The following is a 71,805-nucleotide window of genomic DNA, read 5'->3' on the forward strand; positions in this document are numbered from 1 at the left end:
ATACCCTTATTTTAGATACCAAAATACCCTTTCCACCATCTCCCTCTTCTTTCTTCCTCCTCTCCCTTATTCTCTCTTCTTCCTCCCTTCTCTTTGTCTCTATTCAATAGTGAAAAAAAATTTGAAGCCGTCGCTATTCGACCAATCTCTCTTTATGATACGAAAAAAAAAAAAATTTCAATCAAGCTCCCTGTGAAATACCTAACCAAGCTCTTTCTGAAGAAAAAAAATGTTCAGAAACTCACTCAATGACCCACTTTATGGAATTTTACAAATGTATAGTTGCACAAAATGATTAGTAAAAACAAGGAATAAAGCAATTGTTTTCACATAATGGAAATTGCAACCGTTTAAGAAAGACAAAAGTTACCTTCAAATCATTCACAGCCAGCAAAACCCCAACCTTTAAGACCAAGGTATCAAGGGGAGATAATGCCTAGAAATAACCAAAGACAAAGGTATAACATAACGAAGACGCTAACTGCTACCAGAATAGCTCAGAATTTTCTTCTTCTTTTCTTTTTTTTTTTAATGGTATATTCTATAAAAATTTTGGCCAATAAAACATGCAACAAGTGCAATAAAAATAAGCGAAGAAATAGGCAAATGATCCAACCACGAAATCAAAAATGCATTAGCAGAACTAAAATGTACCCATTACCAAATCTGCGACCAGGAATTTCCAGAAACAAGGTGCCAACAACAGGACAGAACTGCATTCCACATAATAACCCTAAATCATCGTTGAAATTCATATTTTTTCGTCCGATCATTAAGCCATTTCAATAAATCCTAACGCGTAAGAAGATCGGAGAGCAAAACCCCATAAACAAAGAAGAGGGAGAAAGAGGAGGGTTTTGCTACAGACTCTCAGCAACTAAACAAAGACGAAGAGAGAGGATTTCGGTTTACCGAAATCCATATCTTTCCTAGCGTATACCCAAACTTGTTATCTCCAGGTAGGGGTTAAGAGGAATTGGGTTAAATTGAGTTTTAGTGAAAAGGGTACAATGGTCATTTTTCCTCTTGACTTAACCACGAATGTTTTAGTGAAAAGGGTATAACGGTCATTTTACCTCTTGACTTAATTGTGGCTAACAGTAGGGGATCTGAGAATAACTTTGTGAAACAGATGGGGTGGTCTTATCATTGTTGCATTCTCTAGGGGGTGGTGCGGTAAATTTCCCAAGAAAAAAAAAAGGCAAGAAGGAGCGAAGGAGGAGGCTTCGTCTGTGGGACGATGGAGTATCAACCAAAGTCTCCATCAAAGTCCACGTGGGCCGACAAGGACTGTTCACATGTTTCTCCAAAATCCCACCCCTTTTAAACAAACACCTTAAATATTGTTAGAGTGGTATAATTTTTACAACTATCTCACCCCTTAAATCCCACCATAGCAAAACCCTTCTAAACAAACGGGCTCCTAGGGTTTTTGCAAAAAAGCCCAACTCAAGCTCAAATTTTTTTTTTTTGGTAATTAATTCGAGGGAGAAAATGTGCAGGGTACAAGCTCAATTACAGCCCGTTCATCTGCCCTTTTTTAGTGGAGTCATTTAACTTTGTAATTATGTATTGTCATCAAAAGTGGCTAAAATACGTGTTAGGCCCCATTAAGCCATGTAGAAAACAGTTTGCTCACATTAATGGATCATTAATAATAGTATCATGCCAGGTCTGGCTAGGCTTGCAATTTTCAAGCTAAGGCCCATGGTCCATGGCCCGCTCATATTTTGAATGCTTTTCAGTTATCAGTCTCACCGTCGTAATCCAAAGTAAAGCCATTGGCCACAACCATCTTCACCTACAAGTTTTTTAAAAACTCAAAAGGAATAATTTTACTATTGATGATCTTAGGAAGCTAGTCAAATTGGAGGGCCATGATTTGGATAGCAGACCCCATCTAGTTGTGTTCTACTTCGTTATTATTTTTGTGATCTATTTCTTTTTTTATTTTTCCTTTTCTTTGTCCTTGCTTGGATCTATGTAGCCGACCCCATTAAGTTGGGATAAGGCTTTATTGTTGTGGTCACGATGGTGATTGTGATCTGAGTAAGCTAGAGAAACTCATATAATCTATCCAATAATAAATAAGTTGTAAAAAGAGTAAATGGAAATGTGACAGCATGTATTGGTCAATGTAAACTTTTACACTTTGGAGCTTTACTTGAACCATAAGGTCCACCATTGAGACATGGACCTATCCTCGTTTATTCATTTTGTATAGCTATGAATTAACATGGAGGGGGGAATAGGTTATACTAGTGGATCTTAAAAATACTTCGATTAAATTCCTAAGTATGTGATTGCAAATAATAATGCAGAATATAGAAAATAATTACAAGGATTTATTGTGGTTCAATTCAATCTAAATCTAGTCCACTCCCTTACAAATTACTTGTAAGATATTCGAACTTATAAGGTATTCCACTAGTTCTTCCCTCTTAGTACAATAGGAGAAAAACCTTTATAAATCTCTTTCAATGTAAAGATGGACCTTTACAAATCTCTTTCAAGGTAGAGAGGGGCATTTTACAATCTTTTCCAAATAAGAGAGTCCCTCACATGCTTAAAACAGTCTAGACTAGAGCAAATACAAAAACAAAATTGAATAAAAGATTCAAGTTACCTCGTGCGGTACGTGATATAAATATGTAATGACAATATAAGCATACACGTTAATTGTCTTCCTAATAGAATGATGTAAAAGACTTGTAGGCTAACTTGAGTTATTCACTTGGGATAAAGCACAATGATAGAACCCAAAAAGATTAACACTCTTTCTCACTTTTTAGCTTTTGAAAATGATGATCAATTTGATGATTAATTGTTAATTTAATAAGCTATAAGTAGGGTATTTATATGGGTGATTAAGAGTCATAAATTACGTAGGAAGATAATCAATTTTGGGAAATAAATATGGCTTAACATGTATTTTTTTCTCTCTACTAGTAAACCTAGGATCCGGTAGTTACCAGATCATATGACCGTTGGGTGAAATAGATTTGTTGAAAAAAAAGAAGTTGTTGGAAGTCTTCAAACCATCCGGTAGGCATCCGGCTAGCCGGGGACCTTAGCGGAAGGAAATGGATAGGGTGGTGGCAGGATCCGGTTGTTACCTGTTGGTCTCCATTGTCCTGTGTCTGATAAGTTCACCAATCACAGAACTCTACCTATAGTCATCGGAAGGTTTATGTCTTTTTGGCCTGACTGACTGTTGTTATTCAATCAGTCATAACTTCCTCATACGAAATTCAATTGTCTTGATTCAAATTGTGTTAGTTATGCAACTCAATGCTCTACATTTGTTCAGTTTAGGTTGACTTTAAATTTAATCATTGATAATGACTAAAATACCCTTCTGTCAGGATCTTGCTGTTTATCACAGCAAACGGATGTGAGTTGGCATGGCCAACACACTCAAGGTCTTAGGGTGTTGTAAATAAGCACAACGTAGAGTCATAATATATGATGCATGCATGCTATGCAGTGTAGTACGTGCAGTGTGTGATATTTACAAAATATTCTACATAATATATACTTGTCTTTCTGTATCTTCACATTATCTTGTACACTTGACATCTTTCAATTCTTGATGCTTGAGGTCAACATAATCTTCAAAAGGTCTTCATGCCTTCACATTAGAGATCTTGAGGTCTAGCATGTTCCTGACTTTATTGTCCATGTCATGTTAAGATTCTTACCTTCACATATCACTTGGTATAGAAATTACGTTTGTTTGTTATCATCAAATCCAATATGGAGTTAGTACTCTAGAGGTGAGTGTGTATCCCCAACAAGCTAGTTTTCTATTGCTGCCCTCTTTGGGTTCCAACCCACTCCCCACCCCTTGCACAAACCCCACCCTTGCCCAACCTCTTGGGATGCAAGCCTAGTGGACTATGAACCTTAGTAAGGAAAGGCAAAAAAAAAAAGATATAATAATAAAAATTGGATTGAGTTTCCTTTCACCCATGATGAAGGGAGTCTCCTACCTTAATCGTCAAATTAAACTTAAGGGCTTACGAGCAACTTTGTATACTATGGAGGCTAACATAATTGACCATTGATTTCCTTCATCGTGCATGGGTGAAGGAAAATTCTCTACAAAAAGATTTTGTTATTGGATTATGTTTTCATTGACCCTATAAAAATAAAAAGAAAGACTGTGAACTAACGCGATCTATGGGGGAAAAAAAAAAACAAAACAAAAACAAAAACAAAATTAAGAAAAAAAATACTTGGTGGTTGGATAAAACTTTAAGATTTGTACCAGAAGTATTTCAAACTTTGTACAATAAGGGGAATAGAGGGAATAATAACACCCCGATAGGTAGATATTCTCTTCACTCACTAATGAAGAAAAACTAATAATTGTATAATCCAAAACGAGACGAGGTTGTGCACGCCGCTAGCTCCAACTCTTCTGGGGCTAGCGGGGGTTGAGATGGGAGGGGTAAGGGGGACTTTCTAGGGTGGGAGGAGATAGGCAAACACAGTGCTGGGCACGACGCTAGCATGCCCAGCCTTTTCTCTAAAAAAATAGGTGAAAGTTTTCCTTCACTATGTGGTGATAGAACTATACACCTATCAAGTTTCTTAAATGTGTGCCTCTTTATTTATGAATGATTAATAATACCCTCACATTGTTCACCTATAACCTATATGGACACCATTCATGATTCTCCCTTGACTTTGGGTGTGGGAAAACTCGATCCAATAAAAATAATAATAAGCAGATTTTACTTCATATGATTGGCTGTATTATCACAAATTCAAAGAGGTTAGTATATTCAATTCGATTGGATAACTACACTACTATAATATATGCCGCATAATGCATGTTTGCTAACAATGACCAATAATGTGAATATTCATACTCAAAAGATTTCTTTTATTATTGAAGAAATGATAATGGCCATGTTTGCTAGCATGGGCGTATGCTAGCTCCTCTGGCACCATATACCTTCAAATATTATCTTAACCTTCTCTTGCATCCATTTGTGACACTTTAGTAATAAAGGAAAGTCTTTTAAGTATAAACCATTCTCATCATTGGCCATTGTTAGGAAACATGTATTATGCAACATATATATGGTAGTGTAGTTTTCCAATACATTTGAATATGCTCTTTGAAATTGTGGCGTTATAACCAATCATATGTAAAGTAAATCTTGCTTATTATTATTTTTATTGGACTGAGTTTTATGGATTATGATCCTCTCCGGATGGGAGAGAGCCCAACCACATATGACGACTGCTAGCACCTTCGACATGTAACCCAATGGGCTCGCAGCCACCAGATGTGTGTTGGGCTCTCTCATGTGGGAGAGGATCTAAGTTCAAGTTTCCCATAGCCACAATGATGGAGGAATCTTGGATGGTGTCCATTTAGGGTATATGGTAACAATGGGGTATTATTAATCATTCATAACATAAGGAGGCACACTTTTAAGATCCTTGATGGGTGTACGGTCCCATCACCACATCGTGAAGGAAAACTTTCCCCTATTTTTTTAGGGAAAAGCTTGTGCATGCTATTGTTGTGCCCAACACTGTCAACTTCTTTTCTCTCCGTTGAAAGAGTCCCCTTGTCGCTTCCATCCTAGCCCCCCATTGGTTGAGCTGATAACTCCAGGAAAGCTAGCAACATGCCCAACCTCTTCCATTTTATTTTATGATAAAATTAATTAGTTCGTCTTCACCAGTGGGTGAAGAAATTATCGAGCTATCGGGGTGTTATTATTCCCTTTGCTCCCCTCATAGTACAAAGTCTGAAATACTCTTGGCACCATTCTCAGAGTTTTATCCAACCACCAAAACTAGTGGATAAAGAAATTATCTCTATTCCATGAGTGAAGAGAAACCAAGTCATTTTTCCTTAATCCCTTTTTACATTCGATGCTTATAGTGTCAATGAAATCTTAATCTAATAACAAAATATTTTGTAGAAAGTTATAAATGGTCAATTATGTTAACCTCTAAGTCCAAAGTCACTTGTACCCCTCGTGTTGAAGTCAATACTGATTAAGGTAGGAACTCCCTTCACCATAGGTGAAAGGAAACTCGGACCAATTTTATTTTTTTGTGCCATTCCTTATGAGGGCCCATAAGCCACTATGATGGCATCCCAATAGCATGACCAAGGAGGGTGGGATCCAAAGAGGGTGGCAGTAGTAATGAACTCTGAAAATGAATAGATGAGGATGGGTCCATGTCTCGATGGTGAATCATATGGTTCAAGTAAAGATCCAAAGTCTAAAATTTAACATTATTCAATACATACTTTGGCATTCCAGTCTAACATCAAAAGATTTGGATTGACCCTCTTGATATGACATGCAGAAAAAATCAGACATTCTTCTTTATAATATATTTATTTTTGGATAGCTTATCTAAGTTTCACTAGCTTGCTCGGATTATTGCCCTAGTAAAACTATTCTTTATGATTTTTGATAAACTAGTAGGTGTAAATGGTTGTAGCCATTGTAAGTGATGGCCTAGCCTACTTTGGACCAGATCTATGAGACATGAAACTAAAAAGGCTTCAAAATATGAGTGGGCCATGGGCTTCTACCACACCTCATTCTATAAAGAACAAAATCGGTGACCGAGTTAACTCCTGTTAACCCAAAACCTGCCAGGATCATCTGATATAGTAACCACAGCACAGCATACACATACACTAAGTCAAACAATTTCTGTGTTTCAGCGGAAGTCTTACACATACATACTTGTAAATACACCAATACTCTTGATACCTAAATTGTATCACATATTAACTTTACATTTGGGCCCGTAGGCATGTTATATATACAAGAAATACAATTTAAACATTTAGAGTACAAAAGGGGTAACATTTACAGTAATAAAAAAGAATCACAATATGGTATCAATGTTGCTGACCCACAACACAGCTATCGCATGGACACTCGGCCCTGTGCCCGAGATCTTCAGGGACCCACAAGTCTTCGATTAAAAATTTCCTGGTGGGTCCTAGCTCTAGCTCTTTGGCCAGATAACCTATAAGATCATTTAAAAATGGTGTGCATGTGAGATGAGCTCACTAGCCCAACAAGTAAACAGAAAGACCAAACAAGTCTGCGCAATACAAATAAACCTATATGCGTGCAGTTCATTTTATTATCTTAGTCTACTTAGACAACAATTCTAAGTTATAGGACATGTGCTACTCGTAACTATAGTGTGTGTATGCTCCAGGTACGAGCCGCAAACCCCATCCCGGGATACGCCCATAGGGTTGTCGGAGAAGGCCAGCTGTAGATACCAGAAGAGTAAATTGCCGACCCATTGCGATATTAAAGTAAAATACTGACCCACAATGACATTAAAGTAAATTGTCGACCGACAGCAACATTAAAGTAAAATGCTAACCCACAGTGACATTAAATTAAAAGCAATACGATTGGCCCTCTTGTTATATTACCAAAGTTGTCGAAAGTCCTAATGATCAGTCAGGCGTACTTCTAACCGCCACCATTGGTTTACAGTCTCGAGCTTCTCCCCAATGATATACCCAATACCTAAACCCCTGCTGGGAAAGGTCATAGCATAGGGATATGCCATTCCTAATTGCATGCTCCTATGTGAGATAGTACGACTGCACAGTGCCACCACGTCCTATTCCACAGGCCACCAATGTATTTGCGTCCAAGCCAACTACGACATCTAGTCTAGTAAAGCATCATATTCAATAGTTTAAAGTCATCCAGCTCATATCACAAGCAGGATAGGCATTTAGCAATTAAAGATAACAACATGTCAAATCATAAATGAATTTTATAATGCATGCGTTAATGCATGTAATGACACTCGTGGATGACTAGTCTACACAATAATGATATGATGACATGGCTAGTTTACAACCAGAATAAAATGATGCAATGTCCTCTTCCCACTTAATTGTGTACGAAGATCACCCTTGGTACAAGAAGATCCGACGTGCGATGATGCGAGTTTCTAGTACAATCTATCATGAAAAAGGTTAGGTTTAGTATGTCACCATTTTAGGATCATATCCAATGAGATATGATGATCCTAATGTGTTTAGAATTACTAAAGAAGGATACCCGATAAATTTAGGCCCAATCAAGATTCGAGAAGTCGGATTGATGGGTCAACCGACGGGCAAAGCGCTTATTCGCCCTCGATCCAGGGACTCTGCTTGGACCAATGGGCTAGGAGCGGTGGGCTAGGTCACCCATTGGTCCTGCTCATCGGTCGAGCTAGCAGCCTACCTAGGATAGGTGGGAGTTGGATTGGTGGGTTCGACCATTTCTAGGGCACCCACAAGTTAGAATCAAGATTTTACTGTTCTCTCCCATTCTTCATCCCCCCTTGGGGAATCCACCACAGGTCAATTCAACCACATCTTCTACAAATCTAAGGCTCCAAATCATGATTAAAACCTAGATCTAAGGTCGATCCAAAGTCTTAAGCGTGGATCTTACCTCTTTGCTTAAGAATACCTCAAAACCCCAAATCTTCTCTTTAACTCAAGAGATCAACAAATGCTTCTCAAATCTTACAAGTCTTCATCTAAATCCTTTATAAACAACATATAGTACTTTTATTAAATCTTATTTTCACATTCTCAAGAGATAAATAACAAGATCCAAAGGATTGCTATCCAAATCGAAGGGTTTCACTTAGGGTTTTATAAGGGCTTAAGGAATATGGACTTTACTCACCTCAAATCGTAGATCTCGAGATGAGGATTGTTAATCCAGTGTTGGATTCAAGAGATTTGACCCCGACGATGCACAATGATCATCTTTTTCCCCATTTTCTTCTTCCTTCCTCTCCCCTCTTTCTTCTTTTTCTCTCTCTTCTTTATTTTTCTCACCCATCGTGTAAAGCAATAAATGAGGTGAAAGAAAGGTAATAAATGCTATTTATAGTGGGGTCAAAATATCTAATTACCAGAGTGGTAGGTCACACTGGTGGTTCTGACCCATCTATAACCACCCAGTAGTCGACAAATACTTAGCCCAGACATTGAGATTTTCGTTGGGCCTCGGCCCTGACACGTATTTCACTCTCGTTAATTGATTAACATGCATACTTGGTATAAAATACAGCTACATACCTTTATTGTGCATACATGACCTCGTGATACGTATAAGTGCATAGCTTGGGTACGCAGACTTCACTAGGCACTAACTCTAACTCATTTGGCCAACCTGAGTTCAAAGTCACCCTTACCACCATGTTCCATAAGGTACTTGACTCGGCTCGCTCGGGTTCAAGTCCTACAAGACCAAACAGAACCAACCAGGCAATTAGACTGGGTTTAGAAAGTAGGGTATCACAGCTTCCCTTTAACAATTACAAATCTAGCGATACCTGGCATGATATAATTATGAATGATCTATTGATGTGAGCTAAAATGTTTTCTATGTGGTTTAGTGAGCCTAACACTTATTTTATCCACTTTTAATAAGAATATATAATTACAAAGTGAAATGACTCCAATCCAATTGGGTAGATGAATGGGCCGTAATTGGGCTTGTATCTTACCCATTTTCTTCCTTATTCTCGGTGTGAGCACTTTGCCCTACTACACTTGGAGTCATTGCCATCAATTGATTTCACCCAGAGTAGTAGGGGTGTCAATCGGTTGGGTCAGGCTGGTCTCAGTCGGGCCTAGCCGGCGTTGGCCACTTGAAAGTCTTGCATCGTGAACGCCCATTTAAGTAAACGGGCATAGTTTTAGAGGGCATGGTACGGTTTATAATTGGGTCGGTCGGTGTCGGGTTTTAATCGGGCTACCTTAAACGGGCTTTAACTGGACTACGGATCTATTTAAGTCTAAACAGGCTCTAAACGGGCTTTAAATGTGCCTACCCTAAAATTCTTTTCTTAAGTGGGTTGAAGGCCCAGAAATATGTGATGCAAATCTTCAACAAAGAAGATAAATGATATGAGATTATGGTTATTCTTATATATAAAAAAAGATTATGACTGTTATAACTTACAAAATAAAGCTTAATTAAACCAAATTTTATTACAAAGCAAAGGGTAATAAAACTTTATTAGTTTGTTACTAGTAGTGGCAAAATATGAATTTTACGTAGTATTAAAGGGGTCAGGCAGAGTTGGGCTAGAACTAAGGGTGTCAAAATATAATCGAAAACATTTACTAGAACCAAAACCGACTAGTTTTAACCGAACCAAACCACACTATAGTAAATTGATCTGGTTTTGGTTTTATAGGCCATAATTTCAGTACAGTTTGGCTTAGAACTGAAAAATTGATGGTTAACCGGAACTTAGTATTAAAGACTTAAAGTGTTTTGAATGGGTCTACGAAAAATGAAAAAAGAAAAAAAAAGCACAGTACTAACCAAGAAGGGAGTTTCACTTTCACACAATCACACTTCTTGATTTCCTAATTTCTAGGATCATAGTTAATTAATTATCATATGTGTAATCTTTTATATAGAAAGTATATTGTCCTTAGCAAAATAAAATTATATTGTCTTGAATTTTTAGGAAGTTTAGTATATGTAGGATTCACACTAGCTGTGGGATGCATACCATTTTTCTAAAATGACACTAATAACCGCATGTAAACCAATTGTGAACTAATTAACAAAAACCGTTAGAAACCGCTAAAATCGAAACTGGATGAAAACGATTCTGATTTCACCTTATTCCTATTCGGTGCGGTTTTGGTTTCACCTTATCAAAATATAAACCAAATTGAAACCAAACTGAATAATCAAAACCACACCATTTGACAACCATAGCTAGAACGAGTAGGTTCAAGTTGGGCGTATAAATGTGTCGGGTTTGTATAAACATGTCGGTTCGATATGGCTTAAACCCAACACATTTATTAATCGAGCTGGTCTAGGTCAAACCATAAATGTGTCTGGCTCAGTCAGGCCTACTGGTGCGAGCTTAGAATTGACACCCCTACATAGTAGTGTCTTTCTTATTTAGTTTTGATCTTTAAGGGGTAAGATTAAGCAATGTCTGTGGACTATGAAGTAAGCCTTTGAGACTCAAATCTCGTAATTTTCTTGGTGATGCCCAATTAGTCAAGCCTATTGAAGGAAGTGTTAAAGACAATTTGTCCATTATACTCCTAAAATTGATATCCTAAGCCATTGAAGGTAAGCTTGAGTTTAAAATAAAAAACAAAAAGAAAACTATGACAATCTCCCTCAAATTAATTACTAAAAAGGGGAAAAGAAGTAGAGCTTAAATTAGGCTTCTATATAAGAATATTAGAGATCGATGCAATGTGTTGAGGACTAAGGTTGCGTTTGGTAGAGCTTAAATTAGGCTTCTATGTAAGAACATTAGATATCGATGCAATGTGTTGAGGAAAAGAAGTAGAGCTTAAATTAGGCTTCTATGTAAGAAGATTAGAGATTGATGCAATGTGTTGAGGACTAAGGTTGCGTTTGGTAGTCATTAAGTTTTAGAAATGGCATTTTAAGTCAAAAATAGAATTTTCAGTTTATGTGTCAAAATGTCATTTAAAAAAAATTGGTGCTTAGTGAATCTGTTTCAGGAACGATTACCCTAGTTGTTCACTGTTTTTGTATTTCGAACGAAAACGCTAAGTTGACACCATACGTTTTATTTCAATTTTCCCCCCATAGAGTGAAAAAGCGTCAGAAACATTTTTCTGGACAACTACCAAACGCAACCTAAGGTTGTGCTTTAGAAATTGGATTGGATAAAAAAAGGCATCACGGTGTCACGACCTGCCAACATAGGCCTACGAGCCTAGCCCACCAGCCCATGGACTTAGACCATTAGGCTAAGTGGTTAAGTTTTTAGAGTTTTCTACCAAAGTGTAGTACCTCTAGATATTTTCTAGTAGATATTTATAGGAGATATTTTAGGAGACTTCTAGAATCCTTCACTAAGGAGGTGGAAGTAACCGTTGGATGTGAGACATGTGTACATATCTTAGCCATTCATTGTAAGTAGGAGTGCTTATAAATATAGGTGCCCTCATTTAGCCAAGGCATCAAGGAAGTGAGTTCTTAAGCTTACAGGTGCAATACAAAGTTCTTTCACTCACACTCACTCTTGTGTTCACTACTTCTCTTCCCAAGTCCCTTAAGGAGTATAGGAAGGCTGACTTAGTGCTAGTGGGAGTGCTAAGTGTTGGTGTGGTTGCTTACAAAGGTCTGAGGTCATGACAGTTATGGTATCGAAGCTTCGGTTGCAAGGAAGCCAAGCTTATGAATAGGCGTCATGTCAAAAGATTCAGAAGTGCAAGACACGACGATGGACGAGCAAAACCGTGGAAGGGATGCCAACCCCAACAATCAAAGGAGGAACAAAGACAAGTCTATTGACGTTGGTGCTATTATGGAGCCTCACTTATATCGAGTGGAGCTAGCAATGGCCAGGGTAAATGAGCACCTCGATGTTGTGGAACAAAGTGGGGAGAAGCTCAAAGGCTAGGTGGGGGAGCTTATTGGCCAGATAGGGGAGCTCAAAGAGTCTTTATTAAGTACTCTCAACACTATGGCACATAACCAATTAAAAGGAGGAGTTTATGACCTTCAAGGCTCAAATGTGGAATGAGTTTGCCACCTTCAAGGATTAGGTATGGGGGCATTGCTCAGGATGAAAGCTCACATCGATGAGGTACGTGAGTATTAGGCTATGTGTAAGAGGACGATGGCAGGAGGAGCCACTACCTCTCTAGAAGTGCCCAGAGTGGAGGCACCAAGGCCTCAGCCATTTACTGGGAAGAGAGAGATGCACGGAAATTTGACAACTTCCTATGTCATATGGAGAGGTATTTCGAAGCAATGGCACTCGATGATGAGGCGACAAAGGTACGAACCACTACTCTCTACCTCACCGACACTGCAACTCTATGGTGGCGTAGAAGATATGCTGATATAGAAAGAGGCACATGCACCAAAGACACTTAGGATAGTTTTAAGACAGAGTTAAAGAAGCAATTCTATCACGAGAATGCTGCTTTCTTGGCTAGGAAGAGCCTTAAAAGGCTCAAGCACACAGGCTCTATTTGGGACTATGTGAAGGAATTTTCTACCTTGATGCTTGAGGTCCTAAGTATGATCGATGAAGAACTCCTATTTAACTTCATGGATGGCCTCCAAGGCTGGGCTGCACAAGAACTGTAACGTCGAGGCGTGCAGGATCTTGCTTTAGCCATTGTAGCTGTGAAATCATTAGTGGAGTTTAGGAGAGAAGATAGTTCTAAAGCCAAGAAAGACAAAAATGAAAAAGGAGAGAGAGAAAAAAGGTCCAGGACCTACCCTCCTAAGGAAGGCACCAGCAAACCATCTTCAAGCAAGGAGGGTAGGCCCAGGCAAGATAAGAAGGACAAGTTCATGCCAAAATACAAGTGCTTCTTGCGTGATGGGCCACATTGGGCAAGGGATTGCCCCAAGAGGAAGGCTTTTAATGCCTTAGTCGAGGAAAAGGGTGAAGATGAAGCACATATGGGGTCCCTATAATAGTTGAGTGCCATAAAGGCTAAGACAGAGGCCAAAGCCACAACCTCTTAAAAGGGGCTAATGTATGTGCAGGTACACGTCAACGGTAAGCCCACTTATGCGATGGTAGACACGAGAGCTACCCACAACTTTGTCTAGACGGAGAAGGCGAAGAGACTTGGACTTAGAATGTCCAAGGAGGGAGGATGGCTCAAGGTTGTCAACTCCCAAGCTCGTCCCATACATGGTGTTGCTTGATGGGTTGAGAAGAACATCAGGATATGGAAGGGCACTATGGAGAACATCAAGATATGGAAGGCACTATGGATTTGTTGATAATGCCTATGGATGACTTCAAGTGGTACTTGGCATGGATTTCCTTCGAAGAGTCAAGGTCATACCCATGCCATTCATTAGCACAGTGTGCATCATAGAGGAAGGAGCTCCATGCATGGCCCCAACGGTTCAAAAGGCCAAGGACGACCTAAAACTCCTTTCAGCCATGCAGCTAGAGAAATGAGTTAAGAAGGGAGAAACAACATATTTGGCAGCACTATTAGAATAGAAGGAAGATGGTCCTACTAAGGTGCTACCCAAGTCAATTGAGAAGGTCCTTGAGGAATTCAAGGATGTTATGCCACCTGAGCTACCTACGAGGCTTCCACCTAGGAGGGAGATAGATCATGCCATCGAGTTGGAGCCCGACGTCAAGCCACCAGCGATGGCACCTTATAGAATGTCACCGCCAGAGTTAGAGCAGCTAAAGAAGCAACTCAAGAAATTACTGGACACAAATTCATTCATCATTCTAAAGCTCCTTATGGTTCCACGGTTCTCTTTCAATGGAAGCATGATGGATCACTTTAACTATGCATTGACTACCTGGCGTTGAACAAGGTAACAATCATGAACAAGTATCCTATTCCTTTGATAGCTGATCTATTTGATAGACTTGGTGGGGCAAGATACTTTACCAAGTTGGACTTACGATCGAGGTACTACCAAGTCCGTATAGCCAAAGGAGATGAGCCGAAGATGACATGTGTGACACGTTTGGCTCTTATGAGTTCTTGGTGATGCCCTTTGGCCTCACTAATGCACCGGCTACATTTTGCACCCTTACAAACAAGATTTCCCACCCCTACCTTGATAAGTTTATGGTGGTATACTTGGACGACATCATTGTCTATAGCCATACCTTGGAAGAACATGTGCAACACTTAAAGATTATTTTAAAGGAACTAAGGGACAATCAACTCTATGTTAAGAAGGAAAAATGTACATTTGCGCAAGAGGTGATGTTCTTTGGTCACAAGGTCAGGGGCGGAACACTATATATGGACGAAAGTAAGGTGTAGGCTATTCAAGAATGGGAGGCACCTACCAAGGTGATCGAGTTAAGGTCTTTCTTTGGCTTAGGAAACTACTATAGGCAGTTTATTCAAGGCTACTCAAGAAGGACAGCTCCCCTCACGGACTTTATTGAAGAAAAACCGACCATGGGGTAGGTTAGACGCATGCCAAAAGGCTTTCGAAGACTTAAAGTAGGCTGTCATGGAGGAACCAGTGCTTGCCCTACCCAACTATGGCAAGCCATTTGAGGTGCATACATATGCATCCGACTTTGCTATTGTTGGGGTGTTAATGTAAGAAAGACATCCCATTACCTATGAAAGCCTTAAGTTGAATGAAACGGAGAGGTGCTACACAGTCCATGAGAAAGAGATGACCGTGGTGGTGTATTATCTATGGATGTGGCGACACTACCTACTTGGTTCAAGGTTCGTGGTGAAAACTGATAACATTGCCACTAGCTACTTCTAGACCCAAAAGAAGTTAAGTCCTAAGTAGGCCAGATGGCAAGACTTTTTGGGGGATTTTGACTTCGTCTTTGAATACAAGCTGGGCAAGGAAGGCAGAGTTGGCTTCTTTTAGCCAACCGGAGGGAGAACTTCTAGAGTTGATCAAGGAGGGCCTCCAACATGATCTTGTGGCTAAGAGCTTACTTGCCCTTACACGGGAGGACAATACATAAATATTTTGAGAGCAAGATGGCTTGTTCTATGCCAAGAAGAGGAGACTTTATGTGCTTAAGTGGAGTAACCTACAGAGGAACCTCATTCGCGAATGCCATGACACTAAATGGGTTGGCCACCCAGGACAATGGTGCACGCGGGCATTGCTGGAAGTGGCTACTATTGGCCTCAGATGCGTGATGACATAGAGGCTTATGTGAGAATATGTCTTGTATGCCAACAAGAAAAGATGGAGTAGCAACCACCCATGAGATTGCTAGAGCCACTCCCCATACCCGAAAGAGCATGAGAGAGTGTCTCTATGGACTTCATCAGTGCCCTACCCAAGTCAGAAGGGTGTGGGTCAATAATGGTGGTGGTTGATAGATTTTCTAAGTATGACACATCGTGGCTGCACCAAGGGATTGTACGGTAGAAGAGATTACCAAACTATTCTTAAAACATATTGTTAAGCATTGGGGTGTCCTACGATCCATCATCAGTGATTGAGACCCTCGCTTCACGGGAGGTTTTGGATGGAGCTATTTAAGTGATTGGGGTCGTCACTACACTTCTCAACCATCTTTGATCCCCAAACCGATGGGCAAACAGAGCGCATCAAAAGCTTGTTGGAGCTTTACTTGAGGCACTTCGTGAGTGCTAATCAGCATGATTGGGCCAAGTTACTCGATGTGGCTCAGTTCTCCTACAATCTCCAACAAAGTGAGACTACAAATCAAAGTCCATTAGAGATTGCCACGGGACAATAACCCTTAACACCGCACACAGTGATGACTGGTTACACAGTAAAGAGCTCCTCAACATTTAAGGTTACCAATGAGTGACAAGCAAAACTAGATGTGGCTAAGTAGTACTTAGACAAGGCCACAAAAAAGATAAAGAAATTGACTGACAAAGGGAGGTGACCAGAAAACTTAAAGGCCGGGGACTTGGTACTTGTGAAGCTTCTACCCCAACAATTCAAGTCCCTAAGGTAGGTACACAAAGAGCTGGTACGCCGGTATGAAGGCCCATTCGAGATATCCAAGAAGGTGGGCAAGGTTTCTTATGAGGTGAGCCTACCTCCTAAGCTCAAGGTCTATCCAGTCTTCCATGCAAGCTTACTAAAGCCATACCATAAAGACAAGGAAGACCTAAGCCATGGAACCTCAACCAAAGCACCAATGGCTGTCACTACTTCCTACGACAAGGAGGCTGAGTATATAATCGTTGATCGAGTCATCCGAAGACGAGGAGTACCTCTTAGTAAGGAGTACTTAGTCAAGTGGAAGGGGCTACCAGAGAGCGAGGTAAGTTGGGAATCCACCGACTCTCTATAGCAGTTCCAGACTCACATATAAAGGTACCACGAAGAAGACGTGACAAGGATGTCACCGACTTAGGTGGGGGAGAGTGTCACGACTTGCCCAACATAGACCCACGAGCCTTGCCCACCAACCCATGGACTTAGACCATTGTGCTAAGTAGTTAAATTTCTAGAGTTTTCTATCAAAGTGTCGTAACTCTAGATATTTTCTAGTAGATATTTATAGGAGATATTTTAGGAGGCTTCTAGAATTTTCCACTAAGGAGGTGGAAGTAATGTTGGATGTGAGACATGTGTACTTATCTTAGCCATTCATTATAAGTAGTAATGCCTATAAATAGAAGTGCCTTCATTTAACTTAGGCACCAAGGAAGTAAGTTCTCAAGCTTTGTACTCAAGTTTACTAGTGCAATTACAAAGTTCTTTCACTCACATTCACTCTTATGTTCACTACTTCTCTTCCCTAGTCCCTTAAAGAGTATAAGAAGACTGACTTAGTGCTAGTGGGAATACTAAGTGCCGACGTGGTTGCTTAGATAGTTGGGCTAACTAGAATCGAGTCCAATAACCCAACACGAATTAAGCATATCACAAATAAAAAAAAAAAGAGGAAAAAACTATTGTTTCTTGCGTGGCTGGTTGTTTAAGAATTTTGATATTTTCGGCCATAATTAATGTTAGATGGGAATAGGTGCATTGGTGGGCTTACTGTTATTCCAATCCAATTGTAGATGATGGGTAGTCCCACCTGATACTATGAGCCCACATCTATTTATTTGGTTAGCCAGTAAATGATACTCTACTTCCACCAGTCTTAACCACTGTTAGTTAAAACGGGAACGGCAAAAAAACAGAAACATAAGGTTTGAGTTTTAAACAGATAAAAATGATGAATAGTATGGTCAAAAAAGCGGTCAAAAAAATAGGGAATGGCAAACGGACGAAAACGAATGGTATAAATATTAAACATGTAGTTTTCAAACAAAACGAAACCAAAAAAACGGTAGTATACTCATGCAATTTGAGATATTATTATTTGTATACATGCATCTAATATTCCAAAAGCTCTAGGAGTCCCAAGATAAAATAGCCCAATGGGCTACAAGAAAATGAGATGTTGCTAGCTTTAGCTTCTCTTTACTCAATGGGCTATAAGACGATGAAATTTTTTTCCTATAGATAGTATGGAAGTTAAAAACCAAAAACCAAGTGCCATATTGTCTTCACTCTTCACTTTTACTAATAGGTTTTTTTTTTTTTTTTAATTAATTAAAATTTTTAATAAAATTCCTATTTTACCCTTAAAAAATGGATACGTGTTTAAAACGGCCGTTTAAAACGCGTTTAAAACGGATTCTTTTGCCGTTTCCGTTCTTTTTCGGATTGTATAATAGCATACGGAAAAACACGTTTTAAACGGCAAAAAAACGCAAACACGTTTTAACTAACAGTGGTCTTAACAAGTTAGCAGCATGGAACAACACGGGACAATCCAGTAACTAGGTTTATCAAGTATTAATTAGAGAGAAGTGTCAATATTCATTTTCTTCTCACATGGTTGGTCATGCTTTGTTATTCCTACACCCTTGTCACAAAGAATCCTCCCCTACCATGCGTACATAAATTTTGTATTGTTCATCCCCCCTTTGTGTGTATAATCAATTTATAATGGGTAAACATCACTCTCCTCCCCTGAACTATCTAACGACCCAAGCCATGGAACTTTTTTGAAAATATCACTCATCTCCCCTATAAGAAAAAGATTCTATCTAATGTCCCCAACCATTAGAAATCGCTGTAGTCGGAAGCTACCATTTAAATTTGTATCAAACCAAATCAAAGAAGAATCGATACGATTTTGGTATTTAGAAAAAGAATCTTCTTTGATTCAGAACGATTTTACTGTCTAAGGCAAAATCGTTTGGTCCATACAAGAGAATTATCTGTTTTTTAATAGAATCGAGATTATATGGGCTAAGATGCCAACTTTAGTCTTGGCATCCTGCATCTTTGCTTTTGTGGCCTCGTGGGTTGAACCCAAACTTTAGTAATGAGCTTGTGAGAAGATTTACCATTTTCTCTAGTTGGACCAAGTTTTCATAAGGCCACGGTGAATGAACATCAATTCACCATGGCCCATTGACATCGTACAATAGTGAGGGGAGCCATATGGGGTCACATCAGGACCCTCTGTTCCTTCATTGAGCAGTGAATTAAAATTTTATCTTTTTTTAGAATCATTTTTTACAAAATGGAAGCAGATTAAAATATTAAAACAGTTGTAGAAAACCTAAGATTTGTAATCAGTAATTTGAGATAAAAGAGGAGAGAGAGAGAGAAGAAGAAAAGCCGATGTGCTATGGCAGTCTCTCGAGTCTCCATCATTGTATTATTTATAATAAGTAAAACCAAGTAATTACAATCATTGGTGGAATAAGAAAATCATTTTTTTTTTTTTAGCAAAATCCTAATCTAACTTTAGTTTAAGAAATTAAAAATCTAGTATAATTAGGAAAATAAATAACCTAATCTAATTTGAAAGTTAAATATAATAATTATGTTATATTAAGACAAATCCCCAATTCGTGACTCATATTTGGACATGTAAAAATAAGAAACAAACTCCTCCGAACCCATTTAGACCAGGGCTCGGACCAAAGCAAAAACCTGAGGGAATTGGCGAGAATAGCCTTATGGGGAACACGTTGGGGTTTTATTCACCTGCCAGTCCACAGAGATCTGCACTTTATAACTTCTTCCTTGCCAACGAACTGTCCATCTCCGTTCGTGCAAAATCCCTTTTATCTTTGACTGATTATAGATACATGGATGGTTGATCTCCGAATCCTAAATTGCGCATTGAAGAGACGATGATGAGGTCGTATGATCATTATACCTTGAATTTTCAGATCGCATTTAGTGGTGTTGTTCTTCATGGGATCGGTGAAGTCTTTAGAAGAAAAGAAGGTCGATTCAACGGAACCTTTGAAGATAATCCAATGGGAGGATCTTGAGCAGGAGCTCGCAAGATTGTGGAGTCTGTCATCTGCACTCAATAAATCCAAGGAGAAGAAGAGTTCCCTAGAGCAGAAGCTTCAATCCCTTATTCAGGTCCTATCTTTCTTCCCCCTCAAAATCCAAATTTAGGGCATTGCAGTGTTTTCTGCTCTTAAAATTACAGTTTTTTTTTCTTTTGATAGGTAGGGAGGGGCTGTAGATAACAGCCAGGAGGTTACTCGAGACCTCCTGGTGAGCGTGGGATTTTTGCCCGCCACAGTTCAACAGCTGCTCTAGGCAGTTGTTAAATTAGGGTTTTTGTGGCTTTTACTAAATACCTGAATTTAATTGTCTGTGTGTGTCTGTGACTGAATCTATGTTTCAGAAAGTTAGGGAATTAGCATTCAAATTCCATTCTTGTACGTGAGACATCCTCTCTCTTTTTATTTTCTTTGATTAATCAGTGTCTTAATTCGTGATTGGTGGGCAGTTAAGAGCAGAATCATTGAGTAGGTCAAATGAACTTGAGGAGAGGCGCCAAAAACTTGAGGCACGGAAGTTGGCGATGGATAATATGTTGACGCGTTCAAAGTTTGTGGCAGAGGATGTGAAAAAGCGTGAGGAGCGGCATATTGTTGAAATTAAAATGCTTATGGTTGCAGGGAATGCTCTTTCTGTAGCTAGTAAGCAATTGCAGGTAACTGGCAATCGTTATTGGACTTGTTGGTATGTTTGTTCGTGGAGTTTTAGAACACTGCCTACATTATTTATTGGAAACTTGAACTTCATTTATTCAGTATTGCTAGGATCGATTATTTATTGGAGAGTTGAACTGTATGTATCTAGTAACTGAAGGCAGGTGAAGATGATTTACCGTAGGCACCTCCAAATCTTAATTTGGTTCAACCAATAACCACAATTACAATGCTTGTCCGGTGAGCTAATTAATTCCAACTCTAAGTTGGATTAGTGGAATGCTTTAAGAATTAAGACTATTTCAAAAATCCTTGTTCTAATAGAGGTTCATGACTCCAACATAAAATAGGAAACCTACTTAACTTTGGACAACACTTAATGGGAGACCTACTTAGCTTTGGACAACACTTAATGGGAAACCTACTTAGCTTAGGACTTCAGCTACTAACTAATAATGACTTTGTCCGTTAAATATAACTTAAAAACATTGTCTAACTCAAAATAAGACTTTTGAAAAATAAACCTAAGACTACAACATGGAGTAAGACTAATCAAAACCATAGTTTTTAAGGCGGTAAGGCGACGGAGGCGTTTGAGGGTCTTTCTGAGCGCCTTAGCGATAAGGCAGGCATAAAACGTCGCCTTATTGACTAAAGCGTTCATGTGTAATTTTTTTATAAAACCAATCTATTTGGCTCAAATCCTAGTTAAATCCTATAACTCATATGTTAAATAAATATTAAAGGTTCATATTCATACCAATGTAAGATATTCATCAAGAAAACAAATCAATAAACTGAATAAACTAAGTTCATCTTCATCAATCATCAATCATCATAACATATTAACATATAATATAAATACATAATTATGAAGCAAAATTATAAAAATAAAGAAAAGAAGACATAAAAAATACAAGTATTTATTATACTTACCTCTATGATGCCAAAATGAGTGCCTAAGCCCTAAGATCATCCACTATATTTCTACTCTTGTCAATGAAGAATGAAGCTCACCGCTGCCGGAGCAAACTCACTGCTATCGGAGCAAAATGGTCGCCTAGATAAGTGGTTCTTCCTTCTTCCTTGTTCCTTGATTCCTTCTCAAAGCCCTTTCTTAAAACCCTTGACAAAATCCAAACCCTGTTTGTGAATCGTGTTTTTGTTTTGTTTGTTTTGGTTATTTTTGGTGTAGTAAAGTTGATCCCATACATCTCAAGTGTTAATAAAATCATACACCTACTAATAAAAAATCAATATTTGGAATCTTCATCAAGTAATTTTAAAATGTGTTAAAAAAAAAAAAAACCCATAAGGCGCCACTTCACGTAGGGCGGAGCACTGCCTTACCATCTCTAGACCGCAGCAACGCCAAGGCGCTAGTAAGGCGTCGCCTTAGCAGCGCCTTAAAAACTATGATCAAAACATTAAAAGTGTACTAAAACTATGAATCACAGGTGAGAGCCAAGCCCATCAGTAGGCTGGTTTGATCAGACCAGATCTGGGTTGTGGGTAGGCTGGTTCGATTGGGCCTAATTTGTTCTTCTGTAGTATAGACCACCATGTCTATCTACAACACTATTTAGATGAGACATTCTTTAGTCCAAAACTGAAGCAACCTAAGCAACTAAATGATCACCTCAACTTGAATCTTTAATAAATAATACAGATTTTATAACGCCAATAACCAGGTATAATTCTTTGCAGCTTACTTATGGTAATATGATTGTCAGTGTGTAAATAATTGACCATTTTGATCTCTTTGAAAGATCAAACCTTGGGGCTTTGCTAATGGTGCTCCAGCATCAATGACACCCCTGTTACTATGGGAACTAACTCTACATGACCCGGAATGATGGTTGATCGATACTACATTCTAGTCACTAACCATATTGGATCAGAGTGATTTAGTAACAAAGCAAATTGTAAAGCACCATTGAAACTTAGTTCCAGAGTCCAAGATTATTCCATGCTTTTTCACATGTGAATGTTCTGTAGTTCCTCATGTGACATCTTTATGCTTCATCCGAGAGCTCTCATTATTCCTATGTGGAGGAATATGGACTTAAAACTTGATCCGAGTAAAATGAAGAGTAAGAGCTGTCTGAGAATATTAGGACTTTGAATCATCAGAATTGTCTTTTCTCGTGGGGATTATCTTCACTCTCTTCTAGACCAACATTGTGATCTTTACTCTTTAGTGGCAACAAAAACCTTTGATGTACCTTCAATCACTTGAAGCATCATGTAACCTTAACAGTTCAAATGAGACGATGGATGAAGCAGCGTTGGAAAATGAGCTGGTTGTGTTCATTGTGGACGTACTTCACAGTAGCCGAGGTATTTATAATCAATAGGATAGGCATCTGCAACCCATGCTAAATGTTTAATGTATTCTTATAATGTTGGCTGCCAACCTAACTCACCAACCTTCCTTAACCTGGGCTCAGGACTGGCAGTACTAAAGCAATGGAAAATTTTTTCCTCTCAACCAAAGGCCTTAATTCTCCAAATTTGAGCTTCTCAACTACCATACTTGATGTAGGGGGTTCCTAGGTGACTAGGTTTCCTACAAAATTAACTAACTAGGTAGGGTTAACTCAAGGGTCTTGGGTAGATAGGACAAAAGAAGCTCAGCAAACAAGATTTAACATGCAAAATAGAATGAGACTAGTGAACAAAGTAGTAAAGAGCAGTAATAATCTAGGAAGAAAAACACATAAACTCACTCAAGCTTCAAGGGGAAACATGGGGTAGAGAACATAGCAACAAGCAAAAAGCAAAATTAGGTTACAACACTAGCTTATTAAGCATCAAAAGTAGATAAAAACCCCATGCTATATTCTCTAAAATCAGTTATACTAGTAATAAGAAGACCAGCAATACTAAGGCAAACAGTGAGGTAAATAAAAGGTTAAACAATGGCTAAAAGGGGGGTGGGTTTTAATGGAAGTAACAGAGTAAATAATGAGGGGATAATGGAGGGAATGAGAGGGTTTATTCTATACTTATCTGCTGCCCAGGTCTGAGAATAAAGGAAGAGAACCCAGATTTGAAGATGGTGTCCAACAACAGTCCGATTGTTGAGAAGAGATCAGCAGCAGCCCAGTCCTTGACGTAAAGGATAACAACAGCCCAGTATTGAAGAGGAAAATCAGTAGCAGTCCAGCATCAAAGGTAGCAGCGACAGTTCAACATCAAAAGGTAGCAGCAGCAGTAGACAATAAGCAGCAACAATAACAGTAAACAGCAGCAGTTCAAGTCAATAATCCAGCAATAGTTCCAGTGAGAAAAGATATCAAAGTGAGAGAGGGAGGGAGGTGAGAGAAGAGAGAACTGAGAGAGAAGAAAGAGAGAAAGGCGAGAAAGAGAGAGTGAGAAAGACGAGATTGAAAGAGAGAGACAATCGTGAGAGGGGTGGGGGGGTTTGCTCCTTGGCTGCTTTTCAATTCTCATTCATTAATTCAACCGTGGCCAATGGCCTTACATAAATAAGAGACTAATTACTAAAAAGAAAAGATTACTCTAGGAACGTTATTTCATAAACAAAGAAACTTTCTAAAAAGAAAACAATAGGATAATTACTTAGTTTCCTAATTAACTTAAAGACTCAAATAAATAAAATCCTAGAAAATAAAACTACTAAACTATCAAATTTGGTGGGGGCCACACAATCTTGACAAAATTTGGAAGGAGAGGACTCGATCTAGCGTTGGAAAGGCTGGATCGAGCCTTCCTTTCTTCTGCCAGTTTCTTCTTCTTCTTTCTTCTTCTTCCTTCTTCTAATCCTCCAACCACAAAGAAGGTTGGGTCTTCTTCTTCCTTCGGATGTACGTCTTGATGTCCCCATCAATACTAGTACTTATTAGTTAGTAGAGTAATTGAGAAAAAAGAGTGTTCGACCATTGAATCTTGTTTTCTTTCTTGTTGCTCATCATATTTAATCCCATCTCACTTACTATAAGCCTTGGAATGCACCATTCATGGCCTATTAATTTAGATGCAAACTCTACGGTGGCATAACTTCATTTATTTTTTCATTAGATTGAACCCATCATTAGGGTTTTGCAGACTTGCAGACTTTTCTTTCAGCTGCACCTTGAAAATACTGGAGATTTCAACCTTTTGAAGCCTTCCTATCCAACACTAGGCTGAATTTTTTGAGGCTTTCTAGGGTTTGATTTGTTTCTTGAAATTCTCTCATCATTCCTATTTTGAGAATCTCAAGATTGCGATTTTTCTTTCTAGTTCCTATTCACCTTTCCCTGTCAAATTATGTGCCCTAATCTTATCGCAATTGGAGTGGTGAGAGTTATCCCCTTTAACTACAATCCTTCATCGAAAAGCTCTGCAATGGATTGAGTGGGTTAGCTTGTGACATGCTTGCTGCTAATTTTAGTGTTTAATAACAATGAGGGATGTCAGTTCTAGTCTTAATATCTTGATGGTAGGGACATATAATCATCCAGAAAAGAGAGTTTAATTAGCCCTTCTTTCTTTTTTTTCTTTTTTTTGGTCCTTTTTTTTTTTCCCCGCATGCGATGTATGCTCCTTTTTATGGGGTCTTATCATCGTTGTGGCTTGTAAGCTCCTGAGCAATTAGGTCTATGAATTTTATTTTGTTCTGTGTATACAGTCGCTTTCTTTCTTATCAATAAGGTCTTTGCCTGAGGTTTTTCTTTAATTTCTCTTCCTACTTGAGAAGTACTTCTGCCCTCTGCAGTCCCCTTTGGAATTTTGGATAATGACATCTTCTAGAAACAAATGGAGTGTAAACATTCTTTTGAATGTAACAGTGGATTTATGGTTAGGGTTGATAGAATTATAGTTTATGGAACTAAGGTGCAGAGTTTTATGGATTTGGATGGGTTTTAAAGGCTCCTCAATTGGTTTACAACTACAACAAACAACAACAAACTCAGACTTATCCTAGGTCAATTGGGTCGGCTACATGGATATGTGCAAAACAAAATAGAGACAAACAGAGATCCAAGACAGCATAGGAAAAAAGACAAAAGAGAAGTAATACACAAGATACCAGAGACGTGAGAGACAATAAAAGTAAGAGGAAAGAGGCACAACCTAGCAAGCCAGGGGAAACTCGCTAAGTAGGGTCAACTACATGGATCCTTGCCTTCCAATAGGTTCTATCCAAAGTCATACTTGGGATGAGACCTAGGCTATGCATGTCATGCCTCGCAACTTCTCCTATGGTCATTTTAGGCCTGCCCCAGATCTTTTAGCTCTTCAGTCTTTATCAAATGACTCCTCTTTACTGCCTACTGAGGCATCCCCAGGCCTTCGTTGAACATGGCCATGCCACCTCAATCAACTTTCTTGGAGCTTGTCATTAATAGGGGCAACTCCCAAATCGGCTCTAATACGATCATTCCTTACTTTATCCTGACTAGTTTTGCCGCACATCCAAATCTGCTCCTCAATTGGTTTATTTAGGTCAAATGTTTGGCTGAAGTATAAGGAATACTAGCGGGATGTTTTGGTGAAGTAGATGAATGGTGATAAAAGTTGAAGCTGGTCTAGGAAACCAAGTGGTGGAAAACTCAATGGAGTCAGTTATAGCGATCCTGCTACTGTGAAAAAATATGCTAGACGCGCAATTGGGTAATATTGATTTAGATTGTGCTACTTTAAATCCAATGGTGTTTTCGTAGCGTCCAAGGATTGGTTTACTTTTGGGCATGATTCTTTTGCTTTGCTCTTCTTTTTTTTTCAGACACATTTGGTATGGTGCTATAACCTTGTTCAAAGACGTTTTTGTTGGGGCTGGTTTTTCATTCTGAAAGCTAGTTTTGAGTATAGGGAATAACAATAAGACACTTAGAAAATAAGAGAAAATAGGAGAGAAGGCAAGAGAAAAGGAGATGCAACTGCTACAATAACTCTCGTAGGGATTTGGCAATAACTCTTACAAAATTGGAAAAGACCATACTTTTAGTTTTGACTTGAGAAATCTATGAATCAGGTCTAGAACACTTGAATTCTTCATTAGTTGTTGAAAGAAAGCAATTGCAAGACCTTATAGTTTATTAATGTCTTGTAGCTGAATCTTAAATTCTAGGTCTAACCTTACATAACCATTTGACCAATTAATATTTGTTTTTGCACAAAATAAAAATGCAAAATACAACTAATAAATTGATGGGCATTATTACGTTGCCAATCCGCAAAGTTAAATGGAAACGCTTAAAGTGCCTCTTCAAAACTTGATCTTGAAAAAATCGATTATCAAAATTGGCAACCTAGATGTGAAGTGGTTCAGTTACTTTACTGCATTTTGTTACTCTTTGATGCAATGTAGGTACACTTTCTCTTGTAATTCCCAGGTGGGGCGCCCACCTGATAATTGCCATCCCAGATTAGGGCCTGTGCTGGACCTTTGTGGCTTTTCTTGAACATTTAGTTGTTGGCCCTCATTATGATCACTCTACTTTCTCATATCTCTTGACCCACGTACTTCTTTTCCCTTTTATTTTTATTTTTATTTTGATGGCAAGTTATGTGACATCACTCTAAAAAGAAGATACAGTTATATACAGTTATATCCTTAAAGTGCTTCAAAAGATTACACACTTAGGCCATCATATACAAAACTACTGCAAAAATTTAGTACGAATTCTATTGGATGGTTGTGAAATAATAACTCCCAGATTCGTATAGTAAGAATGGTGGAATATATCGTCTTTAGCCTTTGAGACTACTCTATACATGGTTTATGTATGGTTCTCAGGGGCTCAGACTTTCCTTTCTAGTTTCTACCAGAATCCCCATATAGATAGCTACTTTAATTACCTTCCATTATTCTCTCCATACTTAAATACTGCAAAATTTTCAAGACATCTTCATGGAGGGCCGATAGAGAAAGGGAAGAAATCCTTGAGAGAACTCAGAGTTGCAGGGGAGAAGAGAAGAATCACACAAGGAGGGGGAGGAGGTTACATGACCTAGTTTTGCACCCATAGTTTTTAAGGCGGTAAGGCGACAGAGGCGTTTGAGGGTCTTTTGGAGCGCCTTAGCGATAAGGTGAGCATAAAGTGTCACCTTATCGACTAAAGAGTTTCTGTGTAATTTTTTTATAAAACCAATCTATTTGGCTCAAATCCTAGTTGAATCCTATTATTCATATGTTAAATAAATATTAAAGGTTCATATTCATACCAATGTAAGATATTCATCAAGAAAACAAATCAATAAAGTGAATAAACGAAGTTCATCTTCATCAATCATCAATCATCAATCATCAATCATCATAACATATTAACATATAATATAAATACATAATTATGAAACAAAATTATAAATATATAAAGAAAAGAAGACATAAAAAATACAAGTATTTATTATACTTACCTCTATGATGCCAAAATGAGTGCCTAAGCCCTAAGGTCATCTACTATATTTCTACTCCTGTCAAAGAAGAATGAAGCTCACCGCTGCCGGAGTAAAATGGTTGCCTGGATCAGTGGTTCTTCCTTGTTCCTTGATTCCTTCTCAAAGCCCTTTCTTAAAACCCTTGACAAAATCCAAACCCTGTTTGTGAATCGTGTTTTTGTTTTGTTTGTTTTGGTTATTTTTTATGGAGTAAAGCTGATCCCATACATCTCAAGTGTTAACAAAACCATACACCTACCAATAAAAAATCTATATTTGGAATCTTCATCAAGTAATTTTAACATGTGTTTAAAAAAAAAAAAAAAAACCCCTAAGGCACCACTTCACATAAGGCGGAGCACTGCCTTACCAGCTCTAGACTGCATCAGCGCCAAGGCGCTGGTAAGGTGACGAACTATGCTTGCACCATACCTGGTACTAAACATTCAATTCAATTCATTTTCAAAATCTGTCTAATAACTTGGGTTACATGCCTTTATATAGTAATCTGAAATTAAAACTTGCCTAATTAAAATCTAATTGTCATAACAACTTTTAATTACTTTCTCAATTCTAACTAATAGAATTAGAAACGAAATAAAACTCAAATTAGCAACTCCCTAATTGACTATCAACTACCCAAAATAAAAGATTGCAAATATTCCACAGACAAAATGAAATCCTAAAGATCCTAATGAATCCAAAAATCCAATCGGACCCGGTTTGTCTCGGTTGAAATTGCTAGAAGGGTCAACCAAGTTCAGCCTCAAATCTGCGTCACATCTCTAGTCATGGAAAAGCTCAGTTAGCTTCAAACTACAAAATGAATAGGACTACCATGCCTCTAAAGCAAAAGGTAGGGCTATAAAAAGTGAGGAGATTTTGCAAATAGCATTCAAAGTTAGCACATATTTGTAATGACCATTTGAAATTAGATGGCTGACAGTCTAGCTACTGTTGAGTGCTTTTCATCTAAAGAATTTAATTAAGTGGAACACCCTCCACCCAAATTGATTGAAGAGGCAAAGACTTCAGGGATGTCTATAGTGAAGCGAAAAGCATGAATATTAGGCATCATTAGAAAGCCATTTTTTCTTTTTTTAATGGATCATAGATGAGTCATTGAGTGCAGTTTCTTTGTCTTCATTTACTATTATGGTGTAAAACAAATGTTGGTGCTATAGGTAATCTGTTCATGTTTTGGTTACAGGAAGCAAATAGGTTGCTAGCAGGAGAAAGAGGTCTTGTTCATCTGAAAAATTTGCAGAGGATGCTAAGAAAGAGGCAACAATATATGATAGCACAGGTTGCATGGTTGTATCCTGTGAAGGCCTCAATCGAACTGAGACATGGAGAAAAGCATGATTCATCTTCTAATGGTGGCAGATCAGGTTAAAATAGTATAAAACTGAGATTTCATGAGCATCATCTTATGTGGGACTATTTAAGTGCTAACACCTAACAGACAATGTAAATAGAAGCAGTTGGAAATATTTTACAGAATGAGATATATGCCTGAGCCATTAATGACGAATATTTTGGTTGCTATATCCAATGATTTTTCATTAATATTTTACCAGGTACTGAAGAGGAGTAATTATTATTATTGCAGGTGATTCTGCTGGATCCAAACCTCTTAATTCAGGACCTTTGACCATTTCAGGTCTACAACTGACTGCGCTTCCTTTAAAGAAGCCAAGTTTTTTCACTGACAAGAAAGAGGTTCAGAAGTATGCAACTGCCTTTGGATATATTGCACATGTAAGTTTTTGCTGCCTCTCTTGCAGTTGTTCACTTGCATGTTATAAAAAATAATTTCCTGTTCTCTGATGCCTTTTGTTTTTCTAGACATTGTATAGTCTTGAGCATTTTCATCTGTGATGATCTCAACAGATAATTTTCAACTTACCTGTTAAATATTTCAGAGTTCATAATTGTCCCCAAGTAGAATTTGTGGTTGCATCTTCAATGTTGATGGTTGTATGCTAATCACTTTGTGGGGTTCATTGGTTAGTTAAGGATCATTATTAGCTTCTTTCCCATGCAGGCTGTTTCTCTTATTGCTTCTTACTTGGATGTTCCTCTGCGGTACCCCTTGCTTTTTGGAGGTTCACGTTCATATGTTAATGACTATGTGTCCTCAGTTGATCCTGTGCCTTCTGATTCCACATCAAGTTCATTACTTGCCACAGTGTCAAAGCCTACAGAGTTTCCTCTCTTTTTAGAAGGTCAAGACATAACAAGAGCTGCTTATGCTATATTCTTGTTGAACAAGGTATGTTTACTTTCTTTTTTCTCTTTTTGATAATTTTTTGGTTATTTATTTGTTTTGGAATTGTATGGAAGCTTGTTATTTCTCATTCTTTTACTGTTTGTACCTCTTTCTTACTTTTCTGTGATGGATCTGGTTCATTATCTTGATGAATAGTATCGTATATTGTATTTAAAATTGAAATTTGATTAGGTGCTGCACTCCTTGTTGAATAGCCTTTGGCTGATCTTTACACTTTTGGCTGCTTTGCAAAGTGTTTTTTGATGCTGAAATCTTAGGTGTCTTGGATCTTGAGATATTGTTCCTGCGGCTCCATTATCCTTTCCTTTCATGTTCTTGTCTAAGTCCTATACTTTAATTGGTTTCCAACAATCTTTTAGTGTCAGTGGTCCTCTCCAGTCTGAAACTTCTCTTATGAAGCAATTTTCCTACTAGATCTGGATTACAAGGAGGTTAGAGTGACTAAGAGGCATTTAAAATTAAAATAAACCTTCTTCTGCTTTGGATATTCTTCAATATGCATAACTTGGAGGTTGGAATGATGCATATAAAGAAAATGTCATCGGATTTAACTAATGGCTTATTGGACAGAACTACATCTAGAAATCCCTGTTTGAACACATGATCTCATGTCCATAAAGTGAGGAAAAAAAGAAATGGAATGGTTTAAAAAAAAAAAAAAAAAAAAAAGAAGCAAAAAAAGAAAGAGGAAAGATGAGTCTGCTTGTCAGTTGTCACTTGTAGTTTCAGTGTGAGTCTGTTAGGGAGGGGGTGTGGTGCCATTCTCTTGGTCTCTTTGGAGTTTTTTGGACCTTTTCATTTGACATCATTGATTTATTTGTGTCTGGAACTCGGGCATAAACTTTTGGAATGTTGGGGTAAGCTTTTGTTGAGATTTACACTCATGGGATTGTTTAAGAGACTATGGAGAGGGGAAAGAATAATAGGATGTTTTGGGATTGTAGGTGTGTAAAACATCCTTGACAGCTGGAATGCGCTTTAGATTCCCTAAATTTTATCGGCCTCTGCAGTGAATTATGGAGTGATTTTTATAGGCCCCATGTGCTTGTGCTTGGGTCTTTCACAAATAATATTATGACATCAAGACCACATCTCTTCTGCGCTGATGGTTCAAACATCACACTTCTCACACATCATCACGCTTTGGGGACTGTTGGACCTTTACTTGAGTTTGGAAAGCACATATAAGAACATTGTTGTCAAGTTTGATTTGGTGCTTCTAGGTGTGCTCTCACTTTACTGTCAATGCATTTTTTATTATTATTTTGTTTGATATTAGATTCCTTTTCTAACATTTCTATTCTCTTTTGTACATAGTTTCTGATACAATGCACTACACGAAATCAAGATTAAAAAAAAAAAAGAAAAAAGATGAGTTTCTTAGAACTGAGAACATGCTAGAAGCAGAAACCTTTTTTTTTTTTTTTTAACTTTCTGTTTGGTTACCACAGAATTTTCCCCTCCTTCTTCTTCTTGTTGATTTAGATCAAGTCAGTAATTGGAACTTCAAAGGTGGTTCAACTGTGGCCCAAAGCCTGCGCTATCTTTTCAACCTGTTTGATCCTATTTCTCCCCTATTGACAGTCTAATTTGGCAGCCTATTTTGATCAGCATCTCTTGAATATATCCTCGGATTAGATTTAGAGGTTATTGAAGATAGAATAACATGGGGGTAAAAGTGATATTGTAGAAATAGAAAAGGGTGAAGTCATTGCAAATTTTAAAATTGGCAGAGGCAAGACCAGGTTTTGGGTCTGGGCACCTTAGTACATATAAGGCAAGTAGTTGTCTTGGACCTCACCGAGCACCTTGTCGCCTTGGCCTCACCTAGACAACACCTAGGTCCCTGACAACTATGAACTTTCCTAAATTGTTTCTCCATTGTTCAAATTGAGTAATAGATTTCTCTGAGTGTTCATTGTGAACAATTAGTGGGAGGATAAGATTGAAAGTAAGTAGGTCTCTAATGCCTTAGCTACTTAAAATTGGGAAAAGAGTTTCTTCATGCCCTATATTTTTGCCACATGGAAGATGATGTGGCAATTTCGGACCGTTGGATGCCTAGGGGCATGATGTGGATTGGCTACATGTTAAATTTCAGACCAAACTTCAATATAGCTCTTGTATGCAGGCACGCCCCTCGGTGTATGTCCCCATGCACCCTTACCGCAGTCCCATCCCATGCATTCTTTTGGTAGTCCAAACTTGTCAATATCTAAGTCACTTGGCAAACTCGGATTGGTCTGAAATGTGATGTGAGCACACCATGGGGTCCATCAGTCCATGAATTTCAGCCACATGATAGGGCATGGAGATTTCCCATTCCCCTTAAAATTTAGGATCTCTTAAAGATGTCCATTCATCGTGCGGCAGGAATTATTTCAGTTGCAAACTTGCAATTTATATTTGGAATTGGTATTCCTCCACACATTATATACGTTTACATTTATACCCTTAATGTGAACATTACTTATTTTTGTAACTTTATGATTTTAAATGGTGAAAATACCCTGTATAAGTAGTAATACTGGACATAGACTTATGCGTAGACAAACACATTATACCATATATGATTTGATTTAGTTTTTAAACTGTCCCCAGATCGAGATTATAAGTAGTGATTTACAGTCTGTATTGATGTCTAGAGATCACATGATCTGTAAAAATTGTAATCCATGTTAGAAGGCATATTTATTGAAAATATTAGAATGAACATTTGGTGCTACTTGCTGTAGGTCAAATGACCAAGACTGCAGGAAAGGTAGTCTGGTCTACTTGGGATATTTGCAGCATGGGCTTTTATTCCAATCATTTGGGTGTATTAAGGTTCTACTAAATTTAAGTTGCTAGAGTCAAAGTTGAAGGTTAGATAGGTTCTTATGTAATCTAGTGTCCAAGAATCAAATCTCCAATCTGTGCTAAGTAGTCCAGGAAAGGGACTCCTTTAGTGCTGCCAAATTTTGTGAGAAATAAAGTTAAAAGTTTCTACCTCCTAGGAATTCAATGTCTAGTAGCTTGTTGATGTAGGAGGGTGCCTAGACAACTAGGTTTCCTACAAGGGTTACCCACGAGGACAGGGGTAGACTCAATAGGGCTTAGATTGGGTTGGGATTAGTGGAGTTCAGCAAAGTACATAATCAACATGCAAGAAATAATTGACTAATTAACAGAGCAGCAATGAACAATACTAGTCTAGGGAAGAAAAACAAATAAGCTACCTAAATCTTAAGAGGGGGGATATGGCAGCATATATATTAGTTTGAGCACAAATCAATCCAAGACACAATGGAATAAGCAAACAAAGCATCTCCTAAAATCAGTCAACTAATAAAGAGAAAAACCAGCAGGGATTCCATAAAGATAAAAACAGGCTAGGCTTGAAAATGATGGGAACCGTTTCAGATTTCAGCAATAAAGGATGGAGGAAGTAAAAGGGAATAAGTGGGGGGTGGAAAGGGAAACAACTTGCCTTTCTGCTGTTCAGATCTCAGAAAAGAGGAGAAAATCAGGCCCTCCAAGATGTAGAAGTGCAGTCCACTTCGGCTGCTGAAGGAGACCCAATATGAAGTCATGGCAGTCCTTAATGGCTTGAGGGATGCTTGAGGGAGACGTAGCAATCTTCAGCAGCTTGTACAAAAGGCTAGTAGTGAGGTATTAGAGAGACAACCGAGAGAGAGAGGGAGAGAGAGACGTGAAAGAGAGGGGAGGCGAGAAAGAGAGAAAGAGAGAAGATTGACAGAGAGAGAATCGTGAGAGGGGTGGGAAGACTTGCTCTTTGGCTTTTTTCAATATTTTCATTAACCATAACCGTGGCCAATGGCCTTACATAAATAAGAGGATAACTACTAAAAAGAGAAAGACTAATCTAGGAACATAATTCATAAACAAAGAAACTTTCTAAAAACCAATGGGAAAATTATTTAGTTCCCTTATTAACTTAAAGACTTAAGTAAACAAAATTCTGAAAAATAAAACTACTAAATTATCAGATCTGGTGGGGGCACACAATCTTGGCCGATTGGAAGGGGGGAGAGAATCGACTAGCGCTGGGAAGGCTGGACGATTCCTCTTTCCTTCCCCCTTCTCCTTCCTTCTTCTTTCCTTCTTCTTCCCTCTAGCTTCCTTCTGTGAGACAATCCTCCAGCCAAATTGAATGCAAACGTGGCTGGGTCTTGCGTTTACGTCGCTGGTACACGTGGATGCCCCTATCACTTGTGCTTTCGTATGATTTATTATCTAGGTGAATTAATGTCTTGGGAGTTTCTTTCTACCTTGTGCTTTATGTAGACTATTGGAAAAGAAAGGAAACTAGTCACGAGGGTGCATTACGTTTTGAAGTAAAAAAAATCTGTTCTGAAGGCTTTTCCACACTGGTGTTTTGTCATGGTCTAATGACTAACTATTAATCTTGATTTAAGTTTTCTCATAATGATATTTGTGGTCATAATGTCAAATTCCATGTTTTCTTATGCTTCCATTAGAATTATTTCACATTTGTATACTCAAATGTGCATTTATTAGCGAATTTTTAGGAATCTAGACGCAGGGCTGTGAGATGGCGTAGGGAAGGGGATACTGCTGGTTATGGAGTGAACATGGAAATGGTTGGTATGGTTAAGGTATCACTTTCTCAATTTCCTTAAGAAGTGTTGCACTCCTTTAAAAATAGATTCCTAATAGGCTCTCGCCCTCCGCTCTCGAAAAGAAACTCTAATCTAAGTTCTCCTCTTTCGGCCGCTGCTCTGGAGGCTTCCCTCCTCCTCCTCTCTCCCTCCCCCTTCGCCTTCTCTCTCTCTTTCTCTCTCTCTTCTTCTCTCTTCTCTTCTCTTCTCTTCTCTTGTCTTCTCTTCTCCCTCCCTCCCTCTCTCCACCTTTCTTCTTTCTTGGCATCCTCCTTTCCCTTTCCCTCTCCCTCTCCCCTCTTCCTCTTCTTCTTCTCTCTCCCTCTCCCTTCCTCCTCCTCCACTCCCTTTCTCTTTTATTTCTCCCTCTATTCCTAGTGTCGACCAGCTCGTTTGGTGATGAGACTGCTGCAACTGCTTGACTTTCCTTCCTGCCAGCCCGCCTACCTGGCTTGCTTGTTTTACAGTCGCGTTGGTGTTGGGCACTTATGGCTTAGCTGCTTCACTGCTTCACGGTCGCCCTCTTGCCAGGCTTGCTTCCCTTCTAGACGCCACTCCAGCCAGGCCTGCTGTCCTGTTGGTCGTCAGCCCCTCTTGGCTGCCCGCCCCTTTTGGATGCCAAGCTTGCTTTGGTCTGTCTGCTGGCTTGCCTGTTCCCTGGACCTGCCTCTCCGTTGGCCGCTCGCCTAACCTGATGCCTTTCTGGATGCCACTCCTGTTAGGCCTGCCTTTTGGTTGGTCGTCAACCCCTCAAGGTTATCCGCCCTTCTGGATGCTAGGCTCGGTTGGTCTGCCTGCTTGCTTGCCTTCTTGGCTTCCACCCTTGTTGTTTGTTTGCTCTGCTGGGTCTATCTGCCACCGGTAGCCTGCCTCGTTTGGTCTGTTGATCGTTGGATCTATGTCCCAATAGGCAGTAGCCTCTTCGACACCAGCCCGCTGGGCTGCTCTCGGCCGATAGCCAATCCCCCCGTTGCCCTTCGAAAGGCTGGCACCCCTCCTTTTTGACGACCCTGTCCACTAGACCAGCAGTCCGCTTGGCCATGGCCCTCCTCAAGGCCAGCACCCCTCCGCCGTGGCTGCCTCTTTGCCGGCGGTACTCCTCCTTCGGTGTTGATATTTGATTGTTAGGGTTTGTGGTTATCTTCCTGGTTATGATTGGTTTGCCCTTCTCTTCTGTTTGGGCTTCTGGGCTGGGTTGTAGGAGTTTTTTAACCCATGTGGGCGTTGGATGTTGCCCTTTATGGGATTTTTGTTACCCTTATTGGGTTTGCAATTACCCCTTTGGGGCTATATTTTCCCTCCCCCTTCTTTTAATGCATTTATTATTCACCAAATAAGGAAAGGTATCACTCTTGTCTGCTGGAAATAAACATAGAGAATTTGGATTTGGTGACTTGGGGATTTCCAAAAGCCCGTCTCTACCAACAATATTTAGTCTTTTAGGCAGGCATTTAAGCAGTTTGTAAGCATGCAAGCATTCTCCGTATCCCACTTTTTGCCACTATATAGTCAGCTGACATTTTAATTATTGTGTTCCTGATCCCCTAAATGCCTTCATAGCATGCATAATTTGTGCTAGTAATTCCATTATTTTCAGATCCAGAACATCATGTTGTTTTCCAATTTAAGTATATCATTGATCTTTGTACAGTATTGCTTTGTCATGATTCGTCCACTTGTCATATAAATGACAATATCCTTTCTTGTGTAGGATTTAGAGCAGATCCTAAATTTTATAGGCGTTGATAGTTTGGGGCCACGCCATGTTTTGGCTAATTTGAAGGAGATTTTGAGGTCCATTCAGTCTCAGGAATATATAAACAAAATCTGATCTCCTTTGAACAATCGACTGTAACTGGTAGTGCTACTAACAATTTGTGAATAACTACATTATTTTGATTCTTGAGTGGGTGCATTTTTTTGGAGCACCTTGGTTTTACAGCCCTGTAAGTTTGTCACATTGGCATAAATGTGAAATTATATTTCTATTTCTTGTAACATATGGATTTGGTTGTAATGTGAAATTATATTTCTACAGTCCTTTTTTTTTTTTTTTTGAATTGAAAATAAATTTATTCAGTAGAATGGGAAATACGCATGGATGCCAAACATTGATCTTGGATCTAAGGATTGAAAATGGGTCAAACGTCATAGACAAAGCCCTCTTTGTTAGAGAGTCAACTTAGTTATTTAACTCCTTATGATTGAAAGAAAGAAAAAAAAAAAAAATACCAGATTCAAATGTAAAATAGCTTCTGAAATGGGCGAAGGTCACCATATTTTTGTTGTTACTCACCACCATAATATGAGTGAGATATTCAGAAATAGCTTTAAAAAAGGAGATCAGTGGGATTGCCAATTAAAGCCACCTAAAATTGAGCTTGATCGGAAATAATCAGTGAACTAAAAGTTTCAATCTTCTTTTAATTGTCTCTTGTCTTAGCCTCAGAAATGATTTAACAGAAATGTAAAAAAATTTTCAAAAAAATAAAAAATTATTCAACACCTTATTTATGATAGGATTACCATCAGTATTGAAAAAATGTTATAGTAAATGGATAAAGAGGTAAGAAGTATGAATACAATCTTGTTGTAAGCAACGTTGGTTGCAACAAGAGTTTTTTTTTTTTTTATATTTATATATATATATATGTGTGTATATATATATATTGAATGTGCTACCTAGGTCAAGAGATTTGGAGGCAGCGAAGAAGATAGTGGTGAAGTGGGAAGATGTTTGTAAACCTTTTAGGGAGGGCGGATTAGGTATTAGGTTGCGTGATGTGAACTTTGCCTGTTTAAATTAACATGGCAGATAAAGCATTTCCTTAATGAATAATTTCTTTCGTGCTCGTTTTCTAAAGCCAGATGGGTCATTGAAATCAGGCCACATATTCTCATTGATACGGCCAGGTCTTAAGAAGGTTTGGCGATGGGTGGAGTCTCATGAGCAGTGGACTCTTGGAAATGGCCGGAAGATTAATTTTTCGCCGGAAGATTAATTTTTGGAGGGATTGCTGGTTGGGAAGCAATTCTATTGAAGACCTTTGGTTCGATGCAAGTTAAGGTCTCAGATTTTATTTCTCAAGGTGAGTGGAACATTACCCTGGTGGAGTCGGTTTTTATTAATAATATTTTTGCATAGGCAAAAAATATTGTAATATCAGACTTGGAGGATTCATGTCACTGGGGGCTAACCTCTTCTGGAGTGTTTACCATTAAATCAGCTTGGGAAATGGTGAGACGGGAGTCTTATAAGGTGGGGTGGTTTTCCTTGACTTGAAAAGCTCAACTCCAACCTAATCAATCTGTTTTTGGCTGGAGAATGATGAATAATAAATTGCTTATGGATGATAATGTTAAAAAATGAGGGGTTGTAGTACCTTCGCGGTGTGTTCTGTGTGATCGAGCTGAGGAATCCAAGAATTCATTCTTTTTATGAGTGTTCCTTTGCGATTTCCTTGTGGTAGAAATTCTGTGGTTGTTTTCGGTTAAATTGGCCAAAATTTGATGGGGTTGACAGGTTAACTGCTTGGTGTAAGGCTCAGACGAAGAAGATTTCTTTCAAGGGGGTTTGGCTGAAGGGTTTCATTCTGATTCGTTATTTTATTTGGCTGGAGAGGAATGGCCGAATGTATGATGATACTATAAATTCAATTGAGCAGTGTTTTGGCTCTCTGAAAAACGAAATAAGTTCTCAATCTCTGATTCACGCAGGATCGCCCATCTCAATTTTGGACCTATTGAGTGCTAGAGGATTGGGTTTTTCAGGGTTGAGGGGAAGAGCTCGAGAAATTTTTGCAATTTTTTGGTGTCCTCCTCAGGCAGGCTGGTTAAAGCTAAATATGGACGGATGCTCAATTGGTAATCCAGGGAAATCTGGAGCAGGTGGTGTGCTCAGGAATGAAAAGGCAGAGGTGGTTGCTAATTTCAGAAATTTCCTAGGCATTAAATCTAATTTTGAGGCAGAGTTCTTGGCGCGTTATGGATGAGTGTGACTCAGTTGCATTTTTACTCTTTTTTTTCAAGAGGAAACCTCCGTGGATAGCTCGTCAAAGATGGTTAAATTGTAAGCCCTTCTTGGAAGAGGTGGAGTGGAAAATAACTCACTGTTATCGTGAAGCAAACTCAGTTGCGGATTTTTTTGTCAAAATCAGCAGCTCAGTTTGAAATCTCTTTGCCAGTTACAACTTGGTCGGCGATGGTGAAGATGGATTTAGCAATGGATGCCTCTGGTCGTCCTCGTTCTAGATTTCTCTAGGATGTTTCTTTAAGCTTGTTTTGGGTGGTTGAGTTTGTGCATGTCTTGCTCTGCTGATGGCAATGCCGAAGGTGGAGCTTGTGCATTCCTTTCTCTTCCAGTGAGAGGCCTAGGCTGTTCTGCTCTTCCTCTTTTTGATGTACTATATATATTCGTTCTTTTTTCTCTTTCATAATTAATATACATGATTTTCTAGTGAAAAGAAGAATGTGCTACCTAGAAGGAATCAACTCAAATTTTCTTTCTCAATGCAAAAGTGAAAGTTTTTTGAAATTCATGAGTATTTTTTTGTTGGGGGTTGGGGATGGATTTGACTTCTCTCCATAGAGCCTTGGGAACAGCGAGCCATCCCATGGTTAAGAGGATCCGGGCAAGCATCCCTAGGTCACCTTAGCCGTGGGATGACTCTATGTTCCCTGGGCTCTACGGAGAGGAATCCTATCCATTGGGGGGGGGGGGTGAGGTGGGGAGAAAAGTCTCAAAACATATGACTACTTTTTGGGGGTTCAAATTGTATGTGGTGACCGGTGAGGTGTAGTGAGCATCCGGTGGCTGAGAGCATCTAGGCATACGCCCCAGGGAGTAGTTGGGGGCTCCCAACTACCTGATGCAGTGGCTGTAGACAATTTTCACACCTTTGGTTACCAGCAGCTATTTCCTTGGCTTAGATAATGGAGTACTCTCATACAATTAATTCACAGTTCTTAAAACCTGACAGGACATTGAATCATAAACAGGAATTTTTCAATACTGATTAATTATTTGGTCCCTTATTAAGTTCAACAAAGTTACATAATAAGTACCTGAATAGCTAGGGATTAAATTGCTGACAATATAGTGTTTGAAGCCAAATTAAAACACTGAAATAAGGAAATTAAGACCAGAAGTTGTTACAATAATTATCACTGAGGGCATTCAGGAGGAGGCTTTGGAGTTCTGCTTCTGTCAGAACAGTAGTCGTAAGTCATGTGGTACTTCTTTATAGCTTCATATTCGATTTGTTGGGCATGGTTAAGCTTCCAATATTGCTTTTCATTCCACCAATACTTACTAGTATAACATTGCTGATCATCAGTGTTGGAGTTTTTAGAAGGGCATCCATTAATCTCAAAACTGCGTAAGTAAGCTCTGAATGGAGCTTGACTCCAATCAGTCTTTATTCTTCCTCCATCTGTTGCCCAACTCTCTCCATCCCATAGGCTTGTCAATATTTGCATTGGTTGATATGGGTACCCAACTCCTATATTTACCTTGTTCATGTAAACCCTTATGGGAATGTTGTCCACAAAGAATCTAAAACACAAAACATAGCAAGTGAGAGAGAGAGAGAGAGAGAGAGAGAGGAGTTTAGGTAGAATTCATTCTTAAAGATTGGTCATTTAGGAGAGGATGCCCAAGCACCTATAAGTCTACACATCAGACTATTCACATTTGATGTGGGATTATTACTTTTGTCTTTCATGTGAGCCCAACAAAAGAGAGAGAAAACTCACACTACTTGATGTGGGTTCCAGAGGATTCTGTAAGTATGGTAAGCAGCCGTAGGATCGAACCAAAGTTGGATTCTTTGCTCTCTATTTCCTACACCACTTGTAAAGACATTTGTTTGAAGAGTATATGGCAGCCCTGGTAAGTTACCCAAGAACTCGAAGTCGAGCTCATCATGAGCATTGTTGGATTGCGATCTGAGCTGTCAATAATTCAAAATAATAATAATAATAATAATAATAATTTGAACGAATATCAATTAAAATAGGGTCCTTCTAGACTACACTACGCCTAGTGAAGTATAATGTTTCACTATGTGCCACTTGGCAGTATATGAGTTAATCCACGTTATAGAGGACCTTACATAATCTCAATGGCCAAATTCTAGTCCAAAATAATAAGGAAATTTTCTTTCTCAAACTTAGATTCAAAGTTTTAGTTAAATTACTAAAATGCCATCAAATGGAGATGAGTATCAAATGCAAAATGACATCTTTTGTAACTTTAATTACTTGCTCTATTCATTTTAAGTTGAAATTAGAATTTGGATCCACGACACGTATGCACGTACGCTCACGTGGACGCACATGTGAGGATCCAATACTTGTCCCTTTTGCTTCTACTTATACCCCTCTTCATCCTTTAATGGAAGGAAGTGGGACAGATGTTGGATCCTCACATGTAATTCTAGATGACCGTATGTGCAGCGGATCCAAACTCTTGAAATATTTATACTAAAGAGATGGATGCTTCATGATTCTCCATCACATGTATAGCCATGTGACAAATAATATACTTCATTGGGTACAAGACGGAGAAAAAAAACCGTAAAAAATCAATAAAGAAAGCTATATTCTTTCAGACCATGTATGGATCACCTCCGCACCCCCCTCCCCCCCCCCCCAAAAAAAAAAAAAAGAGAAGAAGAAAGGGCTCCTTACGTAGAAAGCTGTAACAACTCCTGCTGAGTTTCCAGCAGGAAGCTTTAATTCCATTTGAAAGAAGCCAGAGCTGTAAGTCAATTTGGATGCTATTCCTGAGCCTATATGTTGCACCAAGAGTAAAATATGAAACTGAGAGCATACTTAAACCTTAAAAATTAAAGTATCAATATTTCTTTTATGATAATTTAACCATTGAAGCCTGGCAAGTAAATTTGAAGTAGGAGAGAGAGAGAGAGAGAGCGAGAGAGAGAGAGAGAGAGAGAGAGAGAGAGAGAGAGAGAGAGAGAGAGAGAGAATGAAATCAATAAGATATAAACCAGTTGATCTGTCCATAGCAAGCCGGAGTTCTCTTCCTTGGCGTATAGAGCGAATATGATCATTTCCAAATGTAATGTAATAGTTTTGATCAAAGCTGGGACCTGTTTGTCCAGCAGTAAGAACACCACCACCAACTAGCAGGACCAAAGTAAAGAGAGAAAGCAGAGATGCTTCCATTGAGAGAGAAGTAACTGTGTGTTAATTTGTCTATTTTTTTTTTTTTTGGAACAGTGATTTCATCTTTGCAATGGATGATGATGAGGAGGTGTCATTTTAAGGAGGCTAAAGCATGCAAGGATGGTGTGACCAATAACTGCTCAGTAGTTTTCCCTACGCATTCGCCATTGCCATGCAATTCCCATAAGTAATTGGCATCACATGTAGATTGTAGGGGGAGGCCATTTTTTTGTGGGACCAAAATCCTAAACCCTAAACAATTAATATTAATCAGCCTATACCCTAGAAACTTGTAATATTAATCCAATACCCTAACTCTAAACTTGTAATAGTAATCTGAGCTAAATATGTATTTTAAACAATAATTTTTAATTAAAATAAGGGAGAAAAAATGCTAACCGTTTGCGTTCTTTACACTTGAAAACAATGCCTTAATTTCAGGGAATAGGGGCGTCTTTTCATAGTCCTTGGTGTATGATTCATCTCCATAGAGCCCATGGACCATAGAGTGATCTCACAGTTGGGGTGATCTCGAGACGTGTGCCCGGATCCTCTTAGCCGTGGGATCACTCTATAGTCCATGGGCTCTATGGAGAGGATCCGGATCCATTTTATTTGGTGAAAGGTTTCATACATGGTAATTTATGAATACGTTCAATATTTCAGTTTTTTTTTTGATAACTTCACTCAATTTAGTCCGAAATAGCTAGATTTGGCCTTATGCAACCTTGTCCCTAAAAATTCAATAAAGAAAGAATTTTCACTCTTTGCTTACTGTCTAGAATTCTCTCACCAACTCTATATAAATTTGTTCTGTTTTCTGTTCTGATTCATTTAAGTTAGCCCTTTAGTTTAGAACTTGAGACAGAGTAATTTGCACACACAAAACTGTCTGTGCAACATTTAATTGGATCCTTGACCAGAGCTGAAAGTTCTTCGTTATGCTGTGGAATGGAAAATGTCTCTCTCTCCACCCCCCTCTCGAAATGACTCCGCACCTTTGTAACCCAAAAAATACCTCTAGTTGATGCTCATGTACATCCCTTCATTGACTCTCATGCTAGATGCAGTGGACACTGAGCACATATCATTCTTTCCCCCAAAAATAATTTGAATTAGAAGAGTTTTTAAACAAATCTTCTGTGGGAATGCACCGGCTAGGTGTATACGACAATACACAAGCTTCTTAAATGTTCCGACCTTTATTTGGTTCTGTTAGAATGATCATAAAAAACATATTAAAGAACAAAAAAGAAAATATACAAGATCAACGCCTAGGCATCCCAAGATGCATACAAAAAGACTGCACATTGACCCATAAAAAAGTCAAACTTTACAACAAACGAAATCTAAGCCTACTAAGAGCATCTCTTCTCAGCTCTTCTTTTATTGGGTTCACCTGAACAAACCTCGTAACACTACTGACTGCACCTCATCAACCAAATGGTCTTTTTAAATTTGATTTACTTTGATCAAGTTTTATCAAAGATGAAGATCATCTTGGGTCTAATACTTCATAAAACTTGATCAGAATAAATCAAATATAAAAACCCATTTGTCCTCATTGCCCAAAACCACAGAACTCATAATTGAGATTATATTCAAATCTAAATTTGGTTCTAATATTCTAAGAATCGATGAATAGGTAGTTAATATCTAGACCAAAGATCAAACCGAATAGGGAACCGACTAAAGAATCACATAAAAATCAAACTGATTCAGTTGGGGATATGGCTTAGTTGTTATAGTCGTTGTATCTTGAATCAAACTGATTGGCACCCTTAATGTAATTAAGGGTTTCAATATTCAGTTCAAACCAGTTGAACCAACCAAGGACAACTAGTTCAAATCGGACCAAAGTGAACCATACCCTTAGTGGTTTGGTTTGGATTGGCTTTTATAGAACTGATAAAAATTAAAACCAAATCAAATTGAATAAATGTACCATTGACCAACAACAAAACAATAACAACAACAACTCAGTAGATCTTATGCGAACTTAATGAGGTAAAAGGAAATGTAGAAGTAAAAGGGGAAGACACACAAACACAACAAATCAGTGAAGTCTCACCTAAATGGTGTCGGTTACATGGATTCTTCTCCTCATATAAGATTTATTCGAAGTCATATTTGGGACAAGACCTTAATTATAGACAACCTTCCATACCACTTATTCAATTTAGGTTTGTCTCTAGCTCTTTTAGCTTCTTCAAATCATGAATTAGATTGCTCCTCCTTACTCGTGCGTCCCCAGGCCTTTGTTGAACATGACCATACCATCTCAAATGGTTTTTTCGAAATTTATCATGAATCGAAGCAACAACAGAATCAACTCTAACTCATGGCCATATTAGCTCTTTTAGCTTATACAATATGAATTAGATTACTCCTCTTTATTCGCACGTCCCCAGGCCTTTGTTGAACATGACCATATCACCTCAAATGGCTTTATCAGAACTTATCATAAATCAGAATAACAAAAAAATCAGCTTTAATATGATCATTCTTTACTTTATCCTTTCTATAACTAGAAATCCAGCTGAACCCAATAAAAACCTAGAACAGACCAAACACAAACACAATAGTAAAGTACCAACAAAAAACCGGACTGAAACCAAAATGACGAAAACCATGGACTTTCTTAATGGTTTGGTATTCAGTTGGCCCAGTAACAGACCAAAACCGATTCATCCCCACCTAAACTGGACCAAACCGACCCATTGACCCCATAGAGATATAGAGCGGAAAGTTAGAGATGGTCACCGGTGAGTGATTGTTTCTATTTTACGCGCCAATTCGTTGGGATATCCGTTGCGTAGATTCCATTTTCAACTGGACTTCCGTTGTATTTCCCTATTACCTCGCTTAGCTTCCAATGGTGAATCTAGAATGTTGTAGACAATCTCTATCTTCCTCTTCCTTCAATTCTGGTATGGAGAGGCTGCACAGGTCTGTCTCTTCTTTTCTGTTTTTTTTTCCCCATTGTCTTTCTCTCGTTGGGTTTGTTTAATTCAACCATCCATTGCAGCTTCTTTCCACTCTGGAAAACTGAGATTTCTGGAAATTTTTTTTCTGGGTTTTGGAATCTAGGGTTCTTTGTTTTTGGAAATCTTGATTTCTATCAACCCTATTGAAGGAAAGACTTGGGGTTTTTCTCCATAGTCTTAGTTTGCCACAGAAGTCTACATCAGTCCTTTCTCTTCATGTTCTTCTTCGTCTTCTTACCTTTCAATCTGAAGCTCATGAATCTTATGACCTTTTATATGTGTAGTTGTTAAGACATTCACTTTTAGTCCATGCATTATTTGTGATCTGGATTTGTATAATTTGGGTAATTAATTTTTTCACATGATTTTAATTTTTTTGGACACTTGATTGTCTGTTGATTAGTGGGTGAATAGAAGAAGTGTTCATTTATTTTTAATTTCTAATTATTTTCTCTTTCTTTTGTTTTTTGAAACTTAGGTTTACTTACTTGCCTTATTTCTTTTCCCTAGGGTTATATTTCCACACCATATGTTGTTGTTGTTGTTGGGACTTTTTTGGTGGATAGGAGACAGTAGATGGCCTTGATTAGCGAATTAAACGCAATGGAGACTCTGCCTGACCTCTATCCCCTGACAAGTTTGCAAATTGGGTAAGAATTGTATAATCTTGAATTTGATTACTGTTTTGTTTTAAGTTGAAATCAGAGCGAAGTTTACATAATGTATGGACATTTTTATATTAAGTTATCAATAGGGAAAGTAGGTATCCATTCATAATTTAATCAGTCTTTGCAGTATAGGCCCACTAGTGAAAATTTGGCGAAAATAAAGCTAGCAAATATCTGAGAAAGAAGAAAGCCAGAATTTTTTGCCCATTTTGAATCGTTCAGTGTCTAACTGTGGACAAACTCCTTATTGTTGAACTTTTGATGGCCTCCGTAATTTTTTATATGGTAGCCGTGGAAAGAAGGTTTCAATCTTTTCTCCCAACAAACTAACTCTCTGCATCAATAACAATGAAAAAAAAAAAAAAAATCTAATTATAAACATAGGTTGAAAGAGAGTTCCAAATCAAGAAGTTTCAATTACTGTGAGGCACATCCTTATTAAGCTTGAATAAACCACGAACTATTTGTATTTACGACTTAATTAGAACTTTCTTCCTCAAATATCCTATTTAAGCTAATGTGTAAGCTTTCTAAGGCTAAAACTTCCAATTCGTTGCAGTCTTTCATAAACTAACAATCTAAAATCTATGTCAACTAACTACATTTGATAATGATAGAAATGATGTTCATAAATTTATAGAAATCATATTTTTTCCTTACCTTTTCCTCTACAACCCCAAACCACAATGCGATTAAGAAAGGTAAGTTAATAAGGTCTGTTGAGCCTAATTGTTCGGATCTCTTTGTGGAGCACACTAGCTAATTATTTAAGAAGGGCTTGAGTTGGAGTACACCTGACTCTTACTTTGTGGTTAATATCAAACCTCCATGCAATGTTTACTAATCCTGATGAATATTACCGCATTCTGGAGATTTTTAATTTATAGGAATGTAGTTTTTGTGAGCATTCCCTTGTGTCTATGCATGTAGGTATATATGAAAGCACTCAGAGTATGCTGTTACCTCCCTAATGGATAATTTCTATGTTTAATGCATTTCATCACATTTTTTGCAGGGATATACAGTCTTATATTTCACGGGCATTTTTATATTTTGCCCCCAGTAGTCACAAGTTTCTCATTTTAGTTGATAACCAGCCATGGGTTATGAGCAAGCACTCAAGATCAACACGCATATGGCATATAATTGTCACGAAGGTAATTATTGATACCTCTTCTCCCAGAGATGTAACACTTTTTCAATCTGAGCTGTCCTACTTGTTTCACTCCCTTTCTGTATGCAGTACAGAATGTCTCCTTTTACAAATACAAGGACCCTTAACCGAATTCGAAGTTTAACAAACAAAGCCTGCAGCATTATGTCCCCCAGACATAAAAAGAAGATGCTCTACAGATGGCCCTCTGTCATAAATGTGGCACGGTGGCCAGAGAAGTCACTGGTCAACTTGATGAATTCATGTAAAAATCTGCATGGTTTCTTTGTGTTTGAAGTAGCATGGAAGGATGTCCGTGGTATCAACTATTTTAATGAGCTTCAGGTATGCATGCATTATTACCCCATAATGCTTCTGTCTCTGTAAAATTCATGTAAGTCCACTGAATCTCATAAATTAGTATTTCTGTGTGTAATTAATATACATTTAGTGCACAGATTGAGGGGATACACTTTTGGGATACCCAAATTGAAGATCAACCAAGTTGTGGTTGATTTTAGGTTTGTAACCATCTATTCCATCTCATGTTCTTGTGTATACATCTCCTTGGTGGACCCCAATCCCCTGAATATATGAGGCATGAGTGATTTTTCAGTTACACATGGGGTTACTGTTAATGATATTGAGTCTGAAAGATTACATGAGAATAATCTTTGATTCAAGAGAATTATATGTTTATGCAGACAGACACATCCCTTGCTTTAGAAGTGAAATCGATGAGAAAGTGGGAGTTCAACAGCATCAACCATGCCCTGAGTTGTATATCATTATGGTTCTCAGGCACGCCATCAGAGATGAAATCACTCCATAGCAATCTAAACGACTTGTTTGATGAAGAACCCCACTCTGGTTGCTGTCAGGAATTCTCTGTTGCTCCTAAACAAATACTCTTCAATTGTGCATCCTCATTTGATGTTCTTTCTGATGATGTATTTTTTGATGTTGGCGAATGTCAAGTTGAAGAAGATAATAACTCTGATTGTAGTGCTTCAAGTGAGGACCAAGGAAGCCTGAATGGAGGACTTAGTAAGGATCAACAGGTGGAGGATTGCAGTGATGAAAACAAAGGTACAGGAATGAAGGTGGAATTTGATGTTGCATCTACAGTATACAGGGATAATTTACTTTTGCTCCGGTTCAGTAACAGAGACCTTCCATTCAAACTGAGGCAAATAATCACATCTGATTTGAGACTTCTTACTTTGCTCGAGTCGGGGCTCCCAGCATGGGTTATCTTCTTACAATCCTATCCATTATTCTGCCAGTTCTACCGCCCATGGATGCGGCCTTTGGTGAGAACTCTCTATATCTTAATTTCACTCATAACTGTGATCATTGGCTTTTATGATCTCTACAAGAACATACCCATCTTGAAGGAAACTTTATCCCACCTCTGTGGACCCCTCTTTAAGTGGGTAGAAGCCTGGGATATGATATCTAGGATTAGGTATCTGGGGACAATGTTGTTTCTTCAAAACTTTGAGAAGGCCGTTAAGTGGTTTCTTGTGATGGTGCGGACAATCAGAGTACTAGTCTCACTGCTCATGAAACCCTTGATGAACGCACTTATGGAGATCATTGAGTTCATGTCACCGGCATGGAGTATAGGAGCGCCATTGTGTTCTACAGTATGGGAAATGCTGCAGTCCTGGTACAGCATAATCGTTGATTTGGTCAAGGTTCTGCTGTCCCCATTCGGGCTTCTTTATTCATTTATATTGACCATAGGTATATTCAAAATCTTTGAACTTTATATTTTGGTAAATTTGAATTGAATTTTCCAACGTTTATCTTTGTCAAGTTTGGTTAATTATTTTGTTTTTAAGAAATTTAGAGTTCCGGTTGGATAAACTATTGGACAGTCTACCAGCTGTAAACTGGTACATGAGTTCAGATTCAAGCCAGAGTTGACTGCCCAAAAATACCATCTTCACCAATGTGTGTTCTTCTCAATCCTTTCTCATGTGGTCCAACTGATATCTCTGAGAAAGGAGTGAAAAGATCACCGATGTGCTTTTGTCATATCCAGTCATCAGTGACATGAAGCTAGGCTCCTTCTATATATTGCTTATTCATGGGAGGTAGGACCTCCCAAGGTGCCAACTAACCATGGACCTTCTAAGCAATAATTTTAGAAAATCAGATGACCATAGCCATCCATTCTGTAGATTTTCTCGGTGGCCAGCATGGTCACTTGGTTGTTGAGAAGAAATTGATAGAGAATGAGCTTAAATAGATTTTTTTTAGGGAATAAGTTCCAAGTTTTAAAATAGGAAATGACCAAAGTATTTCAAATTTCTTGACTTTTTTTGCATAATGTAGTATTTTATGTATGTACTTGATTAGGTTAATGTTTGATTGTTTATTTGATCCAGTTACATCAGTTTATCCAGTCATTAATTCCATCTGGGAACTATTGCTTGCTCCAATTCGGCTAAGTCTCACAGTGGCCAATTACGTGGCTTTTTTGTCCTCTAATCTTTATGACTTTCTCAAAGGATTTTTGACTTCTTCTAGTAGCCTGGCTCAGCTTACAAAATTTTCTTGGTCAAAGCCTAATTCGTCTGAGATCTCAGTTTGGCATGGTCTTTGGAAGGATCTCATCTCAAAGGTTTGAATCAAATCACTTGCCTATTTATTCCTTTTTGTTTGAAAAACTGAATTTGTGACTAAAATTCAGGTCTTTCGAGCCCTTCGAAGTGTTATCTATGGTCTTGTTGCTTTCTTCACAGCATGTAACCGCCATAGGCTAAGGTACAGTCTACTTCATCAACTTTATGTTAATAATATACAAAGGTCTATTTCTAAATTTTGTCAGATTGTCTAAATCCCCATCCCCCCCCGGCGGGTGATTTATGCCCTAATAATATATCTGGACTTCTAAAGATTTATTTTCTTTTTGTCTCATGTTGTCAACTTGTTGGAAATGCAGCATATACAACCACATGAGAGTATTTTTATTGCAACTCTCTCGCCTTCTTCGATTAGGGCATTATGATTGTCATTGTCAGAAAAAACTGGAAGACGAATACCTACTTGCGGTAAGTTTTAATTTCATTGAGATCTTTGATTCTGTTATTGTGGGAGAAAGAGATAAAAATAAAATAAAGCAGCGCCTGTTCCAAATTACATTATGCTCTTCGAATGAAATGTCATGCAGCAACCATTGTGCTCACTAAGGCATGGTTTTATACAGAATTTTTTTTTCCCTTCTCTTGCAATATGTACTTCTGTCATCCATAGTGACAAACTCGTTTGGCTCACATTTCAGTTAATGATTCAGGAGTTTTTTTCTTTCTTTAAATTGCAGGATCACTCCAAAGAATGCAACCGTTGCAAATAAGTGGATACATAAACCTTGAATGTTAGACTAGATGGGAAAGATTAGAACACTTGACCAATGGCAGTGATGTGTTCCAGTAATATAATTACTTGTTCTTGTATATTCTGCACAGATTACTTGTTCTTGTATATTCTGTACAGAATTATCCAAGGTTCTATCTAGTCTTATAGATCAGAAATTTTGACCTGTGGATGGTGTGGAAGATTTGTTGGCTGCTGATAACACATCTTATCATGAGCTTTTGGACCATAGGTTGTTTTTGCCGTGGATCCCGAAGATTCCTATGTTTCTTCCAAGTGCCAACTTCACTTGTTGAAAAATTTGTAGTCATGCCAATGGTGCAAAATTACAATCTTTTCTATCACTTTGGGTCTATAAATGTGTTGGATAAATTTTCTTCATGGTAGGAAAAATTAAGAAGAAAAAACTGGACCACTGGAAAAGCTCAAGCTGGTCTTGATCTCATTTTCTGGCAAGTAGCAGATAATCTTCGGTTTGAGTGCTTGCATTTGGCAATTTGGTAATGTTTCAGGGAAGGTAAAATTATATGGTGAAGAGGTTCCATCCCACCATGATCCGGCGAGCTTTCGTCATTTCATATGAAAGCGGCTGAGAAACTCAATGAGATCCTATGAAATCACTTTGCCAACCAAACCATAAATTTGAACTTGAAGCATCATCCGAAGCATCATCTGAAGTCTGCAGCCTTAGACCATGAAACTTTATACATAGATTCTTATACGTCAACCTTGAATGTGGAACCATTGAAAACATTAAAATATTAAATCTTAACCATGAATCATGAATTGTGATATGTGGAATCATGAAGATGGATGGAATATGAAACCTAGAACCTCATGAAACCCTAGAACCCTGTTGTGAAGTCTGGGCTCAAATTTTTTGGATACATAGATCCCAAAGTCCCTTGCCCATATTTCAAGTTTTAGCAGCCATTTTGCTGCCTGCCATCTTGAATCCTTGATGAGCACTGTTACGTGTTAGGTTTTTTAAATTTATTTAAATATTTTAATATTTAAGGGATGTTATTAGTTAATAGGAGGATGTGGGATATATTGTGAAGAGTGGACAGTGTGGATGTAGTTATGATAAGAGTGGATTGTAATAGGTGTCTTACGTGTCAAGTGTTGGGGAAGTTAGAAGATATGTTGTAACGGGTACTTTTATGGGCCTATTTATTAGTGAAGTAATAGAAGATAAGAAGATAATTACTAAAATTTTCTCTTAAAGAGAAAGGACGCGGGGCTTCGTCTCTTAAGCCAAGAGGTTGGCTACCTCCCAACTAGCCAAACCCTATTTTATCTATGCTATTTTCTCTCATCTTCTATTTTCTCTCCCTCTCTTTCTTGTACGTATCAAGCACCTTCCTCTAGAAAGGGAGTGATAGTAACAAGTTCCTCCATACAATCAGCTAGGCCTCTGTACATAAGTCGAAATCTAACAGAGACCTTAATATCCGGCGAGTTAAGGAAGTGTTCAAAGTTGGGTTTTTAAGCTTATATGGAAGATTGCCTCCAATAATCGAGCATTTGGATTGAATGGGATTACAATTGGTATTTCCTGAAGGATTCTATATTGTCTATTTCCCCCTCCTCATATTCTTCTATGGTTTGGAAGCAATCTTGTCTCTTAGGCATCTAGTGAGGAATGTGATTTCCTCGACAATGGTGCTTCTACTCTCCTTTGGCTTGACCCTTGCATCTGCTTAACATTCTTATTGAGTGCTACGACCATTGCATTAGATATGATGTAGGGGCTGATCATATGGATTGAGTTTCCTCGACTATTGTAGATGGTTCTTGGTCCCCAAGCCCTACCCTTTCGCTTCTTCAGTCTGCTTGGGCTGCTCTTGCAGTCATTGGAAGGAGGCCTCATGGCACTTTCTCTTTGAGTGCCCATTCTCCCACTCCCTTTGATTCAAGATTCTCTGCAAGTATTGATTGCATTATTGATCCATCCTTGATTTTAACCAAGAATGGAACTGGATTAAGTCTCTCTTTGGAAGTCTTGTTGCAATAGTGTGGGAAAGCTTGCCTTTTCTGCATCAGTGTACCATATCTAATATGAGAGAAACCTGCGAAAATGGACGAACAAATCTAGGACATTTCAGTAGATGTGGGATGCTATAATATTGTTTTTGAGGTTTGTAATCAGCTTGGCTTTCATTTGGCTGTAGTTCTTGCCTCCGATCCACTATTAACCGGCATATAGCTTTCTCTTGGTACCTTCAGGTTTCCTTCTTGTATGTAACCCACTTAGATGCTGACCCTCATTTTGGGCCATGCCTCTTTCTCCTTACCCACCTTACTTCCTATGGGCGTCTATTTGTAGTCCTTGCGCTTTGTTGAATCTTATAAAGTTAATAGAGTATGATTTAGATGGTGCATGGACATGCATGGGAGGTATATTCAATTTTGGTTTGAAATTTGACATATGACTAATCTAAACATTACTTCATCTATTCAAAAGTTGGAATCATGCACCACATCATTGTCCCACTTAAAAAAACCATGTGGACCACAAAGAGAATCTTTTTTTTTTGCTAGTACATAGTTTCTACTGCAAATCAAAGAAGGAGGGAGCAAGAGCCCCCACCTTTGGCATTGCCATCAATAGGGACCCAAGCCTCGTAGGTCTTGTCGCTTCATCCTTTGCCATCATCTCAGTAAAATGGCTAAGAAAAGCCACATTGAATTTGGTTGTTTTTGCCTTAGCCGCCTTCTTTGCCAAATAATTTGCATTGGAATTTGCTTTCCTAAAATTTTGAGAAATTTTCCAGGCAATAGACTCCAAATATGGACTAATATGAATCCATATCTGAAGAGCAAACAAAGGAACCTTCTTCTATTGCACCACTGCTACCATTGCAGTTGAATCCGATTCTATCCATAGGAAAGGAATAGACATCTCTTTTGCTCTCATAAGCTCCTGTATAGCCTTCAATCCCAGCTTCATATACACCTTTCACACCCAAATACACACTATATGACATTAATCATCCACCCAAATGGTGACGCATAATGCCCCCTGCCCCGACACTGCCTGGATTCCCTAAAGGGCTTTCGTCAAAATTAAGTTTGACCTAAAAAATCGAAGCCTTGCACCAGAAAACCTCCAAAAGAGTTTAGCCGCAAAAAGAATCTTATCTAGAGAAAACTTAAAGGGAGACAGATAGACACACCACCCGTGTGTAGTAAACTAGTGGGTGACATGATTAATGTGGGCATGAATGAGATATCATACAAGAGAAGCAATAGGGGATCATTTTAAATGAAGGAAAAGAGAGATAAACAATGACCCCCTTTTCTTATACTCCCAATTAGTGGTGATTTCCACCCGCTGCCACCATTTTGCTTAGTTGCACTTTTACAGATGCGTCTTTGGTTCACCAAAGTCACGCTTAAATTGAAATAACAGCCTTTTTTCTTTCCCTTATCCCCTCGTTTTAGTTTTCTTAATTTTATTTTATTTTCCTTTTTCATAAAAAAAAAAAAATAGTAATAATAATAAAGTTTGTGCTTTACTTGGTCTATTGAACTTCAATGGTTTTTTTTTTGATGTCTTCACCCATTAAGCTTGATATTTGCGTGGGTTGAGGGGAATTTTTTCAAAGCTCATCATGTTTATTTCGTTTTCCTCCAATATGGTTGTCGTCATCAAAGAGGAGGAGATTGTTGGAATAATGCTTATAGTTAATATTATTTTGGTGGCTCTAACTTATGGAAAAACTTGTTCTTTGTTATGTGTACTTTGCTGGACATTAGTTTTTTTTTGGCTAATGAGGAACCTCTTCAATCTGTCTGATTTTATGGTTCATGCCTAAGGCTGAACCCTGGTTACATGCAGCCACACCTAACCCGTGTAATAGATTACTTTATCAGACATTAGTCAAAGGACACTCTAATAAGAAGAGTTTTTTCAATCAACTATTTTGAAGTAAAGATGTGAATTTGAAACCGAAACAGTTTATCAAAATCGAACAGAGTCGTTTATACCGAAACCGAAACAGTTTATCGTTTAGTAAATGATTCGGTTCTGGTTTCAAGTTTAAGACCGATTAGTTAAATGGGTGGGGTCGATTTTAGCCGTTTAATCCGTTGGTTTTAAACCAAATTGACACCGTGAAAATCAAACCATTTAAACCATCAAACCAATCCGATTAATTCATATAACAATTAAATATTTGATTGTTTTAATAAAACATAATGGTTTAATTTAGGGAAGAATTAAGGATCATAGAGGCCATCTAACAGTCTATTCAATAATTTACCCCTATTATGTAGTTATGTAGTTAAATCCTTGCTTGTTCAATGTCTCGTTTAATTTGATACAAGACTGAAGCGTTTATCAACAAAAACAAATTTTAGTAAGCATGCGAATAAACTAGCAAACTGATTGCTAACCGTTTAGAAACCGTATAAAATAAACCGCGATCAAAGCCGTTTAAAACTGTGAAATTGACACTGTTTAAAAACCATGGAACCGAAACCATTTACTAAACGGTCGTGGTTTTAGAAATGTAACCATTTAGTAAATGATGTGGTTTTGATTTCAGCTAAATAAATATGAACTGGACCGAACCGCACTGTATACACTGAAACCGAACCGATTAACACCATTAGTTTGAAGTATTAAGTACATTAGAAGTCATGCCAAGCAAGCACTAATCAATGAGCTTCGAGCTACAATGGTCTACCTCCAAGAGTTTCATTTGGAAAGTCTTATATTGGAGACTTTGGAGAGTTCGAGTGATTCAGAAGTCGACCATCTACATCTTCATCAAGCTTCAGCGAATTTATAGTTTTGAACTCTAGACATAGGTTCTAGATTTAGGATTTGTTATAGGATTATTTCATAGAGTCTTAAGTCGTAAATTCATTTATGATGACAACCTACATTGTAACCTATGTCTAGCATACAAAATCATAACATCAACTTCTATGGAAGGAACTGAAGCTATAGCGCTCTTGCATAGATTACGAGTGGCGGCTTCAAAAGGTTGGACTATCCACAGAGAGCTTACTTCAACTTATTCCAAGACCTTTAAATAGCAGTTGGGTATTCCATAATTTTGGGATCTTTTGAGAAATATATGCTAATTTTGGGATGGTTATATATTTGTACAAATGCAGGAACTCTAATTCACCCATGGTGTATTTAAGAACCGTGGGTAACCTAGTTAGTTTAAGAATCTTTATTATGGATAATGATGCACTTAGTGATTTCATGTCTTCGAGTAATATATATTATTTTTCTTTAAATTAAAAAAAAAACTACATTGTAACCAATGGCTTGGTCATTTTTCCTTTTTTGGTCGAACCTCAAAAACTGGACCAAAGGTTTAATTCTATCTAGACCTGACAAATGGTGGTAACCCTAACTCGTCATAGTGGTACTTGATCATGAAATTAGAATAGTTAAATACATTTTAATCAAGTAAAAAAGACCAAGTTTCAAATGCGTATCTCAAGGCTTTCGTTGTAGGAAAAAAGTAAGTATTATTCATTTGCATATCTACTCTAGTTTAATAGGGTGTTTGTTTGTCCATCATTTAAATGTCTACAATAACAAAGTAATATTTGTCAGTACAAAACTCAAATCACTAACGTAGTAAAAGTGTGAAGGATTGATCCCCTACAGGTAGAAATGCAAAGAATTGCAAGATTAAAGAATTGGAGAGGATCTCGATCCTGAAAACAATGCCATTAAGGATTCAAGTGTAAGCCTTATGAAAAACACTTCTTTTGGTGAGCTTAGCGAAAAACACTTTGAATTAAGCTTTGAACTCATTAAAACAATTACGTGTAAATTTTTGTTGGAACCATTGAAAGTCCAATACAGTTGGTGAAAAGTGTGTTTGATAGTGAATGTAGATCAAGAGGACCGAACTACTCTAAATTGTGTCTTCTTTGTGTTTTATATTTATTGTTTTCATTAATCCCATTGTTGCTATCATCAAACCTATTGTTCTTGAGTATTAATTGGGAATAAAAGTGGGGTAACATCCTTGGAAACCAATCTACCCTCGCTTGGGTGTTTACATAATTTTTTAACAGTTTAGATCCATTAAATGTACAAGGGTAAAATTGTAACCGTTTGAAATTAGGGTTTTTAGGCACCTATATATATATATATATAATCTATATGGGAAATCATATAATGAAATGGAGCGTGACGTAGAGTGTTTTTTTGGCTTAGTGAAAAATTATTTAATTCCCTGAAGTGGATGTAAGTGTCAAACCACGTTAAATTCTCTTGTTTGTGTGATTATTTGTTTGACTTCTTCCTTGTATTTGTGCTTTCATTCCAATAGACATGACAAATTATAAGTGAAAAAAAAAGGAGGAGTGGGAAACAAATCATGAAAAGAGAATCCTATTCCATGAACTTTGAACTTTGTTTATTTACCAAGTGAGTGGAAATTATTTATTTATTTATTTTTTTTTGAGTTTGATCCATTAAGTTGGTGCATCCCAAAAGATGGCTTTACGTAGGTAAAAAAAAAAAAAAAGAGTTAATTACAAAAGCTTTACAAATTGATACAATGTTGGATTATTGTTGTGATTCACAATGCTAGGGCCCACTACTGGTGACTGATGAACCACCCCAACTATTTGGACCGGGACCTTTTATCACAGTACATAACGTACTTTGGATCCAGATTCTCTTCCGTGGTTGGGCTGTTTAGAGGGGCATCGTGGCTTGGAGGACCTAAGCACACATTCTAACACATGGTCAGCTCCTCCTAACCATCTGATATCACTCTGAGCAGCCAAGAGAGGATCTCAACCCATGTTGATATACGAAATTGTCAGAAAACTGGAGTTAAACAGTTCTAAGTGGATATATATTTTTTTGTTGGAAAAAGCTATTAGATTATTTAAAAATGAGTTTCAGTTTACCAAATTATTCACCCAATTTTGGTCTAATTAGATTCTCCCTCTCCTCACCTTAAATTTGTTAGGCTGAATGCCACACTAAACTTGTACTCACATGATTAATAGTACCTTCAGACATTTTTATGACGATGGTTAGGAACAAAAATGTTCGCATGTTAGAGAAACCACAAAACAAATTCTGTTTCAAGCATTTCCCTAATACACATATTTATTTTGGATTTATTATTTAAACAAAATTAGAGGTAATTTGGAAAATAGACATATTATATAAATTTGATAACATAATCTTCTGTTTTTTTATTAATTCAACTTTTCAATCACATGAAATTGTGGGACCTCTTCAACCAACTAGAAAAAAAATAAAAAAAAGGGACCTCATGCCCATGAAGAGGTTTGGGCAAACAAAGGAACCTTCTTCTATTGCACCACCGCCACCATTGTAGTTGAATTCGATTCTATCCATGGGAAAGGGATAGACATCTCTTTTGCTCTCATAAGCTCCTGTATAGCCCTCAATCCCAGCTTCATATACACCTTTCACACCCAAATACACACTATATGACATTAATCATCTATCCAAATGGTGACGCATAATGCCCCCTGCCCCGGCACTGCCTGGATTCCCTAAAGGGCTTCCGTCAAAATTAAGTTTGACCCACCAAATCGGGGCCTTCACTAGAAAACCTCCAAAAGAGTTTAACCGCAAAAAGAATCTTATCTAGAGAAAACTTAAAGGGAGATAGATAGACACACCACCGATGTGTAGTAAACTAATGGGTGACATGATTAATGTGGGCGTGAATGAGATATCATACAAGAGAGGCAATAGGGGATCATTTTAAATGAAGGAAAAGAGAGATAAACAAAGTGAATGAGCCTTGCACCAGAAAACCTGCAATAAAGTTTAGCCGCAAAAAGAATCTTATCTAGAGAAAACTTAAAGGGAGATAGATAGACACACCACCGGTGTGTAGTAAACTAATGGGTGACATGATTAATGTGGGTGTGAATGAGATATCATACAAGAGAGGCAATAGGGGATCATTTTAAATGAAGGAAAAGAGAGATAAACAAAGTGAATGTTTACTTACAGTACACCAGCGATGTATCCATCCTTTTATCATGATTAAATCTATGACCCCCTTTTCTTATGCTCCCAATTAGTGGTGATTTCCACCCGCTGCCACCATTTTGCTTGAGTTGCACTTTCACAGATGCGTCTTTGATTCACCAAAGTCACACTTAAATTGAAATAACAGCCTTTTTTCTTTCCCTTATCCCCTCGTTTTAGTTTAATAATAAAGTTTGTTCTTTACTTGGTCTATTGAATTTCGATAGTTTTGTTTTTTGGATGTCTTCACCCATTAAGCTTGATATTGCTTATGCGTGGGTTAAGGGGAATTTTTAAAAGCTCATCATGTATATTTCGTTTTCCTTCAACATGGTTGTCGTCACCAAAAAGGAGGAGATTGTTGGAATAATGCTTATGGTTAATATTATTTTGGTGGTTCTAGATTATGGAAAAACTTGTTCTTTGTTATGTGTACTTTGTTGGACTAGTTTTCTTTTGCTAATGAGGAACCCCCTGAATCTGCTGGATTTATGGTTCATGCCTAAGGGTAAACCCCGGTTACATGCAGCCACACCTAACCCATGTAATAGATTACTTTACTAGACATTAGTCAAAGGACACTCTAATAAGAAGAGTTTTTTCAATCAACTCTTTGGAAGTAAGAATGTGAATTTGAAACTAAAACAGTTTATCGAAATCGAACATAGAGCGTAATACAAACACCCTGGATCCACAGTGATCCAAGACATAAAGTTACCTTTTACAAATCACGAGGACTTACTTTTTTCAAAACATGAGGATACAAAGCACGAGGAGATAATACATTGGATTCTCCTTTTACAAAGACAAATCAAGAAATCAACTTTAAACAAAACCCAAGAAGATAAGAACATGTATAATTATGTGGGTCCAACCACTAACTACTATTAGTACTGTCGAAGCTACTGGTTGGGTAATAGCTGGTAGTGTCGACTAACCAGTCATTGTAGGCATCAAGTAACTGGCCAACATGTGGATCAATGAGTCTGCCTATTTGATGGAATTCCCATGCAGTGTTAAGAAGAAGGAGAAGGAGGGCTGGAACTTGGCTTGGAAAGATGTCATTAGCAACACACATAATAGCTAAAAAGGATCTCCATTCATTCCTGTGTTGAGCTCTGGTGGTAAAAAGGTCATAAGGCCGGACATTTAACACATGAAAGTCAGGAGTGTAATGAATGTAATGGCAGGGTTGGTGGTTTTCGATGGCCTAATGGATGAGAGGAGGCCGATGGAAAAGGATGGTAATGTGGTGTTGGTTTGGGTGTCGTTGTTCTTCTTCTGGGAGATGGGAAGAGAAGAGATAAAACCAATGGTTGATGGGGGCAAAAAGTTGTAGGAAGTTAAGGATTGTGAGATTGGGTCGAGGAACACCTCGGTGAGGAAACATCCATCGGGTTGTGAACCAATGGATAGTGCTTAGGGGGAGGCTTAGGGCAATAGTGTAGGCAGAGCAGAGGTGCCAAAAGATACATTTGTAAATTAGGGGGAGGTCTTGAAGTTCATAAAGGGTAGTGAAGGCAAACAAGGTCAGGAAAGGGTAGTTTGGGTGGAAAGATAGTCTAGGGAAGGGTAATCTACCGCAAAACCGTTTAGTAAATGGTTTGGTTCTGGTTTCAAGTTTAAGACCGATTAGTTAAATGGGTTGGGTCGATTTTAGCCGTTTAACCCGTTGGTTTCAAACTGAGTTGACACCATGAAAACCGAACCATTTAAACCGGCAAAACCAATCAGATTAACCCATATAACAATTAAATATTTGGTTATTTAAACAAAACATAATGGTTCAATTTAGGGAAGAATTAAGGACCATAGAGGCCATCTAACAGAGAGCTTACTTCAACTTATTCCGAGACCTTTAAATAGCAGTTGGCCTTTCCATAATTTTGGGATCTTCTGAGAAATATATGCTAATTTTGGGATGGTTATATATTTGTACAAATGCAGGAACTCTAATACACCCATGGTGTATTTAAGAACCGTGGGTAACCTACTTACTTTAAGAATCTTTATTATGGATAATGATGTATTTAGTGATTTCATGTCTTCGAGTAATATATATTATTTTTCTTAAAAAAAAAGAAAACAAAAAAAAAAAAACTACATGCTAACCAATGGCTTGATCATTTTTTCCTTTTTTTGGTCGAACCTCAAAAACTGGACCAAAGGTTTAATTCTATCTAGACCTGACAAACGGTGGTAACCCTAACTCGTCATAGTGGTACTTGATCCTGAAATTAGAATAGTTAAATATATTTTAATAAAGTAAAAAAGACCAAGTTTCAAATGCATATCTCAAGGCTTTCGTTGTAGAAAAAAAGTAAGTATTATTCATTTGCATATCTACTCTAGTTTAATGGGGTGTTTGTTTGTCCTTCATTTAAATGTAAATGTCTACAATCACAAAGTTATATTTGTGAGTACAAAACTCAAATCACTAACGTAGTAAAAGTGTGAAGGATTGATCCCCTATAGGTAGAAGTGCAAAGAATTGCAAGATTAGAGAATTGGAGAGGATCTCGATCCTGAAAACAATGCCGTTAAGGATTCAAGTGTAAGCCTTATGAAAAACACTTCTTTTGGTGAGCTTAGTGAAAAACACTTTGAATTAAGTTTTGAACTCATTAAAACAATTATGTGTAAATTTTTGTTGGAACCACTGAAAGTCCAATACAGTTAGTGAAATGTGTGTTTGGTAGTGAATGTAGATCAAGAGGATCGAACTACACTAAATTGTGTCTTCTGTGTGGTTTATATTTATTGTTTTCATTAATCCCATTGTTGCTATCATCAAACCTATTGTTCTTGAGTATTAATTGGGAATAAAAGTGGGGTAACATCCTTGGAAACCAATTTACCTCCGCTTGGGTGTTTACGTAATTTTTTAACAGTTTGGATCCATTAAATGTACAAGGGTAAAATTGTAACCGTTTGAAATTAGGGTTTTTAGGCACCTATATATATATATACATATATATGGAAATAAATCTAGATATAAACAAAGGAAATCATATAATGAAATGGAGCGTGACGTAGAGTGTTTTTTTGGCTTAGTGAAAAATTATTTAATTCCCTGAAGTGGATGTAAGTGTCGAACCACGTTAAATTCTCTTGTTTGTGTGATTGTTTGTTTGACTTCTTCCTTGTATTTGTGCTTTCATTCCAATAGACATGATAAATCATAAGTGAAAAAAAAAGGGAGGAGAGGGAAACAAATCCTGAAAAGAGAATCCTATTCCATGAACTTTGAACTTTGTTTATTTTCAAAGTGAGTGGAAATTTATGTATTTATTTTTGAGTTTGATCCATTAAGTTGGTGTATCCCAAAAGATGGCTTTAGGTAGATTAAAAAAAAAAAAAAAAAAAAAAGAGTTAATCACAAAAGCTTTACAAATTGATACAATGTTGGATTTCTGTTGTGATTCACAATGCTAAGGCCCACTACTGGTGACTGATGAACCACCCCAATTATTTGGATCGGGACCTTTTATCACAGTACATAATGTACTTTGGATCCAGATTCTCTTCAGTGGCTGGGCTGTTCAGAGAGGCATCGTGGCTTGGAGGACCTAAGCACACATTCTAACACATGGTTAGGTCCTCCTAACCATCGGATACCACTCTGAGCAGCCTAGAGAGGATCTCAACCCATGTTGATATATGAAATTGTCAGAAAACTGGGGTTAAACAGTTCTAAGTGGATATATATTTTTTTGTTAGAAAAAGCTATTAGATTATTTAAAAATGAGTTTCAGTTTACCAAAGTATCCACCCAATTATGGTTTAACTGGATTCTCCCTCTCCTCACCTTAAATTTGTTTGGCCGAATGCCATACTAAACCTGTACTCACATGATTAATAGTACCTTCAGACATTTTTATGGCGATGGTTAGGAACAAAAATGTTCGCATGTTAGAGAAACCACAAAGCAAATACTGTTTCAAGCATTTCCCTAATACACATCTTTATTTTGGATTTATTATTTAGACAAAAAGTTAGAGGTAATTTGGAAAATAGACATATTATATAAAATTGATAATATAATCTTCTGTTTTTTTATTAATTCAACTTTTCAATCATCTGAAATTGTGGGACCTCTTCAACCAACGAAAAAAAAAAAAAAAGGGACCTCAATGGGACGGCTTGCCCATGAAGAGGTTTGGGTCTTATTAATCCATTTTCTAGTGGTTTGTATAATAACTTATGCTTAGAGGATCAAGACCAAGAATCATATGGGTCTCAGCTCAAAAGTTTCTTAGTTCAATTCAGTATGTCCGAACGAAAGTAGCCATATTATATAAACTTATAAAGCTTTTCCGGTATCAATCTCATGTGGCAAGAACACTTGACTGCTAAAACTCATATAATTACACCCCTCACTTGGGGACGGTCTTGTATGGGATGATATCGTCAATGGGGTGTTGGTTTTGTGTGTTAGAGGTGGGTTCCACATCCATGGATGGTGGATCCCTTGTGGGATAGGATCCAGATTCTGAAAATTAAGCTTTTGCCATATTTTGGATACTGATTGGAGAGCATGCCGATGAATCAGAGAAGACTGCTCTTGCAACTTTTGAGTTGATTGCTTCAGTCGGATGGAATCCATCGAAGAAAAAGTGTTGGTTTGCGTTCTTGCATGATGGTTGAGATGCAGTGCAATGTAATGTTCCAGAGCAACACGCCTTCATTACATCAGAAAGCCCTACAAGAATCAGGAAATATATTCTTTAGTTTTTCTCTCTTGTCATTATGCCTAGCAAAGTATAACAACTTCACTATTTGTCACATGATGGTACATGAGTTGATCTGTGTGATAGAGGACCAGATAAGCATCTCATTGGCACAATACAGTTTAAATGAATAGAAGAAGTGGTTAAAATTACAAAAGATGCCATTTTATATTTTATATTCATATCTATTTGATGGAATTTTAGTGATTTTATCAGAATTTTTAATCCGAGTTTGAGAAACTTGCCTTACTTTCTTTAGACTAAAATTTGACTATTGTAATTTACATGGGGTCCACTTTCACATCTATTAACCCATATATGACCAAGTGACAAATATTTGATAAGTTGCATAATTTATAAAAATTTATCAACATTTCAATTCAATGCATGGAAAGGTCATATTGTCATGATATCTCACCTGTTTTAGTAGCTTTATTTGTCTCTAGCATCAACAATGAGTAAGCTTTAGCTTGAGAAAAAATTGAGCCCTTAAGCTTGGAATTCAAGAATTTGAGTAGCGAGGAAAGCTGTTGATTGTATGTAGTTACTGGATTGTTTAATTCTTGGATGCATCCTCCAATGAGTCCCTTACTGTTATTGGTGAGAGCTGGTATACATCCAATGGGGCCAACCTCAAATACTACAAACTTCCTAGCCCCAAGTTGATACAGTCTCTGCCACCAAAATAAATAAATAAGAATGATAATAATTTTTTCTGTTCTAGAGGGCGGATTTTGGTACAACGGTAAGATTATTCCACTGTAACCAAATGATCGTGAGTTAGATAAGATTGCATATATTATAACTCTCTCTAGATCTCATAGTTTTTTTTTTTTTTTTTTTTGGGCTAACGATGAGTAACTAGTCTCGCGGGCCCATACTGACCCCACAACCACATGGATCAGGCCATACCAGGGTTGAATGAGAACCATTCAACTTTCACTGAAAGTAGTGAAGAACACTAACACCCCCGTGTGAGTGGCCCAAGGTGTGCTTAGTGGGAGTCGGATTTAGAATATCCGAGTTTATGACTCGTACCAAGTTCGTTGCTCACCAACGGCTTGTACTCTAGATCTCATAGTGACAAAAATCTCGTGCACTAGATATACCCTTTTTTAATAATCTCTTCGTTCTAATGTGATCATTGAATGATGAGTAAATTTAAATTCTTTGATTCTCACCTGCAAATAATCTGAGAGGTTGCTTGTAAGAAGTTTGGCAAAGTCTTGGGGATTCTTTTGAGGATTAGGGATTGATAAGTCTGTAGATTGTGGTTGAAGATATGGATTGATGAAATCATTGCTCCCCACATCAACCAAGAAAATAGATTTGGACAAGTATTGAGAAAGTTCCTTTGAGCTTGGGAACATGTGGGGCAAGTTCCTCATCACAGTGTCCTCGAACTTACTGATTTGACTGTCTAAGTTCAAATTGCTTCCCTGCACAAGAAGAACATTCAGATTAATTAATTACTAAATTTAATCATGTACTCAAAAGTTACATTTTTAAATATTGACCATTTATGAAGTTATGGTTGGATCTATAATAATAGGAAACATTAACTACTGAATCATCAAGTACTCAAAAGTGAATTTTTTAAATCTTGACCATTTATGAAGTGCTCAAAATTGTTCAAATCCTTTGTGGTGAGCAGTGAGTGACAGTGAGAACCCAACGACTGAGAGGCCTCGACATGCACCTCAGTTGTTGCATCCTCATTGTCGCTCACTGCTTCATTGTAAAGAATTTTTTTTGCTCAGAAGTGACTTTTTTAAATATTGACCATTTATGAAGTTGTGTTTGGATCTATAATAATGAGGAGAAGGCTGAGCACCATTTGGAAATGATCTCAATGCTGTTTCCGGCCCAGCCTCCCCAGTGGTTGAGGGATTGGGGTCCTTTATCATGTTGCATAGATCCAAAGGTTGGGAGCACTCAGACACACAGACCAAGGTGCTCCCAACCCTTGGTTCTATGGTACACCATGTAGCACACTACAGAGAATCCGCACGTATGGTTGAACCGTTAGCTATAGGAAAATTAATGGTGTATTCTACCTTCTCCCTAGATAAGAGTAATAAAAAAAGAGGGAAACGAACTTTTCCCGCTTATATGGCTTTACACCTAGACACGCCCATTGGCCTAAATTGATGCAGTGGTTGCGCAAAAAAGACAGGATTCTCTTACCTAAAAAAACTAATAAGAAGAGGCATTCTAAGGTATTGAGTTTCTTACCAACGTGGTGCCTGTTTGAGGGAGAATGCCAGCTGACCCGGATGCATAATTTACACCAGTTGTAGTTTCGTTCCTCTTTATCTGTGAAATACTAAGATCTGGAGGGACAAGAGGTAGCCCTAGAGACTCAGCTGCGATAAAAATAACAAAAATGAATTAATAAGATTTTCAAATTTAAGGAGTAAAAATATGGGTAAAAATATAAATAGAATAAAACAAAGTTTCTTGATTCTCTTCATCTTGTCTCTGATGAGCCAATTACATGAAGGGAAAAATAACATTATCTGGTTGCGTGGCATTTGCGTTTTGATAGAGCATCCCATGAAATGATCGTCCCACCCCCTATAAAATGTATAATGTTGCCCTTTGTTGATGTTCCTATGCATATTTTCATTAGGCCACACTATCAGGCAATGTTCTCCTTCCCTGAAATAAATGACCCACCTATGGTATGTATGATCAATAGAAGAATGTGATTTTTCTTTTGGGACATAATTGCTAAATTTCGAAGTGGACAAAGTTTTCCTGTAATGGTGGTTGAATATATGATAGGATGGTTTAGATGTGATCCCCATCATTCCACACCTCTCTCCCCCTTATTGTACGTTGTTGATGAGCCACGGTGAATGGATCACTGTGGCCTTAGAAAAACTCGATCCTTTTGAAATATCCAAAAGCAATTGACTTGTAATTGGTTGAACAATATTTTTATAAAAAATATATTGACTAGAGAATATATTATATTTTCTTACGTTTTCAATTATCAAAATTATTTTTTATTGTCTACGAATGCCTGGATGTTAATTCTATATATTATTCTTCTTTTCATTATTATAAAAATGTTGATTTTAAGTTAAGAAAAAAATATTACTCAAATTCTTTCAAATCATTTGACCTCAATTCTAATGCATGGCGAAATTTTACTGTGGTGAAATTTGTTGTGAAAAAAAATTTGGATATTTATAAAAAATGAATAAAATTTGGATAATATTTTGAATGACAATTGGACCACTCCATGATCATAAAAAAAATTCGTCCACTACATGATAGATAAAATGCTATCCACAAAAATAAATATATATATTTTTTTCTTGTTGATAGAAACAAAAACAATTTCATTCACCTATACATAAAAAGGAATCCAAATTCATTGTTTTTAATTTAAAGAATCATATTCATGACCATCTCAAATGTTGTTAGGTTAGGAATTTCAATCGTTGTTTGTTCATATTAAGACAGAAAATGAAAAAGAAAGCATCCATTGCTAGTACACATGTAAAATTTAATAATCTCTCTCTCTCTCTCTCTCTCTCTCTCTCTCTCTCTCTCTCTCTCTCTCAGGGGTGATGATGATGATGATTACGATCAACATATCTAAAAATGTGTGAAAATCATTTGCACTCGCTACACAAGTGTAGTGATTATGGGATGGTTGGGAGCCCCTTAGGGCATGTGCTCAGATGGTCTCAGTCGTCCGATGCTCACCGCACCTCACTGCTCATTGCAAAGGATGTGGACTCTTTAAAAACTCTATCATCCAACTGATCCTCTAGAGGAGGATGTGCTTGTCGCGCTTTGGTAACTGCAGTTTAGCGGGACTGGACTGGCATAAGCTGAGGAGGTCAAACGACTCTCCACCACCCCATTTTCCCCCACCTCTCAGACTCCTTAGGCGCCCAATCCCCCTCGGGACCGCCAAAGTAGTGTCTCCACCAAGGCATACATCACACGCAAGGGTGAACATGGGTTGGGTTTCTTAAAATTGTAGCCCAATTCTAGGTCCTTAAGACTCAATCCACGCCCAGCCCAATCCTGTCAGGCTCATGTCTGGGCCCAACCCTTTTGGGTTCATGTCAATCCAATCCGATCCTAATTGACCTTGACAGAGCCGGGTTGACCTTACTTGGCCCTAATTTTTGCGAAGTTCAGGTTACCATGACTGCTCCTATAGTGTGGGGCTGGACAAATGAGTCTAGTTACAACAATTAATCCTTATCTGAAAATTAGAGTTGAAATCTAGGCTGGGCTCAATCCTGATCTAGAATCGGTGCTTTTTAACTTAACCCACTTTCAAGGTTAGAAATCGTAGCCCAAGCTCTGTTCGGGGTGTTTGGACCAAATGTTTACCACTAATTCTACCAAAAAAAAGAAAAAAATGAAAAAGAACAAAAGACTGCCATAAATGCCTGAAAAAATTGCAGTAAAACCCCTAACGGATTTGTGCAGCCATCCCCACCAAAATGACCAAATCGGTCTTCCACTGAGTTCATATTGAGGTCCATACGACATTCATAAATTGGATATATAGATAGATTCCTTTTAATTTACCTATGAAATCAGCAACAGTTTTGCCATTGGTGAAGCGGCCGGTGGGTCCACCAGGGAAATCAACACCATAAGGTAGATAATTGGCTCTGGCCATCGTTGATAGATAATTGTTGTTTCCACTGTCAACCAGAGAGTCCCCAAACACGTACAAAGCCGGCACAATTAATGGACCACCACCATTAGACTCCACCGGCCCCGGTGCCGGTGCAGGTGCCGGTGTCGCCGCCGGGGATAACCCACTACCCACGATGGCAAGACAAAAGAAAACAACACTACCAATGCAAGCACCCGAGTACCCCTTCTTTCCCATCTTGGGCGTTCAATATGCTATACCAAGAGATGATGAATAAGGAGAACTAATAAGTAGCTTGCTCTATCCCAAGGATTTAAATAGCTTTTCCTTCTTCACCTTAATTCCAGCTCCTAATTATAGGTTTACAGCAGACTTTGTTCAATAACCAGTAATTACAGCATTCCCAAAAAAAGAGTATTTTAGTTAACAAACTATTGGCCATAGTTGTCAGAAAAACGAATAAGGTTTGACCCACCAAGGATTATGCCCATTTAGGAAGAAACAAAGGGCCGTTTGATAATGTTACAAGAAATGTGTTTCTGCTATTTGTGTGTCAAGAAACGACAGAAATAAAAATAGCAATATATATCTACTTCTGATTCAAGAAACAGAAACGACGGAACAAGTAGAACTTGTTCCGTCGTTTCTTGAAACAACTAGAAGCTAAATCAGGGCGTATTTTTCTTCTTCTTCTTCTTCTTCTTCTTCGTCCCTCCTCTCTCTCTCTCTCTCTCTCTCACAGAACCCATCAAGAGCCATGGCGAAGCCAACCACTCGTTCCTGGTTCAGACTCATAACCACCCTCATAACACCATGAGGAGAGACCCTCTGGTACTTCCTCGCCCTCTTTGTCCTCTCTCTCCTTGGCCAAGAACTCAACCGCTGCTCTGCCCTCGCCACTGTAGTTGACTTCGAAGGCTTCTGCGACGAAGCCGCAGAAGAAGAAGAGATCTCCGATTCCCCACAAATTTCCGATCTACCCTTCCGTTCACCGGTCCCTCCTCCTCCAGTCACCAAATCCGACTTCGAGACTCATCACGGCCCTCCACAGTCCGCTACGTCACCGCCTTCTCCCGCCTCCTCCGATCCCTCACCTAAAGGCTTCAACTACTGGGACGAAGATGAATTCGAAGGTCTTCCCATCACCGAATCCTCACAAACGCCGCAAGAAACCACCACTCCATCTTCCCCGACCGAGGATCCCAAACCTGAAATTTTTCCGCCAAAGCTTTGGTCTTACACTATGGGAGTTTGGTTTCTCCGCCAAGTAAGTGGAAATGAGTTGTGGAGGATTTGGCTGTTATCTCAGAGTCCAGGGAGGTTGCTGGAGATTTGATCACCTAAACTAGGGTCTATTGTTCTCTATTAACCGCAAGAGAACAAGAAAGAGAGAAGAGAGGGGAACCAGGGATATCAGAAATGGAACAGAAACAAGGTTACCAAACACCTTCAAATCTGTTTCTCTTCCTAGAAACGGGAATTTATGTTTCTGCCATTTCTTGAAATAGAAACGGTAGAAACATTATCAAACGGTGCCAAAGAGAATTACATGAGAGGGCGGACCTTGGTGCAATAGTAAAGTTGTTTCATTATGACCAAGTGGTCATGGGTTTCAGTCCTCTCCATAAACTGGGGGTGAGGCTACATATATTATGATCCTCCCTATATTCTGTAGTGGCAGGAGCCTCGTGCACTGGAGATGTTTATTTATTTATTGATTGGGAATATGTTTTTTGTTTGGGAGAGTAGCTACTACACCAGCCCTTTTGTGTATGCCTCTCTCCTCACCCCTATAAAGTGACCTTCTTGTTCCTTTATGGATTGAATAGAATGGGGGATGTTGATTGAGTCTCACATAGGTGGGCGAGCTATGCTCTTGGACAGAAAACATATTCCGTTATATAATTTAGCATGAGAGAGATATTTATTTACTTTTGGGTTAATGGAATTGGTTACATAAGTCTCTTCACCAAGTGCAATTTATCTCTTTTATCGGGTTATCTATCTTACACAGTTACACATCCCTAGTGCATAGGGAGGAGAAGGATTGTCAAAGTCCGAATCATTTCTTGGTACAAGGAGAGTAGCTACTCTCTTGTAAACCTTCCTTGCATTATCTTTTTCCCTTCTTTTGAAGGTTGGTACTTGTAGAAAATGAAAACCTAAAACGATATAGAAAAGAATGAAAATTACAAAAAAACAATCAAGCAAACCCACACAAGGATTTATGTGGTTCAGAAAAATTGCCTACGCCCATGGTAAGATAAGATTTGCTTCATTATCAATGGAGAACAGTGATACAATCTCTTGTTCCACACATCTCTTAGATTGATTAAAGAGAGGAAAAAGAAAAAAAAAACACTCACGTTACAAATATATAGCAAAACCTTATGCATGTAATTTACCAAATCTCCTATATAACCCTGAATTATCCTACTTATGCAAGAGATGGAATACAACACATCATACCCCCAACAATACTTGGGGGTATTCGCGGAAAATAATCCTCTGTTTTTCTCATCCTTGTTTTTCCTTGTTTTGCTACCTGCAGAACACGACACATGGACAACTTTAAGACTAACGCACCGGATGTAATAATCCTCACCCAACCTTGACCGTTGATCTTAAAATTGTCCACGTGTTGTGTTTTGCAGGTAGCAAAACAAGGAAAAACAGAGATGAGAAAAACAGACGATTTTGATCCGGTATTTGTTGGGGCTTTTGGAATCCATGGTTTGAAGTCTTGAACACTCCAGTATTATCAGACTCAGAAATCTATATATCTTCTGTCAAAGTGACAAGTCTCAACCTACTATAGAGAGAGAGAGAGAGAGAGAGAGAGAGAGAGAGAGAGAGAGAGAGAGAGAGAGAGAGAGAGAGAGATGATTGCCAATCATATCAATAATTCAAATAAAGTATGAAAGAATTCGAAGTTTGATAATAAAAGTATTTTATTTTGGCATCATAGGTGGCTTGGGCCGTCCTCGGTAGCCAACATGTCACCCCTCCTCTCCTCTCTTTTCCATGGTCGAATGACCAAAGTTGCTGATTTTATTAGCGATGGACAATGGTCTTTCGGTCGGTGGAGTCGGCCCTTGTGCAAGATATTTTGACAAAGCTAGGGCATTGCCAATCCCATCGGGTCAAGGACGTCCGCAGTTGGGATTTTGTCTACCTTGGGGAATTTCATTACGAAGTTGGCTTGAGAATGTCTGAGTCGCACATATCAAAGTGTGGGATGGGCTAATCTTATTTGGGGCTTGCATTTGCTTCCCCTTCAATCATTATTTGGCTGGAGATTACTTCATGGTAAGATAGCATGTGATGGCAAGGTGAAAGCTAAAGGGATGCCTCTCCCCTCTATATGAGAGCCATGCATGAAGGTTGAGAAGTCAATGTTTCATCTTTTCATGAAGTGTGATTGTTCCAGCTGTATATGGTTATCTTTCTTTAATTTATTTGGCATCAATTTGGAACATGAATTTCAGCAATATGGTAGACTATAGAGCAGATGGTGGTCTCAAAAGTCAAGGGTTCTTGGTCTAAATGGGTGTGGCTAGTAGGCTTTGTGCTAATTCCCTATTTTATCCGGTTGGAAAGGAACTCTCGCAGGTTCAATGGGGCTGCTAGAAGTTATAAGCAGGTTTGTTAGTCTATGATGAATGACCTATGATTTTTGTCCCCTAGTTTCAAAGGTAGGATAGCCACGGTGGCCCACTTGGTCTGCTTTAGATGTGTAGCAATCTCTGTTCCTTGTTTCCGGCTTAAGGATTTGTTAGAAATCTTTTGGTGCTCCCCTCAGGGGATATGGGTCAAACTAAATATTGATGGGTATTCATTAGGGACCCAGGAAAATCAGCAGCAGGTGGGGTTTTAGAGATAGTAATGCATTTATTATTATTATTATTATTATTATTTTTAATTTTTAATTTTTAATTTTTTTTAATGATGGGTATCGACTATCGAGGCCTTCGGCCTGGATAGTAATACTTCTGCTATCTCCTAGTTTGGCAACTTTCTATGGGTGACTACAAATTTCGAGCTTTGATTATTGGAATGGAAAAAACAAGAGATCTTCATTTTCCGAAGGTGTTGATAGAATGCGACTCTGTTGGGAACATGCCGATACCCCAAAATTAGTTTTGATGATAACAAACAAATAGTCACTTTAACCATAGTTGTTAAGTGATGTTTAGTGTAAGGACAAGTCTTGAAGGAGAATGCCCACATGTCAAACTTCAAGAATCCAAGCC

The 71,805-nt window shown here is 38.1% G+C and overlaps 4 protein-coding genes across 5 annotated transcripts; 2 read left to right on the plus strand and 2 right to left on the minus strand.

Annotated features, from left to right (window-relative positions):
• The first annotated feature begins 19,543 nt into the window (after positions 1–19,543).
• On the plus strand, positions 19,544–36,835 carry LOC122091664 (UV radiation resistance-associated gene protein). The gene is made up of 6 exons (XM_042661707.1): positions 19,544–19,913; positions 20,290–20,496; positions 29,094–29,274; positions 29,496–29,644; positions 29,931–30,158; positions 36,510–36,835. Exons 1-6 carry the CDS (start codon positions 19,737–19,739, stop codon positions 36,627–36,629), a joined length of 1,062 nt encoding a protein of 353 aa, XP_042517641.1. The 5' UTR covers positions 19,544–19,736; the 3' UTR covers positions 36,630–36,835.
• Positions 36,836–39,799: 2,964 nt separating this feature from the next.
• LOC122092084 (xyloglucan endotransglucosylase/hydrolase protein 2-like) lies at positions 39,800–42,065 on the minus strand. The gene is made up of 4 exons (XM_042662398.1): positions 41,809–42,065; positions 41,489–41,589; positions 40,553–40,749; positions 39,800–40,352 (listed from the first exon to the last, which is right to left on the minus strand). The coding sequence occupies exons 1-4, from the start codon at positions 41,984–41,986 to the stop codon at positions 39,962–39,964; spliced, it is 867 nt and encodes a 288-aa protein (XP_042518332.1). The 5' UTR covers positions 41,987–42,065; the 3' UTR covers positions 39,800–39,961.
• A 2,699-nt stretch (positions 42,066–44,764) lies between these two features.
• LOC122091048 lies at positions 44,765–50,343 on the plus strand. Of its 2 annotated transcripts, none has more exons than XM_042660860.1 (9): positions 44,765–44,935; positions 45,484–45,623; positions 46,657–46,798; positions 46,885–47,139; positions 47,499–48,543; positions 49,191–49,426; positions 49,496–49,569; positions 49,748–49,856; positions 50,126–50,343. In XM_042660860.1, exons 2-9 carry the CDS (start codon positions 45,550–45,552, stop codon positions 50,156–50,158), a joined length of 1,968 nt encoding a protein of 655 aa, XP_042516794.1. In that variant the 5' UTR covers positions 44,765–44,935; positions 45,484–45,549; the 3' UTR covers positions 50,159–50,343. The 2 variants fall into 2 exon arrangements, with proteins under 2 accessions (XP_042516794.1, XP_042516795.1); XM_042660861.1 differs by having other exon boundaries at positions 46,890–47,139.
• Positions 50,344–62,457: 12,114 nt separating this feature from the next.
• LOC122092370 (GDSL esterase/lipase 7-like) lies at positions 62,458–67,831 on the minus strand. Its single transcript, XM_042662682.1, has 5 exons — positions 67,480–67,831; positions 65,152–65,282; positions 64,098–64,355; positions 63,335–63,590; positions 62,458–62,888 (listed from the first exon to the last, which is right to left on the minus strand). The coding sequence occupies exons 1-5, from the start codon at positions 67,787–67,789 to the stop codon at positions 62,686–62,688; spliced, it is 1,158 nt and encodes a 385-aa protein (XP_042518616.1). The 5' UTR covers positions 67,790–67,831; the 3' UTR covers positions 62,458–62,685.
• Positions 67,832–71,805: the final 3,974 nt, after the last annotated feature.

This window comes from Macadamia integrifolia, chromosome 10 (genome assembly GCF_013358625.1).
Source record: "Macadamia integrifolia cultivar HAES 741 chromosome 10, SCU_Mint_v3, whole genome shotgun sequence".
NCBI lineage: Eukaryota > Viridiplantae > Streptophyta > Magnoliopsida > Proteales > Proteaceae > Macadamia > Macadamia integrifolia.

Coding starts and splice junctions, on each gene's coding strand:
- LOC122091664 (XM_042661707.1), top strand. CDS start 19,737: ATGGGATCGGTGAAGTCTTTAGAAGAAAAGAAGGTCGATTCAACGGAA. Junction 29,275..29,495: donor TTCTAATGGTGGCAGATCAG/GTTAAAATAGTA, acceptor TTATTATTGCAG/GTGATTCTGCTGGATCCAAA. Junction 30,159..36,509: donor CTATATTCTTGTTGAACAAG/GTATGTTTACTT, acceptor TTTCTTGTGTAG/GATTTAGAGCAGATCCTAAA.
- LOC122092370 (XM_042662682.1), bottom strand. CDS start 67,789: ATGGGAAAGAAGGGGTACTCGGGTGCTTGCATTGGTAGTGTTGTTTTC. Junction 65,283..67,479: donor AACTGTTGCTGATTTCATAG/GTAAATTAAAAG, acceptor TTTTTATCGCAG/CTGAGTCTCTAGGGCTACCT. Junction 62,889..63,334: donor AAATAAAGCTACTAAAACAG/GTGAGATATCAT, acceptor TGATTCTTGTAG/GGCTTTCTGATGTAATGAAG.
- LOC122092084 (XM_042662398.1), bottom strand. CDS start 41,986: ATGGAAGCATCTCTGCTTTCTCTCTTTACTTTGGTCCTGCTAGTTGGT. Junction 41,590..41,808: donor TGCTATGGACAGATCAACTG/GTTTATATCTTA, acceptor TGCAACATATAG/GCTCAGGAATAGCATCCAAA. Junction 40,353..40,552: donor TGGAACCCACATCAAGTAGT/GTGAGTTTTCTC, acceptor TTTGTGTTTTAG/ATTCTTTGTGGACAACATTC.
- LOC122091048 (XM_042660860.1), top strand. CDS start 45,550: ATGGCCTTGATTAGCGAATTAAACGCAATGGAGACTCTGCCTGACCTC. Junction 45,624..46,656: donor CTGACAAGTTTGCAAATTGG/GTAAGAATTGTA, acceptor CATTTTTTGCAG/GGATATACAGTCTTATATTT. Junction 46,799..46,884: donor GGCATATAATTGTCACGAAG/GTAATTATTGAT, acceptor TTCTGTATGCAG/TACAGAATGTCTCCTTTTAC.